Genomic DNA, 71,917 nt, shown 5'->3' on the forward strand with positions numbered 1-71,917 from the left:
CTTTCTTCCCTTCTTAATAAAGCTCTCTTGCCTGTGACATTGCTCTATCATCTCTGAAAGCAATTTATATGCAATTGATTATTAGTGATGTTCCACTTCTCTCCCTACCTATAGGACATTATTGAACTGTCATTATTTTAGTATGTTCCATTTTACCCTTCCCTTTAGCCTGATTGCCGTGAACTTAGTAGGAATAGCATAAGATCTAGGGATTAGGTTTAAGAATATTAGCACATATATTAGGTCCTCCTCACGTCCTTTTTCCTTAGTTTAAACTCATGCTGAATAGCGTGTTTTCTAAATGCTCATACCCTTTAGTGTTCCCAACTACTCTAATGGTACTTGCCCTGATCCATAGTTACATTGTGGCTTTAAAATTAATAATTGATGTGTTGATTTGCATTTGCCTCATTATTCTGGCATATTCATTCTGAAATTTTCTTATATAAAACTTTAAACTCCATCAGGTGTCTGTGGTCATTTTACAAAGTAAATGTCATTAAAGTATTAAACGTGAAAGGTTTTCTACCCTTTTATGAATCTTGTTACCTGTCCACTGCTAGCTCCTGATCCATCAGGAGTAATGTGCCTGGGGTAAGTCAGGTACATGTATAGTAAGTGACACCCCCCGAATTACTCATAGTAGCGTGGTAAAGGTTTCACCTGGTTCATGAAAAATTCTGTCATTACATGCACACCAGGGCCCAGTGCGTGGAAATTGGTAATCTAATGACCCGGGTGACCTACGCGCTCTATCAGTAGCACCAGGCTGGGTCCAGTGTGAGTATTCTTCTTTATTCATACACCAGTGTTCTTCACTTCACACACGTAGCTGTGCATATTGTTCCACACGCTCAGGTAACTTCTTGGCCATCATATATATATGTATATGCTTTCCCTTACTGGAAGCTTATGCCACTTTCCCATTCTTGACTTTCAGATGTCCCCACATGAGACCCCACATCCACAGAAGGGTTGAAACACCATAGACTAGAGCGAGAAATGAATCACCAACATTGTTTATTAATACAGTGGTTGGATAAATAATCATTCATTGATCCTTTCTAAGATGCAGGAAACCAAACTGTATATAGCACTGTTGTCACAAAAGTACTTCCTTTTCTGTTTTTGCTTCCAGTACACACTGGGGACACAAAGCACTATTTTCATTGTATATATGTAAAAAAGAATTTGATTTACTGTTCTAAAAAAACTGCATATATTCAATCAAACAGTATTCGGTCTCCTCTCTGTCTGACATCCACAGGATCCATTTTTTAAATGCCATTGTGCAGAGTATATATATTATTTACTTTATTTAATTGTTTGCCACTTGAACCACTGTTTGACATAAAGGAAAGTTAATGGCATCATTCGGAGTGTATATGATACATTGGTCTTGTGTTGCGTTTATGTAAAATAATGTCAAATTAATGTTTGTGAAAACTGTTGGTATTGTATATCGGAATAAATGTTGTGTAAACGATTATGTGTTTTATTAGAAGGATGTGAGGTCATAACATTAAAAAAAAATAAGTTGAAAAAAATAGGGTGAATAAATAACCCATTCACCAAAAGATTATAGTGTGGTTGTTGCATAAATCAAGCTTAGAATTGATTAGGATACCAGGTTCCCCCCTTGTTTTTGCTGTCTAGGACTTGGCAATTATGAAGATGGGGGTCCTCCCCAGTTTTATTCCTTTAATAAAATATCCTGATGTCATTGCCCCATTCATTCTTCAACACGCTGCGATATCAGCTGCTTAGGCTGCCCTGGCCAGGAAGCAACCGAGGGTGAAGTGGAACACTCTGGTGCTGCCATATGACATGGGTGGACTGAATGCCCCAGACTTAGAGGTTTATTATAGAGCAGAACAAGGCTCTCCAGTGCTTTATTGGCTGAACGCAGATAAGCTGGACTATACATGTATCATGTTAGTGACCAGATATTGCTTTTTTTTGGGGGGGGGGGGAGGGGTTTCGTGAATTGGAAGTCATTGGTTCCGCTTCGGCGCTAGATCCCATGCTTGTCCTATTGGGAGAGGACTAGGAGATAAATGTTAAAGACAGGAAAACCGTAGCGATGGGATTAGTATTGGCCAAGAGTAGGGTCGCAATGCGTTGGGAAAAAGGTCCCGCCCCCAACAATGAAGGAATGGCATGCAGACATGGTGTACTTTAAAACCCAGTCCGAGGCTTAAAGCGAACTACTGCCGCCCCAAAAAATTACTGGGGCCCATACCAAACGTACTTAACTGGCAGGGAGGCAAGGTGCTCAGGAAAGCAGTGGAACACAGGTGCAAGGTACCCCTGATACTCAGTCAACACAAGTTGAGGGAACAGCGAGGAGGGGTCCTCAATTAGGGATCTGTGAACTAAAGCCTTAATTCAGTGGCTGGACTATTCACGGTTTAAATGTTACGCTGTAAGTGGAGTGCCTAATTCAGGTAGTGATGGTTAGATAACCTGGTCAATGCTGTTAGCAATGAGGATTGTAAATTCATGATCAGGATAATTTCATATTGAATGTCGTGTCACGCTGTAACATAATCTACATATGGTAACTGTGCCCCAATTAATAATAAGCAATTCAGCAAAGTCTGGGTGCAGTCAATGGTAGGTTGTGTGCACATGCTCCCAAACCACCAATAGAAGTCATTCTTGCTCCAAAAATCAAAGTCAAATGGGACCTTAGTCTGCTCATGCCCCACACATGCTCAATGGACTTGGTCTGTCCTCTCACAGGCTAGTACGCTCAGTCTGGGGATGTTGGCTTGTGGGGCAGCTTACTTCACAAAAATGGAACCTAGCTATGTTCAGAAGTTTGACCCTCCACATAGGAGTGAGGGTTTTAAGTGTAGGGTGAAGTTTAAAAATACCTGGCTAGGGTTGTGAGACTAATTTAATCTGTCCCCTGGTCGGCATGATTGGGAAAGGAGAAATTAGGAGTCCACTTTCCTACTAGGTCAACATGTTTCTAGCCACGCCCCTATTGACTTAACCATAACATGGACACGTGCTGGCTGCATCTTTCGGCCACAGTAGTTTCTGCCCTAGAGAGGCAGCTCTGAAGCCATGCTTTTAAAGTCACTCATGTGGGTGGTGTAAATCTGCCCTGTAGCTCTCATGCTACATCGAACCTTACTGTCATATTACTGGGACCTTAAAGAGTAAGGTATGCAAATCCGAATTAACCATTGTACCAAGCAAAAGGAACAGACAGCTTCGCGCCCAACGTCAAAAAAGCCAGATGTGTGTTTCTATACAATCTGTTGCCAACCACATTTACAGACCACTAACGTTCTACCAAAATTGCTCTCACCCGTCAGGACTACCTCAAGCTGAGCCCACCACTGAAGAAAACCATTGAGCATGGGTTCAGCTGCAGTGGTTCAAATTCTGAAGCAGTATTGAGGTGGGCAGGTCTAGTGGCATAAGAAATGCCTTGTCGTATAGTGTGCAATTGTGATTGGATATCCTCGGAGTGACCATCACTGGGGCCAGGAGCTCACATTTAATTTATGAAGTCAACAAAAAAAAAGTACATGATCCTTGGACAAAAAAGCACTTCACCCAGGGACATAATTGCAGGCATCAGTGTTGCACCAAATAAAGTCTCACCATCAAGACAATGCGGAGCCAACTGCGCTGGACTAGGTGAAGGTGGTAGAGCAACTCCTTCAAATCCTGGACACTCACGCAGGTCTGTAGACAGCTACCCTCATGTGATGGATGGCCGCAGTCTGTGGTCCCCTCCCGTCTGACCTTAATGGGAGTCTGCAGAGGATTTGCACCCCTCTGGTAATCAGTTTCTCAGCCTTTTCCAGCAGACTTCCTTGGCTTCTTTGGTCCTCTTCTAGGTTGAAGGCACGGGGTGAAGGAATATGAATAAAAGACATTTATATAGCGTGCAGCTACTCAGAAGATTGTCTGGGCGCATCAAAAGGCCTAAAGTGCAACCACCTAGGCAACTTCAAGATGAGAAGGAGAGTGGGTGGGGAGAAAAAAACCCAGCAGCTAAGGAAAGTTGGATTATTGATTGAAGAGCAAAGTTTTAAGGAGCTTCCTAAAAGTTGCTAAATCCATCACCACTCAATGCGGTAAGCACATTCCAGGCCTGTGCACAGAGTAACCTGAAAGAGGCAGCCTGAGCGGGCATGAGCTATTCTAGGGACCACTGCCAGATTCATAGAGGAGGATCCCAGAATTCTAGATGGAGCATAGTGGGTAATCCTTCTGCAAAGGTACCTAGAATCCCCTTCCATGAAATACCGTAAAGAACACCAGCGCCTTGAACTGGATTCTATTTTTCACTGGGACTCAATGGAGAGCTCTGAGGGGGTGGGAAGATACAAGTCCTAGATTTCAGGATAAGATCGGCTCTGGCCGCAGCATTTTGTGCCACCTGCAGGCAATTGAGAAGGTATTCCAGGAGGCCAAGATAAAGTATATTCATCTAGTCCAATCTTGATGTAAACAATGCCTGGACCACGGATTTCCTGCAGTCCAAAGACCGGAGTGGAAGTAACTCTCAGCAACCTAAGGAGGCCAAGCACGTTCCCACCACCAATTGAACTTGGGCTTTCATAGATAGGCAATTGTCGATCATGACGCCCACGTTTTTTACCGTTTGTTGAGGGCGCGAGGGGGAGACATATCCTCATGACACCTAAGTTTCCAATTGTCCGACGGGGACACGCCAAAGAAAATAATTTCCGGCTTTTCAGGGTTGCATTTGAGCTGGTTAATTGTGAACCATGCAAACACTCGACATAGCGGTTTTAATCTGACTGCCTCAAAACTCTTCCCTTTGTCATAAGTGAATAGGACGTGCGTCGTCTGCACAGGAAATAATTTTTGCTCCGTATGACTCTGCCAAGTCAGAAGGGACATAAAGAGTGAAGAACATGGGGCTCAGAATGGAACCCTGAGGGGACCCCCCCCCATTAATCCATACCAGGGATTTCAGCCTCAAAGGAAGAGTCCAGACCCCCTGGTCCGTATCTTGTAAAAAAGTAAGTGAGCCATTTTAAAACAGAGCCACCAATACCAAGAGTCAGGATCCAGTCCAAGAACCTATCATGAGGAATGGTTTCAAGGGCCGCTGACCGGTCTAACAGGATTAGGATGGCTTTCCCTCCTTTATCCAGGCTTGCCTTAATGTGTTCAGAGACTTCTAGTAGAGCAGACTCGATACCATGGTTGGCTCTGAAACTAGACTCACTAATGTGGAAGATTGTTGATTTCCACATAGTCGGTAACTACCTTGTTACCATTTCTCTAGAGCCTTGGAAAAGGCTGGAAGCAGGGAGATAGGCCTATAATTTTCTGGTATTTTAGGATCAGCTGAGGGCTTTTTGAGCAAAGGTATAATTGTGGCATGTTTCCACCTAGAAGGCATGTGTCCAGTATCTAACGAGGTATTAAAGTTTGTATTAACCACCGGGTTAATTGCCAGTGCTACGGATGCTAGCACTTTAGCTGACAGGTGTTGGTAGGGGAGCCAGACTTCAGGTGTTTGATAGTGGCTAGGGAGACTTCCAGGGACAGCAGGGGGAATTGCCACAGAGGGGGCAGCTCCTGGCATGGGTACCAGGGAGGAAACCATACGATTTGCAGTCAGATGCAAGGTCCTCCCTGGGAGTCTTGAATCGTCACAATTTTTTCATGAGAAAAAGTTGTCGAGATTGGGTCTGTAAAGGCTTTTACAATTTTAAAAAGCTACTTTTATAAAATTGGACAGTTCTATTTTGACAGACGTTATTCTCTTTTGCCTCATACACTGTTATAATGACTTAAGTGCTTGTTTGTATTCACTTTTAGCACCCAAATAGTTTTTCCGCCATTTCCTTTCCAGCCATTTGCAGATGTTTTTGCTGGCTTTAAGCAACTCAGTGGCGTAACAAAACATGAGGGGGCCCCCCTGCAAACTACATGGAGGGGGGCCCCCCTCCCATTCTCTGTGCCAGTCTAGAGCTCTCAGGCCAGCGACCCGCCATACTGCAGGGGATGCGGGGCGATTGTTATGCCACTGTCACCAATACAGCCGTTATAAGTAACACTTACCTTGCATCCTTCTCCTCTCTGCCTTGCACCCTTCTCCCCCTTGCACCCTTCTCCCCCGCCGCCTTGCACCCTTCTCTACCCTGCATCCTTCTCCCCTCTGCCTTGCACCCATCTCCCCTTTGCCTTGTACCCTTCTCCCCCGCCGCCTTGCACCCTTCTCTACCCTGCATCCTTCTCACCTCTGCCTTGCACCCTTCTCACCTCTTCCTTGCACCCTTCTCCCCTCTGCCTTGCACCCTTCTCCCCTCTGCCTTGCACCCTTCTCCCCTCTGCCTTGCACCCTTCTCCCCTCTGCCTTGCACCCTTCTCCCCTCTGCCTTGCACCCTTCTCCCCTCTGCCTTGCACCCTTCTCCCCTCTGCCTTGCACCCTTCTCCCCTCTGCCTTGCACCCTTCTCCCCTCTGCCTTGCACCCTTCTCCCCTCTGCCTTGCACCCTTCTCCCCTCTGCCTTGCACCCTTCTCTACCTTGCACACTTCTCCTCTGTCCCTTGCACCCTTCTCCCCTCTGCCTTGCACCCTTCTCCCCTCTGCCTTGCACCCTTCTCCCCTCTGCCTTGCACCCTTCTCCCCTCTGCCTTGCACCCTTCTCCCCTCTGCCTTGCACCCTTCTCCCCTCTGCCTTGCACCCTTCTCCCCTCTGCCTTGCACCCTTCTCCCCTCTGCCTTGCACCCTTCTCCCCTCTACCTTGCACCCTTCTCCCCCTCCGCCTTGCACCCTTCTCTACCTTCCACCCTTCTCCTCTCTTCCTTGCACCCTTCTCCTCTTTGCCTTGCACCCTTCTCTTCTCTGCCTTGCACCCTTCTCCCCTCTGCCTTGCACCCTTCTCCCCTCTGCCTTGCACCCTTCTCCCCTTCGCCTTGCACCCTTCTCCTATCTGCCTTGCACCCTTCTCCTATCTGCCTTGCACCCTTCTCCCCTCTACCTTGTACCCTTCTCCCCCGCCGCCTTGCACCCTTCTCTACCCTGCATCCTTCTCACCTCTGCCTTGCACCCTTCTCACCTCTTCCTTGCACCCTTCTCCTCTCTTCCTTGCACCCTTCTCCCCTCTGCCTTGCACCCTTCTCCCCTCTGCCTTGCACCCTTCTCCCCTCTGCCTTGCACCCTTCTCCCCTCTGCCTTGCACCCTTCTCCCCTCTGCCTTGCACCCTTCTCCCCTCTGCCTTGCACCCTTCTCCCCTCTGCCTTGCACCCTTCTCCCCTCTGCCTTGCACCCTTCTCTACCTTGCACACTTCTCCTCTGTCCCTTGCACCCTTCTCCCCTCTGCCTTGCACCCTTCTCCCCTCTGCCTTGCACCCTTCTCCCCTCTGCCTTGCACCCTTCTCCCCTCTGCCTTGCACCCTTCTCCCCTCTGCCTTGCACCCTTCTCCCCTCTGCCTTGCACCCTTCTCCCCTCTGCCTTGCACCCTTCTCCCCTCTGCCTTGCACCCTTCTCCCCTCTGCCTTGCACCCTTCTCCCCTCTACCTTGCACCCTTCTCCCCCTCCGCCTTGCACCCTTCTCTACCTTCCACCCTTCTCCTCTCTTCCTTGCACCCTTCTCCTCTTTGCCTTGCACCCTTCTCTTCTCTGCCTTGCACCCTTCTCCCCTCTGCCTTGCACCCTTCTCCCCTCTGCCTTGCACCCTTCTCCCCTTCGCCTTGCACCCTTCTCCTATCTGCCCTGCACCATTCTCCTATCTGCCTTGCACCCTTCTCCAATCTGCCTTGCACCCTTCTCCCCTCTACCTTGCACCCTTCTCCCCCTCCGCCTTGCACCCTTCTCTACCTTCCACCCTTCTCCTCTCTTCCTTGCACCCTTCTCCTCTTTGCCTTGCACCCTTCTCTTCTCTGCCTTGCACCCTTCTCCCCTCTGCCTTGCACCCTTCTCCCCTCTGCCTTGCACCCTTCTCCCCTTCGCCTTGCACCATTCTCCTATCTGCCTTGCACCCTTCTCCTATCTGCCTTGCACCCTTCTCCTATCTGCCTTGCACCCTTCTCCTATCTGCCTTGCACCCTTCTCCTATCTGCCTTGCACCCTTCTCCTATCTGCCTTGCACCCTTCTCCCCTCCGCCTTGCACCCTTCTCCTCTCTACCTTGCACCCTTCTCCCCCTCCGCCTTGCACCCTTCTCTACCTTGCACCCTTCTCCTCTCTTCCTTGCACCCTTCTCCTCTGCCTTGCACCCTTCTCCTCTGCCTTGCACCCTTCTCCTCTGCCTTGCACCCTTCTCCTCTGCCTTGCACCCTTCTCTTCTCTGCCTTGCACCCTTCTCCTCTTTGCCTTGCACCCTTCTCTGCCTTGCACCCTCCTCTTTGCCTTGCACCCTTCTCCCCTCCGCCTTGCACCCTTCTCCCCTCCGCCTTGCACCCTTCTCCCCTCCGCCTTGCACCCTTCTCCCCTCCGCCTTGCACCCTTCTCCTATCTGCCTTGCACCCTTCTCCCCTCCGCCTTGCACCCTTCTCCCCTCCGCCTTGCACCCTTCTCCTCTCTACCTAGCACCCTTCTCCCCCTCCGCCTTGCACCCTTCTCCTCTCTTCCTTGCACCCTTTTCTTCTTTGCCTTGCACCCTTCTCCCCTCTGCCTTGCACCCTTCTCCCCTCTGCCTTGCACCCATCTCCCCTCTGCCTTGCACCCTTCTCCCCTCTGCCTTGCACCCTTCTCCCCTCTGCCTTGCACCCTTCTCCCCTCTGCCTTGCACCCTTCTCCCCTCTGCCTTGCACCCTTCTCTACCATGCATCCTTCTCCCCCTCTGCCTTGCACCCTTCTCGGCCCCCCATTTCCCTCTCCCTGTGGACGCCCATGGTGTGTTCTAACAAGCGTGCTTACCTGAGGGCACCATTTTGCTGCCTCGTCCCTTCTCATGTGAGCTTTGCCCTGGAGAATACTCTGTCTGGGGGGCCCCCACTCCCACCCTTGTCAGGGTCCCGAGCACTGCTCTGTGCTGTCTCTTGCTCTTGCTCTCTGAGGCCCCCACCCCATCCTTGTCCCCGTCTCTTCTCTTCTCTTGTGGGGTGGGCCCCCCACCCTCTCTTCTCTTCTATTGTGGGGTGGGCCCCCCACCCCCATCCTTGTCCCTGTCTCTTCTGTTCTCTTGTGGGTGGGCCCCCCACCCCATCCTTGTCCCTGTCTCTTCTCGGATGGGGGCCTGTCCCTGTCTCTTCTCTTCTCTTGTGGGGTGGGCCCCCCACCCCATCCTGGTCTGTCTCTTCTCGGATGGGGGCTTGTCCCTGTCTCTTCTCTTGTGGGGTGGGCCCCCCAACCCCTTCCTTGTCCCTGTCTCTTCTCTTCTCTTGTAGGGTGGGGCCCCCTTGTCCCTGTCTCTTCTCTTCTCCAGTGGGGTGGGCCCCCGGCCCCCCACCCCATCCTTGTCCCTGTCTCTTCTCTTGTGGGGTGGGCTATGTTTATCGGAGAGGAGAGAGTGGGGGCCGGGCTCTGTGCTGCCTCAGAGGAGCAGTGGAGACTGCTGTCTCTGGTGCCCCCATCCTCTTTCCGACTGCCCTGGCTTTGACTGAAGAGAAACAATGTATATTGATACTTTGTTTCTCTTCAGTCAGAGGGAGGGGGCGAAGGGCTCCAGCAGGCTGCACCTGCTTCAGATGCAGAGGGAGAGAGGCTTGCTTCAGCGCAGACCTCTCTCACAGCTCTCAGAAGAGCTGAGGGGGCCGAGGCCCCCTGGGGGCCCCTTCATTAACTGTAGAGAGTGAGGCCCCCCCCCCCCCCCCCGCAGTGCGGGGGCTGCAGGGGCGTTTGTTACGCCCCTGAAGCAACTGATTGAACCAGGGAGCTGAGGATTTGGTTTTCTTCAGTGAAAAAGACTGCATGGGGGGGGATAATTGGTGGACATTATGGAGCACCCAAGATTCAAGCAAAAAAGCGTCACGCTCAAAATTTCCGAGAAGGAGGAAGTTGAAGATTCGAGCATTTCACCAAGAGTCGCAGTAACGATCCGGTGGAAGGCACTGAATTTTGTTACCTTCTTCAAAGCCATCACCTGACCACTCACTCCCACCTTCGGTATCCTCAAAGCAATAAGATAGTGGTCAGACCATAACAAGGGAAGGGGTGCATCAACCTCCAGTGTTCTACTGGTGAAGATCTGATCGAGGGCGTCACCTCTACTATGTGTGGGGTGCAGGACTGCAGGACACAGTTCAAGAACTGATTAGGATTGAGTGAGGGTAGGACCAGAGTCAGTGGGAATGTCCATATGTAGATGAAAATCCCCCAGAATCATGTAGTGGTTATAACGGAGGGCAAGAGGTGCAATAATCTCACCGATAGAGTTCAGAAATGATTTAGCAGGACCAGGGGGCCTGTACAGAGCGCCGGCTAACAAGGGTTGTGCTGACAAGGTGTACTGGAAGCCAAGACATTCGGCGCCCTCCAATAAACCAAGTGAGCTGGAATTACATAAAAATTTCTCTTTATAGACAATCAGTATTGCCCCCTCCTTTACAGACACACCAATCTAATTTAAAGATCTTATAGCCAGGAGCAATTGCCGTTGCTAGGGTAGGGTTGGAAGATTGCGTCAACCAGGTCTCCGTGAGGAACAACAAGACAGGAGAAGATTCCTGCGCTAGAGCAAAGATCTGAAGTTTGTGTTTCTGAAGGGATCGTGTATTCGGTAATAAGGCTTTAAATCATACCCCCTGGCCAACCTTGGCGTCGCCTCCAGCACAGCGTTCAGTCATCATATTAGCTAGAGTGCCCTGCGTATGCCACCCCAGATCTATGTTACCTCTGCATTTATGTGACTCGTCCAAGAGGAGCAGTGATCGCCTATCATACTGGAAATGCTGCGATGGATACCCAGTTGAGCCAGCAGCATTCCTGGCACCAGGTGGAGTCTAGGGAGGGTGACATTTGTGCATCTAGACTAAAGGAAGGCAAGCGGAGTTACATATGGCACCATACTACAGTTCCGAGAAGGAAAGTATATTCAGACTGATTCGGAGATAGCTCTGCGTTTTAGGAGATGGACGCCAATAATTGTAGGACAAAAAGCACAAATCTGAGAAGGAGGCCATTGAAGAGAAAGTTCATGGCTGCAATGTTCAAATGTGGACTGTAAATTAGAAGCTTGCACCCTCTGAACCTCCAACCAACTGTGCTGAAACGCCAATTCAAAACCAGGTCTAAGCAGCCCCTTGCTGTTTTTGCCCTTGCAGAGATTAAGCACTGCTGAAATTCCAAAGACATCAGATTTAAAGACTATCCCCCCCCTCCCCCCCCCCCCCCCTCCCCCTCCCCTGAAGGCGGTGGATGGAGGGCTGCTCATGGTTAGAGGGCAGCCATGGACCTAGATGAAACAGTCCTTGGTGGAAGCAGCCCAGCCCAGGGAATCTGGCATGCGCTGTTCATTGGTGCCCACTGTAATGCCCACTTCAAAGCAGCAATAACACTTTAGACCAGAGCAAACTAATATTTATCATTAGCATTTGTTTTTTGTTGAAAAAAAAAAAAAGCAAACATTTCCTGAAGAATTTATTGGTGTTCATCCACATCGGAGTCACAGATCCAGCTTTTATTCACAGGATGGAAGACATCCTCTCCAACCCTGCAAGAAAGATAAAAAAGTGTTACGTATATTCCGCAGCGTGACCTGAGTGGTTTGAGTGTATGCCATTGAGCATAAGAGCCAACATCTCCCACCCCCGAAGAACATACCCGAGGCGGATGTACAATGGATTCATTTGTATGAAAGGCCCAGAACCCCCCTCCCCCCTCCTCAATACAAAGCACAGAACGTACTGGAATAGAGCATAGGAAGCCCTGGGGTAGAACAGCAAAGAAACATTGTAAGTCATGCCTCAATATTATTGCAAACAGGCACCAGATACCATAAATACAAGCTCAAGAAGCAGGCAGAAGGAAGCATGCATACTGAGGGTGGCATCTCACCGGGTGGCCTTCCAGTGATCCTCTGCACTCGTAGGAGACCTCAGGAGCCACATGGTCTTCAGAACAGGGGTGTCTGACTTGCAGAAGCACTGACCAGCCCACGTAGTGACTGCACCTGAAAGTAACAAGATAGATCAGGACCATAGGATGCATGGGCAACAGACCCCCCCTCTACCCACTGGATTGCTGAAAGTAGCAAGATCTGCCCCAGGCCCACCTCCAACCTGCCCTCTACGGACAGATGTACAGAAAAGATGTGCACACTGCTGCCACATGTCAGGCCTGGAACAGAGTGCCCCCAAGGCATTCATCCTGGCTCATAATTGGCATGCACCCTCAGCCTCAATGTACACTATTCTAAGTGCCATCCCTTCAGGCAACTCCATTTTCCTACCAGAGCTGGGGTAAGAAAGCAGAACACAAGACCTTTACCTACACGAAGATCTCACCAACCATTGTGCACCTCGCTATGGTTACCTGGTGCCCGTTCAGAGAAGGCTCTGCCACCTTTCAGAATATAGATGTGCATTTGCTACTGCCAACTTTGCCAATTCCCACATCTCCCAATTAAGTCTAGCGTTTCAGTATACCCACTGTTATTTAGCTCAACAAGACCATTTTAGCTGTACAATTCATCCCAGAGACCCTTTTTTCCTGGTTGTTATGAAACACGGAGCACTTTTCTCCTGCACACCTAGAATGGCTTCCAGACCAGTTAATATCAGTAGCATTACTACAGGGATAATCTTCATTACAGACCTAACATTCTAGTAGTAACCATTCTACATCACAAATACAGCAGAATACAAGCTGAACTGCACAATTAGCAAGTCTATAAAATGCATGTGGAATGTGCACATGGCCGATACCTGGCATGTCAACCTCAAACATGCATTTATAAAGTGATTGTCTGTCCATCCCAAATGGTGCTGAACGGGTTACATATATCACTATGGCACCCAGATGGTAGGACCTCAGTGATGTTAAATTCACATATCAAAGGGGTGGCAATGAGGTTTGATTTATAATGCACTAAAGTCGTCTGTGGTCTTATCAGCATTACAGGACCCCGGGCAGAGCACTCAGCACTCACAGGAATAAAAATGATCAACAGAAAATTAGTGTTCAATTCTGGTCTGCATGGGGCCCTTGGGCAACTGGCCAGCATGCGTATGAGTGAAGACTGCACTGACTGTTTGAGCTTGTGGTCGAGGTTTAGCTGAACAGGTCAAGTCTCTTCTTTGGGATGTTCCATAGGACACTTTGCAGGTACAGAGGCCTGCTGCTGGAACATTTTACTTCCACCACCTAACCAGAAGTGAGATACCAACCCCATCTGCTTACACGTGGTCAGGAACCAGAAAGATGCTCCGCTTTCCAATGGCTGGTGCAAGAGCTGGCGTTTCTCCTGAACCCAGAAAGGGAGAGATCCGGTGTACACAAGAAAGAAATGGACATGTGACTGTTGAGGGAACTAGAGGGCTTCCCCTGTATCAAGACCAGAGGCTTTATAGAGGAATCCCTTTGAACACCAGATTCCGGGATGCAACAGGAATGAGGCCGGGCCAGACTTCACTACCTGCCTCTTGGCCCTAGTACATGGATCTGCACATTGGCCAGCTGGAAATGGGAGGGATTCCAGTCCTTTGAGGAGAGAAGACCCTGTTAAAGTTATAAATTACATTGAACCGCAGTCAGAAAAAGTGCATCTAGAACATAGTGGCGTTTGGGACAACTAAGTGTTAAGAACATGGTCAACTTGACAGGCTGCATTCCACAGGGACCATCAGAAGGGAGCAGCTAAGCCTCCAGGTACTCATAGCTTCTCCAGACTGGGGCCCTTGTTAGGAGACAACCTAAAATATAGCAACTTGAAAACTCCGGGACGGAACACAACTACTATATAAAGTGGAAAAAAGGAATTTGCTAGAACAGTCACTCCTGCACAAAGGAAGAAACTTTCTAGTAGGACTACACATTTAGTCTGTCCAACATACGGACAGAAGTCAAGATTAACCAGACAGGTGCCACCAGGTCTGTGTTGGTGCATGTGGAATAAGGGTATGTTGCACATATGGTAGGACAACGCAAAGGCTACTATCCAGAATATTGAGGGGGGGGGCTTGAATTTAAGGTCTGGCGACAGGCAGCTTTAGCGGTGTTGCTAGTGCTCGTGTGGTGAGACTAGTGCCACAGCATTCTGTGGATGGTTACACATTGCCACCGACTTGACATTATAGATTTGGGGGCATTGAAAAGTAGTTCCATACTGCATACAGCAGAAGCAGTTCTAGTCCTGGTAGGCGCGCGCCACAAAAGTATCACAATGTCGCCAGCTTCTCTCGCCCCCTGCAGGCCGGCCTCTGCAGAGCTCTTCACATAGTGCAAGCTGGAGGGGTTGGTTTCAAGCTATACCCTCCCTCAAGTCGCAGGAAAGATCGGAAATCATTAAATACCATGAAAAGCTAGAGACCCAAAGTATTTATTAGGGACTTAACACTTCGAAGCATCGCGGATGTCTGGAGAGGTCTGGGTTCTACCAGATTGTGGTAAATTTAAATTTTGAACCCATGCAAACCTTAAATTGGGGCAGTCCGCTGGCCCATCAGACTGCGATCTCAGCAGAGGACAGAACGGACTCAGCCACCTCGTGGCAGGGGCAGCCTTAGGCATGTGCAAGCTGTGCACCTGCACAGGGCCACCAAACCCCAGGGGCCACCACACCAATATATATCCTTAATATAATAATCCTGTGAGGATGGATACATACTTGCTTGGTGGCCCCTGGCAGGGATTTGGTGGCCTCCGGCTGTGTTTCACTTCCAAACAGCCTGACCCTCCCTCTTCACTGGCCTCCGCGCCTTCGTTCTTCCGGGGCCCCCTACCCACGCTCCCTGCCCAGGGCCGCCATGAGCTTACAGCTGCCCCTGCTTGTGGGGTTTCAGAAGCCGCCAGTGGAAGGTCCAGACACAAGCAGTTGGTCACTGCTCCCTTAGTTTATGATAAGTAAGATTGTCAAGAGCTGGGAAAACCGCTAGTGTCCAAACTGTACAAGGTGTAGTTTCTATGCTTTTTCTTTCGTTTGAGTTCCATGAACTGGGCGAAGGTTAGTAAACGTGTTCAAAGTACCTGCGGCACCGGAGTCTAGACAATGGCGTGCAAAGGTCAGTCGTTGCCTGACGTCACTTTAGGGAATCTCTCGAAAGTTCACCCCCCGCTTGAACTGCATTCAGACGCTCCGTGCAGCAGCACAATGGAAGACACCGAGCAGCAGGTTACGTTTTACACCAGAGGAAGCTGCGTGCTTGCGTAATACATAATTAAATTGGGTCGGTTTCACCTGTGCAGCAGACCGTGGGCCCGGGTGTAATTGGTGCAAGCTATTCTTCTCGGAACAGCTGAGACTTGCCCTTTTAGTAGGCCTCGGATCACGTTCCTGCAACAAAGTTTGGATCCGCTGATGATCGATGGGTGTGCCCCAAGAGTCTGGAGCCTCGGGCTGGTGACTTCTACCTGGACACTCCCAAAAAGACAGCCCAAGAGCACATTCCATGGCCACTTGCTGGTTAATCCCAAAATGTCAAGCCAAGCAATTGGTCTGGACTGTATTGAACGTGAATACACGGAACACGAAAAATCAGAGTTCGTGCATGCACTGCAAAAAGCGTGCATTAACTGCAGAAAGCGTGCATGCACTGCAAAAAGGGTGCATTAACTGCAAAAAGCAGGGCTCACATTGCAAAGCTTCGTAAAGAGGCAATCGCTGCCCAATCTACTGCTCATACATTTAACAGAGAAAATCAGGGTTAAAAGCATGAGCTTTATGTAGTCAAAGCAAAAAAAATAAAGGACACACCTGTTTGTGATATGCAGCCCCTGGCCCTGGAGCTGGATCAAAGTGCTCCAGGGTGAAACCGGCATGTGAGCGTTTTTGCATTCTCTGGGGTCCTTTGGTATTACAGAAGGGGTCGCAGACACTGGCGTGGCCCCTTTTGCAAAAGGGATCATGCAAAGCAATAGTGTATTGTGCTTTGCATGGAGGGTAGTCCCATGCAAGCGAGGGGGCCCTTGCCATTCTGCCCACACTGTAAATCAGACAGAAGCTGTCTGGAGGCGCACGGATTACTCATGGAGGATGATCTGTTGTTACCCACGGCCAACTTTGAGAAATGTCCCCCCTCCCCCCCCCCCCCTCCTGATCCCTCTGCAAATTGAAGCCGATCCCCCTCCAGTGAGAGACAGCTACAGTTGAACCATCAGTGTAGAGCACAGCACATATATAACCATATGCACAGTCCTGGTCTGGTCTGTGCAGAGCGCACAGAGTTAAGCGCATCCAGAGCTGTATCATGAACAGTTACTGGTCAAGAGCATAGCCGAGTACATGTTGTGGATGTAGAGTGATAAAAGCACAGTTAACTCAATTTCTTCGAGTTAATGCATGAACTGCGGATAGAAAAGTACGAAGACTGAGGCAATCACCATTTATAGTTTCTGAATTGTGATGTCTGCAGTGTATGCATTAACTGGGATATTGGAGTTCAACATTTGTACTTTAGTCAGTTTAAATGCATAAGTGCTCAGCTTTGCACCAGTCCAACTTTCACTTTTTTGCCCCAAGTGCATAGGAAGAACTAGATTCTTCGGGAACCACCGTAATGAAGTGTAGGAAGCTGTCTTTATGTATTGCACACAAATGATACAAAATGAGAAAGTCCAGGTGACCCTTATTGGCTTCCATGGTTTAAAATAATCTCAAATGCTCTGTGTGGATGAACAGTTTAGGTGCGTCAGAGGGTAGTGTTAAGCATTTGTTCTACACAGTACATCGAGACTCAAAACTCAAGCAATTTTGAAAACAAACACGTTTTATGTAATTTGACAAGATCGGAATCAGGCATGCACTTTAGGAGTTCTGGCTTTTTACAGGAAAAACAAAAACAGTTCAATTTTTTTGCACGAGCTTCGAATTCAGTAATTTTAGCCTTTGGGAGCAACAGTCACTGCAAAGAGACACTTACAGGACTGTTCTGAACAGAAGGTAAGTAGGGTCCAAGGTCCAAGACAGCACCATCAGTTCAAGTTTACCTGCCCTGGGGTGTCCAGGTGCTATATGCAGTGGTAGCCTCAATCACCACTCGTCAATGGCAAGAATACCTATAAGAAAAAGCCTGCAGGTGGGGGCTGGGGGACCAGTTCGGATGAACCCAAGGGGGGTGGTGAGGCTTCACTCACTCTTGAAGGTTTCAGGATCACAGAAACTGCCAGTTTACTTGAGCCCAGGCTTGGCAGCTCGGCTGCAGGGGTGTTCAGCAGGCGGAGAGTTAGTGGCGCTCTCTTGTGTACCTGCAGAAAAGGCAAAACACAGCAGGGCCACTCTTGTTGTGGAGCTGGCCTCTCAAAAATCTCTCGATTTGCAGGTATGTTATAGCAGTGGTGATGTTCCGACTGAACACAAATACGCCTTGGTTGCTGCAAATGCTCTAGTATACATGGTATTGGTGCTGGGTGGCTCCTGGAGTCTCCAAATTGGTAGGAGACAGATCAGACCTAGCGCAATTAAGGCCTCTTTCTGGACTGCAGTTCCCTTGATGGGCCCAAAAGCCAGAAACATGGACTGGACAGATGCACATAGGTGCCTACAGCTGCAGGGGGATTGCTGTTCCACCCCATGGTAGATGCGAACTGGTTGTCAAAGTGCCATGGTGGGGGTTGAGGTGGCGCCAAGTACGTGGTCAGTCCTCCGTTTTTGCGGTGATGACTTCCTGAGAACTGAAGGACAAAAGAGCAGAGTCCTTGGTATCAGAGAGCCACCTAAATACTAAATTTGGGGACTACTAACATCTGAAGTCACTACACCACTACAACCACTTCCTGTGGGGAGTGGGCATAGCCCTGTTCCAGAGTTCCCAATTCCAACATAAACAAGATGTTGGAACCCTCCTTAGTGGAGCACATCAGGTTGGCCAATTTGGGGGGGGGGGGGTAGCGCTCTGGACATAGGATGGCATTCTCCAGGTCTGGAGGAAGCTGGGATTCATATACAAGGCGGCAGGGGCTTTGAAGCCTCTGGACTTTGTTTGCAGATACACTAGCCATCCTGCTTGAGGTGATGACACCTTCCCCCAGATCAGGCACAGTTTCCAGACCAGAGAGCACGTCCTCTTACCTATGGTGGAGGGTCAGAAACTAGTCTCTGGTGGCAGGCTGGACAATACCAGTGTGTGCCAGTACACTAGAAGACCCAGCAGGATCCATGGCCCCCGTGCTCTGACGGCAGCCTGCAGCAGTTCTGGGAGACAGGAGACAGACACAGGGACACACAACGGCCCGAGAGACGCTGCGCCACTGGCTTCCTTACGCACACAGCACCGCAAAGTCACAAACATCCGCAGGAAGAATCTATGTTAGCGGTGTATCTTCTGCACATACAGTAGCACTAAACAGGGAAACATGCGCCACCTCCGTAGCAAAGTGACAGTTTCAGTGAGGATAATGTGGTATATGTGTTCCTTACGCAAGGATCGCAGCTTGGTAACCCATAGGACCGTGGTGTGAAGCCTGTGCTAGTTGCATTACTTAGGAACAGGCCATAGCATAGCACCAAGTTCTTTAAGAACTAGAGTGCTAAGTTCTCTGTATACATGGGACCCAGGGCGCCAATCTGCAGGTGTTGAGCCTTGCAATGAATACTGTTTATTGCGCAAACGTTTGTCTTACTACGTTTTTAAATGCTTGCCTTGTAAACGTCCGAAAGTGATATTAGAAGAAGTTGCAAGCAAGCCGTAGCATGCTTAATAGCAGTTCAGGCCACTGGGCAATCACAGTGGATGCAAAAGCCAGCAGCGTGTAGTCTGGAACACTGAAGCAGGATGTAAAGGCAAATCAGGAGTTTCCTTGCTAAAGTGGGATTGTTGGCATTCATGTCATACTACTACAAAACCAGGACTAAAATAACAAGCCCAGCTTTAAAGTTGGTGCGCGTGTGAGCGAAATTGAAAGCAGCGCGTTTAACATAAGTTTACCATTAACGCAAGACGCGGCGGTGGAGGGGCAGAGGAGCGTGTGCGTGATGGGAAAAGTGAAAGCAGGCAGGTGAGTGGTATGCGATGTGCGCGCACCATAACAAGAGAGGAAAACCCTATGGTGCCTCGGCTAGTCATTGCACGCGTAACTGCACACTCTAGGCCAGCCAGCTTTTGGTAGGACTTTTAATAGCCTGTTTACTAAATGTCTCGCAGAGCAGCGCATGCGCTGGCTCAGGCGAGACAGACAAAAATCTCCAGTTTACAACCTGTCTAAAAAAGTCAGAGTAATTGTCCTTAAGAAATGAAATGTGTGGTAATAAGATAGTTCTCCCTTGTTGTCTTGACACAATGGAATTGTACTTCTGCCGGATACATTTCACGGGCATGGCCTAAAAAGACTACACCAACTATTTTGTGGCCTAGAATTAAGTCAGAAGCTGAGGTTTTTGTTCAAGGATGTGATGCGAGAGCTGATCAAGTCTTAACATCTCATTTAGATCCATTTGTGTCTATGGAATTCCCATAAAGCCTTACCATAATTCGGGGAAAATTTAAGTTTCAATTATTTTTAATTAAATTGAATGACATTCCTATAGTTTCATGTGCAAATATCCGGCCAGTTTAGCCTCCTTGTGACTATCACTTAGAAAAACAGTACTATAGGATTGTACTCTCCACCCAATCCGTCACGGTTGGAATTGCCATGGCAGTGGTAAGCTTGTCTGGGCAAATGGTTCTCTGCTTCTTTGGGCGCGAGTAGGCTAAAGGGGTGCAGCTTCTGTGTAAGATCGCATTGAGGAAGCTTTATTTCATCTCCTAAATGGTTTGAGGGTCATTGCTACTGGGATTGCAAGCTTGTAGATCCTCCCAGTGTCTAATTTAGCATGTTGAAGAGCTGTTGCACTAAAGCCAAACCATATAGGTAGGTGGTCAGGTCTTTTGTGCCAGGCCTTGTGTAGGTTCACTCACTTAATGCTGGGATTCCCTGGGTAACTGAGGTAATATGCTTAGGTCGCCGGCAGTTCTACATAGGAGCACCAAGGTGTTGGGCCTCATGTTTGCCCTTAGGAGAGTGCTGTCACAGCGGTCATCACAGGTACATCTGCAAAGACCACATCTGCCGGCGTCATAGGGGTTCAGAACAGGTTATTGCCAGTGACTCCAGTTGCCTATGCCCTCAGCTCAGTCCCCTTCTCATGCTGTGTCCCACTATTGTAGGTATTTGTGGTGGCCTTTCCTATGAGGCAATAGAGTAGAGTTGAACATTCCTGGTCTGAAGTCTATTTCTCTGATTAGGTCCTGTCACTGTTCAACCCAGGAGGGGTAAGGTGGGGTTTGTGGAAGCCTTTTAGTTGATCACCCTCCCTGCATGGCACAGGACTGATGTTGCTCCGAGCCCCCCTCCAGACAAATGGGGTAGGCATAGGCATGCGTGTCTTGCTCCTACAGCTAAATGAGAAGTCCCCTTGTGAGGTTTCTTCCTGCATTACTTTGCGCTGCTGCTAGACTTCCTGCTCTCAGGGACAAGGGGAACCAGGAGATTCAGGCCAGAGGAAACCTCTTAGCTGCCATCTTCAGCAGCTATATCAGCATCTAGGCACGCCTCACATTTGATTTTAGGCTCCTTCACCAATTTTAAGACCGAAATGAGGAATGTCATTTTGATGTCTGATTACTACATAAAATGGTTTGAACAAACATGTATTCAAGCAGCAAGTACCTGGTGATAGCATTATAGCCCAATATGGTGGGCTATACCGGCTGTGAAAGGCCCGCTTCAGCGTTAATGTTCCAACCTGACGGAGAGAATTTTAGCAAGGGCGTGGGTCTCTAGTGGCCGGTACAAGAACATTACACCCCATGAGGGCATAATGTCTGAATAACTTTTTTTAAACTTAAGGCCTCCTGAAGACTAAGGGGGTTGAAACACTGCCAAGGCTGTTAGCCATTTGAACATTTACAACACGAGCTGTGAAAGGAGGCTGAAGTCAGCCCCTGGTTCACCCTGGGCTTTTCCTGGTTCAGCTGATCCAGGGAGTCCCACTAGGGGAGGGGAGCAGCTCCTGCATCCTTCCAAGGATGCAGTGACCAGGGCCAGTTTTAGGGTGGCGGCACCGGTGCAGCCATGCCTGGCACCAAGTTTGGGATGGGGAGGGGCAGGGGAATGTTTAAAAATAACTTGTCGAAAAGCATGTGATGCAGATGGTGTCCTGCAGTTCAGGCAACAATATAAATAGAAACTCTAAAGATGAATGTTCCTGCTGGAGAGAGATGAGGTTTTTTCTAGTGGCAGTTTTGACTCATTACATAGCGCAGTGGGTTAACATGCCTGCAACACAGATCAACAGAGATACTTTGTAACTTCTGAACTGCAAGTAACAATCCCAATATAGCACAGTGACCTATGACTGTCAAAGAGCTGCATGCAAACTGCATGGTATGTTACCAGTATGGTCACCTCCGCTAAGGCAGAGGAGCGTCGTCCCGCTGCTCTGCAGCAGTAAACAAAAGGATTACTTGCATCATCATTGTATGTTTCCTCCTGCTGCAGCAGCTTTCTGGGCAGCGCTGGGCTGCTCTGAGGAAAGGAGCAGGGCAGGAGTGGTGTGCCCACTCCCAAGTGCGCAATGACTGTTTGGCGGGCCTTCTCGGGCCGCCCAAAACAGCCATGCACACTTTCCCTGTTCTCCATGCAGGCTGCATTACAGCTGCATGGAGAACATGCTCAGGGCCCCATACCCTGGCTGAGCGCCGATCCACGGTGCTCAGACCAATCAACTCTGCATTGCAGCATTGCAATTGGATATTGGGAGCCTGGTGAGTCAAGTTGCTTCCAGCAGTGGTACTGGAGCATGACGAAGAGGACGGAGGAGAGGCAGTGGCTGGTTGTCACATGCAAGTGTTTTGGGGGGTTTTTGTGCCCCCTCACCTTTTACCCCCTCCCCACCACCCACTACTGCATATTACGCATTATATTTCCCCCCAGTCGTTCATTCTTCTAATTTTGCCAAAAAGGGTTTGTTTGGGTAGAAATACATTCCTATTAAGTAAAGCCAGCCCTAACCAAGTGGTACATTTTAAATCGTGAGTTTGTGCTTCTCTAGACAAGACACTTACAATATACTGCCTACTAGTATGGATGGCATGCCATTCCTACATATCTTAATCCTCACTTTCATGCAACATTGCCTACAGACTGCATATCACACATTATTCATTGTCTCTGTATTATGTGTGTGATGTAAAGTGCTCCAAAACACTACACTCATGAGTAGCACTATAAAACAAAGTAAAGGCATGTGAAATGGGCTAGAAAGACAAGGGGCACTGCTGGAGGGTGGTAGTGAGGGATTATAGGGAGAAAGAACTCATGGGGCAAAAAGACGGTCACAGATGGCACCACCAGAGCTAATGCCAACCTTGCCAGTGACAGAGCTGCAAAAGCAGTGTGGGTGAGAGTTTGGGGGTGTGGGAGGGGGATAATTAAGTCTTGTGTGCCCTGATGCACAGGACCTGCCTTTTGTTTTCTCCTCTACCCGAACCATATATTTTGGAGAGGCAGGGGAATGAGAAGTAGAGGCAGTGTATTAGGACATTGTATAGTTGAGTGGCGGGCCTACGTTTCTAAGCCACTGCTGCCCCATTGTCTCAAAAGAAATCTCAACATTCTAATGTCCTAGTTGTAATTGAACTCTTACAAAATATTTGTCAGAAGAATATCCTTCCATTACCCACATTAGCAGAGTTCCGCTTACTTAGTCCACCATAAAAATCTTTAAGGGACTGTGGTTGTCAACACAAACTGCTTAATACCATCCACAGGTTAATGGTATGGTTGAAAGTTAATCGTATTGTGAGAGTGGGCCGTTACAACTAAGGTAGAGGTTACCAAGGCACTGAGATCTCCAGACTTGGGCTCACAGGAACACTCCGCAAACCTCAGTCAAAGAAACACCTATGGTTATAGGTACAGTCTGAGCCTTCATTGTGTTCATTTTGGATGCAAAAGTTTAGCAAGCAACATTTTGATTAAGTAAGGCTATCCAAAATAGAATCAAATTCAGAAAGATATCAAATGTACCAGGAAAACAAGCCCAAGCCACCCCCAACATGTGTTAAAGGGAAGAATGTGAAACAAAGGTTGCTCAAAGCAAAGACTAGTTTAGGCACCAGGATGACATAATTTGTATGTTAGTGTTTTGTTTATTTTATGCTTAAATAGATAGTTCCCCCAGTGTCTACACAACTTTTTATTTGGGGGGGGGGGGGGGGTGCATTCGATTCATCAACGTTACACTTTCATTAGTCTTTTACAAGTATGGGGAAACATTACGATGAATTGTAGATTGCTGCATTGTGCAAGGCTTTGGAACATTACGAATTGTGAAGCCAGATATTTTTAAGTCGTGTTCGGGATGTTATCAGCAAAGCCTATGGACTCCTGCGCTCTTTTCCAAATAAACATGCTTCATTACTGGAGTGGACTATCATTTCAGGTACAATGCAAAAAAAAAATGTTGCTAGAGCTATTCAAGTCGTGCACAAAAACATGCTCATCACAGAATGAAGCAAAGCAGCAAGGTATTTACAAAGGCTCAGGGTGTGCTCTAGGATTCAAGGATGGACGTGTGGGCTGGAATTCAAGGTGCCAATGCAAGAATGGAAGAGCGACGGGGGTTGTGTCAGATTAAGCAAATTATGGCCTAGAAAAGACAGTGAACCAAAGCGAAACGAAGAGGGTCAGTTGTATTCCTCCATCATGTTATTTGCATAGTGGATATTTACCAAGGGAATAAAACCGCCGTGCAGGTAGAGAGCCCAATATATGAACCTCCACCTGGAGCCAGCTCTGTGGAAGCGCGTAAGGTTGTGGTCGTAGGTACTGCTCAATATGCTGATTTAAGAGGCATGGCAGGCCGCTTGTGGATTTACTTTAGTTGCTCCAGCTTTAGCAACTGCAGATACTATCCAGCTATAAGTGTATAAAGTATACTTCAATGCAGAAGTCAGAGCAATAAATCCCCGGGAGCATGGCCTGTACTTCATGCACAGTGGTAACTTGATGGCGCTAGAGGCCAGTGCCCACCCATAACAAGTCCAGATCCTTCTACCTCCATTAGCCCAACCCCTGCTAGGTGTCTTATTTACAATAGACTCTTGTATCAGAGTAAAAATGAGCACCTGACAAGATCAAGCTTGACACAGCTCATCGATATTACTTCCTTTTCAACAGAAAAAGGACTGCTTTACCACAGTTCCACCAAACACTGAATCAGGGCCTCCCAAGTTAACATGTGGCGCTCATTTAGAGACCGTAAATAGACAAGTATTAAACGACTTACTGTGGTCAGAGTAGACCAGGCCAATGACTCCACTTGGTGGACAACCCGGACTACTCATGTATACATGCGATGACCTCCCTCGAGGATTAGAGTAGTCCTGTACCTCAACACAATGATAAAAGCATCACACCATCAGAACACCACTCGTTCCATAGTTTGAGCATACATACCCCCTCTCCAGCAGGCCGAGAAGGCTACAGTTGGGTCTTCTCCAGGGTTACGTATTCCAGTCACTTTGCCCATCTTGCTCTTGCCTGCAGCCCCCTTGTGAGTCTCCACAGCCGTGTAGAAGCACCCTTGAAGAGAGGGTCCATCCTCCGAGAGCTGGAGCAGTGAGCCCAGGCTGTTCTTCCATGAGCCAGTCATGTTACATCTTCTACCCTAGAGAAGAAAAGCATAATGTTAAGTGATGTTCAATAAAAGCTACAGCACCCACTTCTGCTCCAATGCTGGGCATGGCCCATCCGCTGTACCAGAGCCCATGAACCCCCAACTTGGATCCAACCAGCTATGCACATACACCTCATTATTTACCTACTACAATGCAACTAAACCCAGTTCAGGGATTAGTGTTGCTCGGCTAATAGCGCAACACCTCATTCTTTACCTACTACAATGCAACCAAACCCAGTTCAGGGATTAGTGTTGCTCGGCTAATATAGCTCGACACGGACGTAGTGACCTAATGATTGTAGAATGGTGACTCTGGACCCAAGCACATGTAAATGTGCTTAATAAGTGCCACCCGCTCCCTCAGATAAAGTGGGCCAGGAGCAGGGCTTAGAATGCCAGAAGTGGACTAAAGAGGTTTACTTAGGAGCTTCACATTGGTCTTGGGTGGAAAAAAAGACCCCACTGCTTGTGGAAGACCAATCTACTAGCTTAGCTTCTAGCTAAATTACTGCAGTGCTTCTAGTTACGCTCACTCAATCCTTATCAAGTTACTGTTGAAGGCCCACTCCAGGGCTTGTATTGGACCACTTGCCAAGCCAGGCTTACCATTAAGTTTACCATACAACTGCCTATAAACGCGATGGTCAGTTCTTCCTTTTAAGTTATTGCATTCTGGTAGGTGTAGCCTTGATGCCCATCACTGTAGCCAAGTGGCTCCAAAGAGGAGTGTCAAATGTAGATCCAGTAAGGCCAGACATTTAGCACATATGCGGGTACATCACCCATCCCACCAGTATTCACATGTTCTCAAACCAGGGGCACATTCCATTTTCATGGCACTTTACTCTGCGCCCTATAGTACTCAATGGCAAAATAATTATAAATGGCAGAACACGAGAAAAGACTGGGCATAAATCATAGCTGTCAAAGCATAGTGGGGCTCTACCTCCGTGGTTGTCGGTCCAGAAGCTCAAATTGGTCATAGTAATTTATGAGGGCAAGTAAGAATGTCACTTAAATGAGTTTTTATGCAGAAATGCTTTCTATGGAGAAGAGGTCATACTGCATAGAGGTATTTTCAGGGGTCCTCCTTAGGTCTTAAAGTGTTAGGGGGCTGAGGTCCAAATTACCACCAGCAGTTTAGAGTTTTCCTGCCCTGGGGTGTCCAGGTGTAGAAGAGCAGGGCAGGTTGGTAGACTTGCATGCTACACCGTAGGCCAGGGAGGAGCGCAACTAGAAAAAGAGGCTGCAGAGGGGAACTTTGGGACAAATCCAGGAGCTCCCAACAGTGAGCTCAGTTTGTGGGGGTCCTGGAGATGGAGAGCAGTCTGTTATCGTGGACCTGGGTTGGGGAGCTTGGGTGCAGAGGGTTTTGATGGACTGGTGCCCGTGCATCAAAGGCAACACGGTTGGTCCTGTAAAGGGAGACAAATCCAAACAGCTGGACCACTCTGATGCGGATGTGTCTTGTCTGCTGCTCGGTCTCTGCAGCGTTAGAGTGCGGATGGGACTCAAGGTTTGGTTGCTGCAAGGGGCCTGGTACCCTGGGTATTGGTGCAGGGTGGCTCCAGATGGTCCTGGCATCTTCTCACTTGGTGGGGAGATGGATCTCATCTTGGAACACAGTAACTTCTTCCTGGGTGGCTGCTGTGTCAGTGGACCTGGTGAACAGCAGGACGGTGAACAGCATATTGTGGTCGGTGCCTGCAAGGAAGGGGCTCCTTCACGTCAAAGAAGCAAATCGCTGCAGACCTTCCAAGGATTTTGGAGGCTGCACAGCTGCAGGACGAGTTGGGTTGTTGCAACTGTCGGGGCAGGTAGGCCAACAGGGTTTGGCACAAAAATCCACCAGCAGTCTGCAGTTCTTGATTCTTTGGCTCTGTATCCTCTTCCTTTTTCAGTCAGTCAAATCTAAGTTCCTGGAGCCAGGGGGCCACCTAAATACTTAATTTAGGAGTGTTAAGGGGAGCAAAAGGTAGTAACCAATGGGCTACTTGCCCTTTGTGTCTCTACACCCCCTTCATGACCACTTCTTGTTGGGAGTGGGTATTGTGCCATGTAGGGTTTTGACTTGTCTGCACCATTACATGAACCCATGCAATGGCAGTCTTCACGAGTTCGATGGTGAATCTCAGGGTGGTACAATACATGCTGCAGCCCTTAAGGACTCTTTAGTACCAATGCCCTAGGTACCAGGGGTCCTATTTATTAAGGACTCACAGGGATGCTAGCTAAATGTTTTGCCAATTGGGAAACAATTGCACAGTTATCTTGTTTTAAGCAAAGAACCCTGGCACTGGGGACCTGGTTAGCAGGAACCCAGTGCACTTCAGTCAAAATGGCATCGGATAACTGGAAAGAAAAAATGGGGATGAGTTTGTCAAAAAGGGGCACTTTGCGGCTGTTCTATCTTGCAGTCATCCCCTGATGTCACCAAGCAGCTACTACCTCTTGCTCTCTGGTTTGCCTTTACTTTCTTCACAATTGCTGATCAGATGGCTTAGGGCAGGCCAACGTCCCCAAAGAGTGCCGTTATATTGTCTGTTCACAACTCCAGGACATGTTTACTAAAGCTTGCATTGGTGCTTGCGCGACAGTTTAGTCCTGTGCATGCAGAACTTTAAAGCAGCAAGAAAATGGAGGTGGTTTGCATTGCGTCGTTTGGATAAAGTTTTACTAAAAGTGCGACGTCACGCATAGAATCTGGGGAGATGTCCACTCCATTGAAAATGTTTCTTCCCGATTCCTCCTATCAGGATTTTTTTCTTCCTTGGCTTTGTTTTCACCTCTTCTGCTTTTCTGAAAACGATATTCAAATACGCAACATCTTATGACTACTTCCAACCCCCCCCCCCCCCCCCCCCCCCCCCCCATTTTAAAGCACCGTTTCAAGAACCCCTTAACTGGCTGCATTGAATTTAATTTAATTGAGACTTTGGGCCTTACTTAGCCCTTGCGGTGGGGCGGCTCGCTCTCTTGCCCGGTCACTCGGTCAAGAATGGCTGCCACTCCCTCCCCTGGGGAGTGACCATATGCTGTAAGTAGAGGACTGCCTGCCGCGCGCTCACGCCTAGCTTTGCAGCAAGCAAGTGTGCAGAGCGGGTGCCATGTTGAAAGTGTCAACTTCTTCGTTTTAAGACGACAACCTCTCAAAGCGGTAGCTTTTTTCTGACCAAGAAATAGGCCCAATGCTCAGCAGCCTGAAAACTGCGTGGGGGGGCACAAAACAGGTTCCCTGACCATGTTGGCAAACATAACAGAAGCGACTGGAGCCTGCTCTCAATGGGGCACGAGGGACGTCACAGGGGCCCAGCTTCATGCAGCCCACCCAAGTACCCCTGGTCTTGGAGCTTCTGCCAGCAGTCTCAGCACCGAGTAACTCTGCCGCCCCCACTTCTAAGTAGCAGGGGGCCTCGGGTTCGGAGTGACCGAAGGGCCACCGGTTGACAGCTTTCCTTATGCCAAGCCCTAAATAAGGTCAGCTTTCTTTCTTTAAGCCGGTGTTGCAGCCTGTACCTAACGTCGCCTTCATTTTCATCACCCTTGTCCCCCCCACCTCCCCATTTAGCAAATCTATACCTCTTGTTTTATGCAGATCTGACTAGAGAAGACAAAGCTGTACTATCATTAGGACAGGAGTTAGCCGACTGAGTGCTTGATGCACATTTATCTCGCTCATAAGGAGGAAAGGCTGCAGGACTTCATCTGTGAATCAAACCGTGCCCGACAGGATGCACAATAATGGTACCTATAGCTACACAAAGGTATCCACCTTATGTTCATGAAATAAAATGGATTGGTCAAGCAGCCAATGAAACACTCGCTGCTGAAACGTGCACGTGTCTGCAGGTCACCCGTTTAAAGGCTGGCAAGGTACATTCCACCCTCTGTCCTAAGTGAACCATTAAATTGCATCAGTGAAATGTTTTACTACGAGTGCTTAGAAACAGCGGACATATTATGAGGCACTATAACAAACCAACTACAACAATGGGCCCTTTCGGCCACTCCGGCCAATGGATGTTAAGCCCTTTTGTCTAGTCACGTTTCGATGCCTGGTGTTCTGGGAGAGACCTCAGGTTGACCGCTAAGACAATGATTTGGGAGACATTTGGTATAACCCGAACAAACAAGGACACCAACGTTTTGTATTTGCTTTTTTTCCTTCTCATCAGACTTTCCCGCCATAAGAAAAGGGGTAGATCGCTTGAGTTAACTTTGGTGAGGCTCTATAGATCAAGAAGTAGCGTACATGTTCTCTATCTTAAGGCGCTGTATTGAAAAAGAATCTCGATGCTGTATTAAAAAAAAAAAAAAAATTAAAAAAAATACATCTCGAGTTATACATATTATCCCCATTTCTAGAGCTCTCGATGTTCACGCGTGCCTAGCCCATCCATACCAGGTTTCTGTTTGGCATTCTGACACTTAGTTTCAAGGTTTATTTTGTAATAAACAAGACTACAAGTCCCAGAATGCACAACAAAAGCCCGGACTGGATTGGCGTCCCATGCACGGACTAGGGAAACGAGCTCTGGATTTCTTTAACCATTTGCGAATAAACACGGTCAATGTCCTCAAAACGCCTAAAACTAGTGTTCTCCTGAACCGCCCTGTGAAATATTCCCCACCACTACACCCCAACCCACCCCACACGCCAAACCTCCACCTACAATGGCAATAAAGCAGCCTCTAAGCAAAACATTCTTCCAAGTTCTGTAACAATAGAGAACCCCCCTGCTCCGACTATTACTTCTACAAAGAAACACAGCAAGCACTACCAATCATTCACCTCAGGTGTGCACAGGATCAGCTGGGACAACAGCAGCAAACTGACGGTGATCAACAGCGCCATCATTAAGCCAGTACGAACGAACAGGGCCTGGGAGGCAGACTTTTATAGAGGCAACGTCACCGAATGGGTAATTAGGCTTGAGCAATCTGATTGGTGACTCTGATTTGAAGCATATGATCGACTAGTCATTATAGTCGAGTCCAATCTGATTGGTGAATGCGGCTTTGGTCATTTAAGGTACACGGTCCTCGGAATCTGACTGGTGAGTCGGCCCCAGACCTCTGATCAGCAAGCTCCGGGCACGCATGGGACGGGGGAGTGAGCGACACATTAGTCATTCGAGTGGATAAGCAGCTTTGAAACGTCTCATTTGTGAGTGAAATCATAAGAATCCGACTTATTAGACATGCTTCCATAAGATTTTCAGGATTCGTGATCTGGTTGGAGAGGCAGGGATACCATGCCAGAGCGGCTTCTTCAGCCATCTGATTGGTGAAGGAGGTACGGGCACGTGATTGTCAAGGTAGATTCCACCGCCGGGGCGCCTCGGTTGCAGCTGCGGCCTTGGATCAAGCATTGGTTGATTGATTCCAACCATCCTGAATGGTGAGTTCGGCGATCTGATTGATTTATTGCACAACGATGACCATGGGCCAGATGTACAAAGCATGTTTCTGGTCGCAAGCGGGCTGATTCACAGATTTGGGTTTGCAACAGGATTTATTTTGTTTTTAAATGTACAAAATGCGACTGGTATCGTCTTACCGAATAACTTCTTTGGTTTGTGATGTGAGTTTAGGGCGTCCCTTCCAAATATCTAATCGGAATGGCATGTATTACTGTTTTAAGACCGAATTCTGGTCGCAAAACAAGTTATACTTTACCACCAGTTTAAAACTGATGGAAACCCAATGCCAAAGGAGAAGGACGCCTTCTCCTTTGAGAATGTAAATAATACTATATTTTAAGAGCCGGCCATGGTTCCACAGACCACTGCTTAATCTTAAAAAGTGAACCTTAAAGATTTACATTTTTTTCTTTTTAAATGCTTCCCATTTACCTTTAAAGAAAACGGGCTGCATTAAAAAAAAATGCTTTATTAACAACCATTGGTAAATGCATTCAGTTTCTCATATGTGATTAGTAATAAGCTGTTTTTTCTGGTAAACAACCTTTACAACGAAACTTTTACAACGCACTACCATTACGACGCAACTTTTAAAACACAAACCTTTACAACGCATTGCGCTGGGGGGCGCTCTAGGATAGAGAATAGGTTTAATGTACTATCCAACACCTTCCCTACTATCCACGGGGACTGGAGTTGGAATAGTAAATTAAACTACTCACTATCCAGCGCCCCAAAGCACTATGCGTTGTAAAGGCATGCGTTGTAAAAGCATGCGTTGTAACGTCATACGTCCGTTTTTTCTTATAAGTTGCAGCTTGCTGAGTAGCTGTGTAATATAAGTTACAGTATGTCTGTTAAAGTATTATGAGTTGTTTATGTACAAAAAGGCAATATAATGTGCTGACTAGTAGTATAGTGTGGGTGAGTAATATCAAAACTTTGATAAATGAAAGACAGAAATAATAGAATTCATTGATGTAATAGCAATATTATGTGTTTAGAGGAGTTCTGACGACTTTTGGGCCTGGAGCCACTACACCTGCTGCACCATTCAAATCAGGCCCCTAGAGCCTGCAAGATATGCATTTGTGACTTCCTGTTAAGTAGTAAAAGATAGCAATATTTGGTGTTTATCGGAGTTATGACAACTTTTGTCTACGGCGCAACTGCACCTGCTGACTCTATTGCCTGTAAGGTAACTGCACTTGTGACTGGCTGTTTAGTAGTAAAATTCCTAGAGCTTTGGGCTCCGGTGTCACTGCACCTGCTACACCATTGACATCATGACCCTAGTGCCTGCAAGGTAACGCATTTGCGACTGCTTATTTAGTAGCTTAAATATAGCAATACTTGATGTTTAGAGGAGTTCTAACAACGTTTGGCCCTGGTGCCACTGCACCTGCATTTAAATAATGGCGTAGTGCCTACTAGATCACTGCACTTGTCACTGACTGTTTAGTAGTAAAATTTAGCAATATTCTGCGTTTAGTGGCTTCCCTAGAGCTTTTGGCCCCGGTGCCACTGCACTTGCAGCACCATTCAAGTTAAGCACTTTTAACTGCAAGATAAATGTAATTGTGTCTGCCTGTATAGTAGCAAAATGTACAGATGAAGGGAGGGGAGAGGCAAGGCGGGCACATATTTTAGTTGGTTTTACTGTAAAAAATGTAAATGATTGAACAGTCAATACATTTACTTACTAGTAAAATATAGCATTATTAGGTGTTTAGAGGAGTTCTGACAACTTTTGGGTGCGGTGCCACTGCATCTGTTGCACCATTCAAACCATGACCCTGTCGTCTGCTAGTTAACTGCAACTGTGTGTGCCTGTTTGTGTAGTAAAATAGAACAACATTAGGTGTTTAGTGGGGGTGCCTACAGCTTATGGTCCAGGTGTCCTTGTACCTGCTGCACAATTGAAATCATGACTTCACTTCTGACTGCATGTTTAATTTTCAATTTTAGCAATAATCTATGTTTAGTCCCTTTTAATTGCAAGGTCACTGCAATTGTGACTGCCTGTTTGGTACTCAAATATAGCAATATTATGTGTTTAGAGGTGTTCTGACAAATTTAGGGCCCAGTTCTGCTGCATTATTCCTATCATGACCCTGTTGTCTGCAAGGTATCTGCACTTGTGGCTGCCTGTTTAGTAGTAAAGTATAGCATAGCTCTTGAATATTAACTTTATTTTTAACGCGCAATATTTATTACAACATTTAGGATTTTATCATAAGGACCAAATAGATTAAGTTGAAAAAATAAATACCATAATGCCTACAAAGTGCAAATAAAGGTATTGGTGCATGAATAAGAAATGCCACAAACGTTCTAAGGCTAAAGCATCTGATTCACGCAACTAAGTAACAAAAAGCAAGCATTCCAGCTTGTATCCGGCAGCTGCTACCGGGACCCCACCCCACCGGTGCCATGAGGGCCGTCTAAGATTGCTGCGGGATACAGTCAACAACAATACTAGGCTCAGTCACTGCTTTCGACCAGTGGGGAGTTGCTGCCCGTCGCCATCCCTGTTCTGAGTCAGGTCAGTGAGATTTGTATTTCTATCACCTCGAGGTCAATGGGAGAGAGAAATCGATGTGCGCCGAGTTGAGGCGCTGAGCCCCAATGTGCAGCTGTTCTGCTGCCTCGAGTATCTCTCTTCTCAGTAAAGCCTCAGGAGAGCGGGGGATGGTCTGTGCTCTCGTCTGTTTATTTCATGGTAAAGGAGCACCCCCTCATTGGAACTCCTTGCTTCTTCAGAGCCGCAGGTCTCCTCTCCTTTACCAGTGAACTGGCGGACTGACTGGGAGGGGAAACTCTCTGCAACAATCATGGCTCCGCTCACCATCAGGCCACTCAGAGCCTGGAGTAGTTGCTGTGCTATGAGAGGGGCTGATGCCAGCCACCTCACTCTTGCAGTAACTTCAACCTTTTCATCAGACAATGCTGGCCCACAGTATATCACTCTGAGCCTTATAGAAAATAGTGCAGCCAGACACCACAAGGCATAGAGATGGATGGCTGTTTCAAAAGGTGAAGCAAGTAGTGAGACAGTGTACAGTGCACTAAGACACCCGCGGCCGAGTGTGTGTTTAAATTAAATTCATTGGCAACACACAATCAGGCCACTGCCTGTAGTCAGTGGGTGCTGGTCGTACAGTCTGTGTCACAATACAACATTTACTCTAAAATGACACTGTTTCTCGATGCTCAAATGGTTATAATTTATGACTATTTAACCTCTTCCATGCTGATGATGGAACCGCTCCGTCAGCAGCTGCGGTGGCGCTGTGCTGATGACAGAGCGGTTCCGTCATGGCCCGCCTGCCGCTCATGCGCAGCGCAAATTCCGCGCCTGCGCTGAGCGTTCTATTGAGCGGGCGGGGCCATGATGGAACCGCACCATCATAAGCACAGCACAACCGACGCTGGTGACGGAGCGGTTCCATCACCAGCATGCGCCCGAAGCTCTTCCACCCGCCCCCTTAGCACTGCGGCGGAATAGCCGCCGCAGTGAAGGGGCTAAATGTTTCTCTCATCTTCATTGCTTGATTTTACTCACAAGAATATGTCACTCATAGTCCTTGAAACATGACTCATAATTACACTAAAATTATGGTAATGTCACATATAGCACTCTGAAACCTTGACACCAATGTGTAATTTAAAGAGAAACCTTGCCTTCTTTATGTGAAAATCTATCCGTCCTGGGATGGAGGGTTAATTCTGAGAGCTGAAATGCTTCAGCTGCAGTGGGAGGCAGGATCTCCTCTGCTATGAAACCGAAAGCGAACGAACAGACATTCTGTTCGTTCGCTTTCGGTTTCATAGCAGAGGAGACTCACTGCCTGCAGCTAAAAGCCTTTCTGCTCTCGGAGACTCCGAATTAGATTTCTTTAAAAATCACAAACATATGGGCATGTCATGCCCCATTAATTGTGAAACAATGAAATGTGAGATTTTAGGGTGGAGTGCAGGCCCCTCCTTGAGATGGCATTGCGCCCCCCAGGGGGTGCGCCCCACAGATTGAAGATCTCTGTCCTAAGAAGTACACTCACGCTACATGGGTCAAGTAATCAATGATACAGAGCTCGTTCTAAGATGCTCCTTCCCTCTCCATCGTTCTCCTCTCCTCTTCTCCTGCCTCAACCCCCAGGGCACTGTCCCTAATTCAAAACATAGAACACACCCACAGCTTGTATCTGGATCACCTCATCCCGCTGGGCACTTCTCAGAGGTGATTTTCCATTTAGTTTCGATACTCCCAGCTCCAGGCTCAATGACCTTGATTCCCAGGCCTCCGTCGGAGAGAAACAACACCATCTCCCAATTATAAACATTCTTTGCATAAAAGTAATCTCTCCTCTTCAAGCCTAACTCCTAAAACAAAAGGTGTTATTCTAACTAAAAGGACGCCTTCTCCACCTGCAATATAAACACGAAAACAGAACAACTCCAACACGCACATAAAATTCAGCTTTCCTCTCCGAGAGCAGTCAGGGAGAATACAATTCAGGCCTACAAGAATCGGCCAACATATGAGTGAGGCACATAGGCCCTACGAAAATACTCATAAGTGAACATTTTACTTAAGCCTTTCTACACCATCATGTTACATAAATGCATCAACTACATGAATAATTATGAGCAACCTATACAATCCTAAAATTTAAGCTCAATTAACCACATCTATGTGCAAACTTTAATATGGAGCACGTTTAAATCAATGCATTACATTATAGTGAGCAAACTTCATTAATCAATTGCCTACAAATGCTAAGGGTTATATTATTCAGAACACAAATGCCACATTAGTTTCTTGACATGGAACGCAATAGTTCTAACATTTCACCTTCACATGTTATTACAAAGCACACCCTATTGACCAAATGTTAACACAACATGATGCACCCCTACAATGAAAGAGTACCATTTCGCTCCATAAGTCGTCATAGAGCAGGGTGGAGTAGATTGTCGTAGAATGGAGAGTTGTAGAGTGTTGTGCAGAGGCATAGAGTTAAGTGACGCAGAGTAAAGTATCATGGAGTGGTGTAGGGTGGAGTGGAGTAAACTAGAGTGTATTGTAGAGTTGAGTGACGTAGAGTGTGGTGTCAGAGGGAGTGGAGTGGTGGAGAATGGAGTAAAGTTTTGCATGTTGAGTGGCGTAAAGAGCGTAGTGTCGTACAGTGGAGGCTCATGGAGTAGCATAGAGTTGTGTAGAGTGGAGTGTCGTAAAGTGGAGTAGAGCTTTGTTGAGTGGAGTGTTGTACAGTGGAGTGCCCTGGAATGGTGTAGCTTGGAGTGATGCAGAGGGTCAGAGTAGAGTGTCATAGAGTAGAGTGGAGTGGGGTGTGGTGCAATAGAGTGGAGTAGATGCATCTGTTACTCTAATGTGTCTCTGAGTCTTCTTTTGAAAAGGAGCTCCCTTCAGGAAATTTCTATTTTTTGCACCTCCGTGCTACTGATTGTGAGGCAGGTGTCGTTAGCTGAAAAGTGTCTTCCCAATTGTCAGTTTTTTAGGACCATTGGTCTTCTTGACACTGTTGCAGGGGTCTCATGAAAAGACCGGCATATGGAACAGCGTAGATGCAGGATGCCTTGAATCCTAGGAAGGAAGCAATCTGGCGATCTGACAGATTTTGGATGTTTTTCTACAGATGACCCTCCTTTTGAATAGAGGACACTCTCTGCTCCGAAGGACACACACTTTTGGTCTCTGTGTTTAATTTGGCTACCACAGATATTCTACTTTGCAGCAGTTGACTGTATGAGGTTTACAGTTAACCAGTTAAGTCTTGATTTTTATTCCAGTTGAGTACATGCTTTTGGAAAGCCAGTCGTCAAGCTAAGGGAAGACCATTATTATTATTCTCCGTAAATAAACTGCAACCACTGCCATGCACACAGAGAAGGTCTGTGGAGCAGATTTTAGAATAAATGAAGGACTTTATTGTAAGAAAGCAGGATCCTTCTGCAGGAGTGACTCCTCCGCTATGGCGGAGGAGCGTCGGAGGAGCGTCGACCCACTGCTTTTAAGCAGTGCACTGCAAAGTAAAGGAAACATAAAATCATAAAATCCTTTTATGTTTCCTTTGTGGGTGGGGCTGGTCTGCTCTCGGAGCAGAGCAGGGGGGAGTGGTTTACCCACTCATAAGTGTGCAATGACTGTTTGGTCGGCCCTCTCGGGCCACCCAAACCAGTCATTCGCACTTTCCCCGTTCTCCATGAGGTTGCATTACAGCCTGCATGGAGAACAGGCCCAGGCCCCCATTCCCTGAGTGAGCGTCGAACCAGGATGCTCAAAACCAATCACAACACTGCATTGCAGTGCTGTGATTGGTCAGGGGAGCCTGGCTGTGCTTCCTGTGCCTCAGTCTGACGAGGAGAGCAGGAGCAGAGACTGAGGCACAGGAAGCACAGCCAGGCTCCCCTGACCAATCACAGCACTGCAATGCAGAGTGAAGGAGTCACTTCCCTGCATCTGCAGGCACCTCCACTTCAATGACTGGTTTGCTGATCCTTTTGTCCCAAGGACATCGCCCGGCTCTGCAACACATGCAGTGGTTTGTTGGCTCTCTAGGGGCCTGACCAGTCTTCCCTGCAACTTGGGTGACTACAATCCTTCTCCAGCCGATGTACACCACCTTCCTGTGCACTGCATCGGTTTGCCATTGCCAAGGCTTCATGGAAGATCTTCAAGCTCCAAGAAGCCACAGCCTCCAGCATTGCACAGCTCTAAGAACGGCATCCTGCCTGCATCCTCTGCACCAGGGGCCTCCATCTCCTGTGTGCTGCTGAGAATTCCCTGCTACTCCCTGTGCCTGCTGACAGATGGTCCTCAAGGGGGCTCCAATTGATTCCTGCAGGCTGGGGGCTGGCCCTGACTGGCCCTAGCTTGGTTAGTCCCACAGACCTTGCTGGTCTGCATCCAAGCATCTTTTTCTTCAACCCGACTGTTGCAGCCGCCAAAGTATGCTGGTGGTCCTGCCAGCCATTGACCATCATGCATTCCTCATCTGGCAAGGGCCAGCTCATGGATGACTCCTGTGCTCCTGCATCATAGCCTGGGCTCCAAAGCTGCTTCCTGAAGACCATCGTTCTTCAGCAAGTACCTCTGTCATTGTGCTCCTGCTCCTGCTCCTCCTGATGACCTCCGGCTGGTTTGGACTCTGTCCCCTCTGCTTTCAGGTACTTTTCATCTAGAATCCACATTTGGGTTCCACCATCCTGGTCCACTAGTCGCTGCAGCCGCTGGACTTCCAATATCCTCCATTAGTTCCTACAGGCAGTTTCGACACCACTTTGCCCCTATGCACCGTGTTCCTGGTGTAGGTATCCTAGTTCCCTAGGTATCCATGGATGGGGTGGCTGTCTAGTCTCCCCTGCTCCAATTGGTGTCCTCAGGGTCCTTTAGTCAGGGTCTGGAAACAAGAAAATACCAACCACGACTTACCATGTGTTATCCTATAGAAGTTTGACCCGCTGCAACCACTCTGAATCTGGGCACGTTGAGGTCCCTAGCTACTCAACTTTGTGGGTTCCTTGCATCCCCTGGGTTCTCCATCCTTTGGTAACCGTCTTGTTTTGGTACTTACCTCTTATACCACTTTCTTATATATGGTTTGCCCCCCCCTACAGGGCCCCATATGTTTTCCAATGCTACTTACCTGTTTCTAAAGTTTTTTCTTGTGTATATTTGATATCTCTGGGTAGGAGATATACCAAGTTAGGTATTAGTCTTATAATAAACACTACTGTATTTTTGTAAACATATGTGGCTCTTTCGTTTTTGAAAGCTTGCGGACTACTAAGTGGTAAATGTACCTGCTTTATACCCTCCTGAATAAGCCTTAGCTGCTCTCCACAGCTACCTCTTGAGAGCTTTGGTTATCCGGGATCTAATCACTATGACTGAGGGTTGCCTGGACTTAGTGCACAGTGCCTCACTATAAGTGGGCACTATACACTGAGCCAGCCTCCTACAGGTATAGTGGCAATGATTTTCTCTCACTAGGAATTAAAAAAACTCTCTGATGACAAGAGATTGGAATGTGGAAGTGTGCATCCTGCAAGTCTATGGAACAAAGTCAATCATTCTTTTTTTATTTGAGGAAAAATGTGATGTGGTGATAGCCTTCTGAATTTTTCCTTACACACACAATCTTTCACCAACCTCAAGTCTAGGATAGGTCTGATTTGATCAGGTTTGTTTTTCTTCTGAACAACAAACAATCTTGAGTAACTTCCTTACCTTGTTGATGTTCTGGGACCTTTTTTATTGTGCGGTTTCCTAGTAGGATACATGCTTCCTCCTTTAATTGTGACAGTTGGTGTGATCATTAAGGCTTTGGAGGGATAAAGGTGGTTCATTTTGAAAGGTATTGAGTATCCCTTTGATAAGATGTTTAAGACCATTTGTCTGTAGTGAGTAATTTCTACTCTTCCTGATGAGACATCACTGCACCTTCTACAGGAGTGGGTAACTGTCGAATGGGTGCAGGATGTTCATTGTCAATTCTCATACGACTTTATTCCTTTGGAATTTTGTTCTTCGAGGTGTGGCTTTAGGTTTCTGATATTTTCTGTGGTAGGACTGTCTTTGACCCTGTTTTTGGTAATCTTGGGATTGGTATGACTATCTCTGGAAATGAACCCTCTGAAGGAAGTAACATATTTCCCTGAGTCTGGATTGTTGCTTAAAGACTTTCTTCTGTTCTTCCAAGCCGACCGCTTTACGTGTCTCTATCTTATTTTTCATGTGCAGCATATCTGATAGAGACTTCTAGCCGCAGATTCATTACCTTATAACTGTCCCCAGGCATCTGACTGGATCAGGAAATTTTTTGTGGGCAGTACTCCTATGTGCTGGTAGATAGCATTGTTCAGCTCCCCGTGGTGTCCTTAGTGTTGTCTGCGCCCCAAGTGACATCTGCGGTACCCATATAGGTGCCACCCAGGCATGCTGACATCAGTTCCTTTCTTTACGCACCAGCCAGGGCAGATCCCGGAAGATCTACCCTTTTTGTAATGAGCTTTTTTCTACATTTTGCTGAAGTCTTTTTTTGAGGTCTTGCCTCCCTCTGAGTGCATTTATTAATGAATCTAACAGCATCAGTGTTGGCTCATTAATCTGAGATGTTTGGTACCAAACATCTTGGAATTCGGTGAAGCCATTATGGAGCTGTGGAACTTATACTGACACGTTCCTAACCGATGTACTCGGCATGGCTTCACTGTGCACTTACAGTGCCTGAGGATAGACTTATGTATTAAATATTTTATTGAGCATAGGCAAAAAACAAATGCACCTCAGGTACTTCTGCAAGGGCCGCCACCGTTCTAGGGAGGCCGGGGTCAGCGACCCCGCGGGTACCCATCATAGGGCCAGTGGGTACAGTATCTTATTCACACAGCAAGCCGCCTACAACCCATTGGGCCGGCCGCGTCTTAAGAGGTGCTACTGCGGTGCAAGCTGGTCAGTGCTAGTGCATTGCGAGAAAACACAAGAAACAAAGAACTGTGAACAACCCCACCACCCACCCCACCCCAGCCCTCCCTTCTCCTTGTCCATGTCCGGGATCCAGCTCTAGGTCGCGAGTCACTCTCAACAATCAGCGGACGCCACTCGCGTGGGGTCCGTGCGCTTGCGGGTATGTGTTTTGGGATCCGGGAGAGGTGTTTCGGCTAAGCGTAGCAGACGCAGGTAGCGCGGGCAGCTCACCTCCCGAAACTCCCCGGTGAGCAAGGCGAGGAATGGGCGCCAGAGTTCCGCAAAGTCCGCCCCCCTTCCCGACGCTGCCAGCGATAGTTTCTCCATCCCCAGGATCGCCCACAGTCTGTGAAGCCACCCCAGTTGTTGCGGAGCTTGGGTCGCCCTCCAGTGTGCCACAATGTTTTGGACCGCAGCCCCAAGCGCAAGTGCAATCAGGCGCCCGCGCCAGGATTTCAGAGGATACATGAGTGCGTTTGGGAGGCCTAGCAGGATGTACGCTGGGAAGCGCGGCAGTTGTGTGTCTAGATGCGTATCTATAAGATCCAGGATAGGGTCCCAGTAGGGGCGCAGCGCCTTACAGCTCCACAGCAGGTGTTCCAGCGTCCCTAGTTCCCCACATCCCCTCCAGCATCTGTCACTGATCCGGGCATCCCAGTGGTGTAGTCTCTCAGGGGTGTGGTACCAGTATGTTGCTACCTTAGTTAAAGTCTCGGTAAGGCCGGTGTGGTGCGCCGAGTGTCTGGCTCTATGGTACACCCCCTCCCATTCCTTCCTAGTGAGCTGCCTCCCCAGGTCCCTCTCCCACCGGACTTGGCCCGCATTGTAGGTGTGTGCTTGCGTGAGGAGCAGCTGCTGATAGAGGTCCGATATCAACTTCTTATCCGAGGTGCGCGTCAGCAGCCATCGTTCGTAAGGTGTGAGGGGCCGTTGGGCTCCGGGTTGGATCGAGGGGTGGAGCACCCAGTGGCGCACCTGTAAGTACTGCAACCGTTCCGATTCGGCCACGCCGTAATCTGCTTTGACCTGCCGGAACGGCAGAATGCCCTTGGTGTCGAACATGTGTCCTGCCGCGCGACAGGGTGTCGTCCGCCACGTCGTGAACGCGCTGGAGTCCAAGCCCGGTGTGAAGTCTGGGTTCTCAAAGATGGGGGTCATGGGCGAGGGGAAGGTGGTCAGCCCCTTGGCCACGGCTACCCTATCCCACACTCGCAGGGCGGTGCTGGTGATTTCAGAGGCGTACAGGTTAGGGGGACGGTGTCGGCGCGGGAGGAAGGGCACGCCTTGGAGGGTGCGGCCGGCCACTGCCTGGTCCAGGAAGAGCCAGTGCTTACCGGACTCCAGCTGGAACCACTCCACAAAGGTGCGTAGCTGTGCTGCCTGGAAGTACAGCGTAAGGTCAGGCACGCCGACGCCCCCGTTCGCGGGGGGTAGGGTGGCGAGAGTATGCTTGAATCTGGGTCGTCGGCCGTTCCAGATGAACCGTGACAGTTCCGACTGAGTTTGTTGGAGCCAACCCGCCGGGGGGTTCAGAGGAAGCGTCTGGAATAGGTACAGAATCTGCGGTAGCAGTGTCATTTTGACTGCGGCAATTCTGCCCAACCACGATAGCGTAAGTGGCTTCCAACGTCGGAGTTGCTCCCGGAGTTTGCGGGTGAGGGCCTCATAGTTGGCTCGCGCGGTGCCACGGACAGTAGGAGCTAGGCGAACGCCCAGATAAGGGACGGTAGCGTCCGACCATTGGAATTGAAATTCCGATTTAATCTCGTCCACCACCTCCGGGCTTAGTGAGATGTTCAAGGCCTCAGATTTGGCTTCGTTGATTTTGAAGCCCGAGGCCAGGGCGAAGGTGTGTAGCTCCACAAAGAGAGCGCGCAGGGATCGCATCGGGTCAGTGAGGGACAACAGGACGTCATCGGCGTATAGGCTGATTGTGTGCGTGTCGGCCCCAAATTTAATACCAGAAATGAGAGCATGTTGCCGCACCCTCTGAGCCATCGGCTCCATGTACAATGCGAACAAGAGTGGTGACAGCGGGCAGCCCTGGCGCGTGCCTCTGCCAATGTCGAACCTCGGGGAGGTGTGACCGTTCACTCGTACCGCGGCGTTGGGCCGGCGATAGCAGTTGAAGATGCGGTGGCGAAGTTTCTCCCCAAAGCCGAAGTGGCGGAGGACCTGATCAAGGTACGGCCAGTGCACTCTGTCGAAGGCTTTCTCCGCATCGATGGTGAGCAGCATGCAGCCGGGTTTAGTGCGTGATCCGGCCTCAATGAGGTGTAGCACCCGCTTAGTGTTATCGCTGGTCTGCCGTTGGGGGATAAAGCCCGCTTGGTCGGGGTCTATCAGTTGTTGCATATAGGGGGCGATGCGGCTCGCAAGTATGCCAGTGTAGAGTTTCAGGTCTATGTTCAGTAGCGATATGGGTCTGTAGGAGCCGCAGAGTGCCGGGTCACAACCCGGTTTGGGAATGACAGAGATAGACGCCTCCAGCAGATCCGGATGTATGGCGCCAGGTGTGTCAAATGTGTTGAATAGGTCACGCAGGAGGGGGGCAAGTCGCTGGCAAAAGGTCTTGTAGAACGCCGCGGTATAGCCGTCGGGTCCCGGGGATTTCCCGACTTTTAGGCGGGCAATGGCCGAAATGACCTCTTCCAGGCCAATGGGCCGCTCCAGGAAGTCCGCCTGGGCTTGGGTAAGGGCGGGGAGGTCCGCGCCTCGCAAATAGGCTGGACTGGTGTCAGGGTCCAGGTGATCCGCGTCGTAGAGCGCCGCATAGTAATCGCCAAACGCCGTCGCAATCGCTGCGTTCTCTGTGATCAGGTCGCCACTGGGCAACCGGAGAGAGCTCACTTGTTGCCTCTGAGTCTGCGCCCGAAGTCTACTCGCCAGCAGTTTCCCGCAACGGTCGCCACCGGTATAGTAAACGTGTTTGAGGCGCATCGCGGCGTATTCCGCCACATCTTGGTCCAAGGCCGCCAGCATTTTCCGTTCGGCGCACAGTTGACGCCACGCCCTGGACGCCCCCGTGCGCTGATGCATCTGTTCTAATTCCGCCACGCGTTGGGAGAGCTCGGCTCGTTTCAGCTCCCTCTCCTTGTTGTTGGCCGTGGCAATGGAAATAATTTCCCCGCGCAGGACCGCTTTAAGGGCCGCCCACTGGGTCGCCTTGGAGGTGTCGTCATTTGCGTTGTGCTCCAGAAAGCGGTCGATCGCCAATGTGAGCCGGGTCTGGGTGTCAGGCAGCTGTAAGAGACCGTCCCGCAGTCTCCAGTGCCGTTGAGGTGCCGGCATGGCACCCACCCGAAGCGTCGCCACCACTGGGCAGTGGTCTGAGAGCGAGGCCGGTAGTATCTCCACGCTCTCTACATGTAGCGCTAGCTGCGAAGTGCCCAGGAAATAGTCTAGCCTCGCATACGTCTTATGGGCGGCCGAGTAGTACGTGTAGGCGGTGGTTTGGGGGTGCGTGTGCCGCCAGAGGTCGATGAGGCCCAGGTCCGCCAGGTGTGCGTGACCTGCCGCAGTGAGCGCTCCTACTTGACCTGATCTCTGTCCCGAGCGATCCGCCGTGTTATGAAAGACTAGGTTGAGGTCCCCCCCTAGCAGCAAGTGAGTGTGTGTGGTGGCTGTGATCGTCTCCAGGGCTGTGTGCAGGAACTTTTCTTGGCCCTCATTCGGACCATAAACTGAGCCCACAAGCAGGGTGTGACCCGCGAGTTGGAAGCTATAGAGTAGGAGCCGCCCTCTAACTTCGGCTTCTTTTTGGAGGACTTTCCCCTCAAAGGACTTAGCCACTAGGATCGCCACCCCCGCAGACTTCTTCGGGGAAGAGGAAAAGAACTGCCACGGGAACGCGCGGGATTTGAGTCTATGCTGGTCGCTGCGCACAAGGTGTGTTTCTTGGAGGAGGCAGATGTCCGCCTTGGAGCGCTCGAGATAGGATAAGATCGCCCTGCGTTTGTTCGGGCTGTTGAGACCCCGCACGTTAAGCGTAAGCACTATGAGGTGTCGTGGCATATCTGGGATTGTACGAGTAGAGCCAAGCCTGCCCGGTGGCCGTGAGTGTGGGCCCACGGGTCGTGGAAGACGCTGCGCTAGGGGCCGCGGTAGGGCAACCCTCGGCGACCAAACTTTCTGGACAAGGAGAACCCTCCCACCCCTCCCCAGGACCCCCCCAACCCAAACTGTCCCCCCTGGTCCCCGCTCAACCGGAGCAATTGGAGCAACCCCCCCACCTGGAACCCCCTCTCACGTAGTGCAAACAGTTCCCATCCAACTCCCCGTACCCACCCCCCAACCCCTTCCACCTCCCCAACAGGTAAAGAAACATGGTCCAATATTGTCCCAGGTCCAGTCTCATGGCCACTGGACCCGTGGTAAGGTAAGTCCGTAGAGTGGGGGCCGTGGCGGCGTCGCGAGCAGGTCGGCCAGCTCGAAGCACTCCGCCACAGACGAAGAGACAAAGTCACCATCAGGGAAGACCCAGGAGCGCTCTGCACGCGCCCCCGCCGCCGGACTAGTGTAGCCCGAACCCATCATGGCTTGTGGAACCGGTGTGTCGCTCTCCCAGCGCTCAGTTATTGTTCGACGGCGCCAGGCCCTGCGCCACCGTCTCCACCGCAGCCCTCTGGCCCTCTTCTATCTCGGTCGCCGCGGGGCGTTTCGGCCTGCGTCTGCGTCGTTGCTGCTGCCAGCGGCCCGGGCCAGTCTCAGTAGAAGCCTTTTCTCCCGGCGACCCATCGTCGACCACCGGTTCCTCCAGGCCCAGCACGCGGCAAGCGTCCCTGAGGGTGCGTGGCTGATGAAGGATATTGCCGAGCCGAAAGACTAAGCGGAAGGGGTGCCCCCAACTGTAGGAAATGTTGCGCCGTCTCAGTTCCGCTGTCACTGGCCGAAAAATGCGCCGTTTCTCGAGGGTAAGTGCAGCCAGATCCTGGTAGAGCGCCGGTGCATGGTCGCCGAAGATGATCCTGTCCATGCGGCGTGCCTTGTTCAGGATCTCCTCCTTCGTCCTTCGTCCTGCACGCACACCAAGATGTCTGGGGGGTGCGTTGCATCGGCTCTCGGCGGGCCCGTTCGGTGGGCTCTATCCAGTCGCAGGGGGGCATCCGCCTGTCGGCCCAAGATGTGGTTGAAGAGGCCCTGCGTGAACCGAAAGAGGTCCTCCGTGTCCGGGGCCATTTTCACTCCTCGGATCCTGATGTTATGCCGCCGGGAGCGGTTCTCCAAATCTTCGGCATGAGTCTGGAGATCCACCTGCTGGTCGTGGATGCGGGCCAACTCCTGCCTTAGGGCTTCTATTTCGGCGTCCCGGGTGTCGCTCTTCGTTTCCAGGTCCGCCACCCTCTCCCCTATGGCGTCGGTGTCGCGGCGGACCTCCTTGATCTCATCCTGGAGCTCCTTCTTTAGGGCGTGGATGTCTTCCCTCAGCCCCGTGAACAGGGACTCCAGAAAGGACCGCGTGACTGGAGCCTCGGGATCTTCCCCCCCAGGGGGTGGTGGGTCCACCGTCTGCTTGTCCGTGTCTCCTCGGGGGTTTGACCCCCTGGGTCCATTCCGCTTCCCCACGGTGGGGGGGGTGAAGAGATCCTTGATGGTGCGATCCTTCCTGGGCCTTCCGCCGGACATGTCGTCCCCAAGACCCCAGCCGCGTCCGCCGGTGTCACCTTCGGCTGGCCGCAGACCGTCCTTCAATCTTGGTGGGCACCGCTCCGGCCCCGGGACAACCAGCGCCGCGTGAGTGGCTCCCCCGTGATCCTCTCAGTCTTCCACCACTCCGGGGGAGCAGTGCGACGCGGCCTCTCCACCAGTCCGTGGCCGGGTCAGGGGGGGCCGTGGGACGCTCCACAAGGCTGTATCCAGGTATAGGGGGGCCGCGTGACGGGTGCAGGAGCACCGGCTGTGGAGGGCAAGACGGAGAGCGCCGGACGGGCCGGGTGGGAGGCCGCCCAAGATGGCGCCCGCGGCACACCACGATGCACTGTCCTGGGGGCGAGAGCCCAGAGTGGTCGTTGAGGCCTCCCCGCGGCGAGGGGGGTCCGCTCACCTCCGAGGGGGTCGTGGCCGGGGGGGGCTTGGCTGCTCGTGTGGGCGTCTTCAATGCCCGCTCAGGATGAGGGCCTTCGCGCTGTCCCACCACGTGCGCTGCTTCTATGGCTCCTCTCCGCACCCCCCGCACCGACCTGCCACCACCTCCCCCGACGAAGGCCCAGGTGCGCAGATGTAGCTAGGGACCGGGTAGTACCGCAGGCAGGGATGGGCGACTGCTGGGGGCCTTGCCAACCGACCCCGTGTCGGCTGAGTGTGCTGTTTAGTGTCCCGGCCTGCCGACGTGTCCCGCTGCCAGCGGACAGGACCGTGGGGGTGTCTGCCGGTCCCCGCCGACTCCCGGTGATCCCACGTGGAAGGGGGTCTGCTGGGCTGGGGGGTGGGGGCCTCCCTCACCACCTCTCCTCACCTCCGTGTTTAGGGCCGTCCACTCGACCCAGGCCGAGTCCGCTGCCAGGCGCCACCAGCCAGGCACTCCGGGTAGCAGTAGGTCCGCGTGGCGAGCCCGCAGAAGCCCCCGGCAGATGGTCACGGGGGCCTCGCGCTCGGTCGCGCGGGCCGGGCTCACCGATGCAGCAGCCGGGCACAGACGCCCGTGACTCGGCCCGCAGGCTCCGCCCCTCGCGGCCTCGCTGTCGTTCCGCGCTCCCCTCAGGCCGTCCGTGCCGTCAGACCACCGGGCCGGGCCCAGCCGGGGTTCTGCACCAGGAATCGCCCACACAGCTGTCCAGCAGTCCCCCGCAGCAATGCCGGCCTCAGCCCGCCGGGGAAGTGCTCGGGTCCGGGCTTTCTGCTGAAAGAAACGCTGTGGATAACAGCCGGCGGCGGGAGCTCCGACAAAGCACGTCTGCTCACGCCGCCATCTTGGCCACGCCCCTCTGAGGATAGACTTAGACATTATAGGGGCATTTCTGCTCATGGAGTTATGCCCTCACTAGAGGTTTAGTGCACTCTGCCTTAGGGCTGTAATACCTGCTGTAGGAGTAACTTACCTAATCCTCTGGCAGTGCTGGCAGGCATGGCACACAGGGATGTATGTGAGGTCGACTCTTCACTTTTAGTTGCACCAAAACATGCAGGCTTGCAATGGCAGTGTGCATATGTTTGGTGAGAGGTCTCTTATGGTGGCACAATACATGGTGCAGCCCTTAGAGACCCACTCTGATCAGAATGGCCTTGGTACTACTGGCATGTGGGCCAGAGGTGTACCAATTGTGGAAAAAAAGGTACAGTTTTGGTAAAGAACACAGGCACTGGGATCCTGATTAGCAGTGACCCAGTGCACATTCAGTCAATTTGCATTCAGAGTCCGGGAAAAAGTGGTGGCTAACCATGCCAAAAGGAGCACTTTCCTACAAACTGGCTGTACAGAACAGAACCATCTCCTGATGGATTGTTCTCTGTATCAAAATATACTACGCATTGGCGAAGAAGAAACCCTCTGAGGGTTTGAATGCTCATTCCACAGAGCTAATGCTGCAACCACTGGGTTAGCTCGCGGAGTTCTGAGCCTGGACATCTGCCAGGCAGCAATGTGGGCTTGCCTGCATTTGTTTACCAAACACTACTGATCCAGCTGAAACCCAGGGATGAACACTTCATAACAACATTTTTCAATGGGGCCCATACACATTTACCCAAATGCTCATCCACACTCCATGGCAAATCCGCGGGAGGTCAAGTTTTATAATTCACTTAAATCCTGATTAGTTAGCTTTCTGTAATCTCAAACAAAATTTTAACAATATTAATAACCAACTATTCTTTCATTGATCAACACTCTTTCCTCTGGTCGATGGACCATTAGTTGAGTTAGTTGATGGTGATATTAACAGATATCTAACTGATTCACAAAGCTCAGTGAAATAACCACAGACTATGGGTTGGATTTATAAGCTTTATCTAAGGTTTCAATTGTAAATTGAATGCTCATTAATACAGATTCACAGTGCAAACTCCATCATTCTTCACATGGGAAAGAAAACTTTTCATTTGGCGAATACAATCAATAACACAAACTCATTCAACAAATCAATGCATAAGAGTGGATAGATGACGAGACAAAGATACAATTCAAAAATACATTTGCAAAAGAATATGAAAATTTTGAGATAAAATAATATTGACCTTTTAGAAAAAACTGAAAAACACCCCTCTGGCCAAAGGACTGGTGGATCCCCTGAGCTAGAATCAGGAGACAAAGGCTATAGGACAGGATCAGGAAAGGACAGATACTCACTAGACTTCTCTACACACCTGACTCACCAGGACGCATCCCTCTGTAACACTCTCTCCCTCCTCGATGTTCTTCAGGAATCTTCAAATCTAATCAGGCTGTCATTTGGATCTAAATCTTCCCAGTCTGCTCTCTTCTTCTTTCTCTCTTGCTCGCTCCCTCTCTCTTCAGCAGCTCGTTCTGGCTTGACCCTCGATTCTCTTGATGCTGCACGGGAATTGCTCTAACCTCTAAGTCACTCTAGTTATAGTCTACATTTCTACATGTCCCACCCTCAATAGTCGCAAATATTAGTAAAAGACGATATGTGATTGGCCAGGGCTAGGGGAGTTTTCATCACACTATGCTGACAAATCATTTTTATTAAGGTACTATTGTCCCACAATCCTTTCCACTTTAGCTCATTCATAATTTTCCATTCCCATACACATATTGTTGCCATTTCTATAATACTGTCAATACAAGCTTCACAGACAAGAGATACACTTCTTCACTTTCTTCTGTCTTCTGTCCTTGGTATCTGGCAGCTGTTCAGTTTTCCGGTCATCAGGTCACATTACGAATCTACTGAGCATTCTCTGCTCATTGTCATCCAGCACTATTTTTTTCCCTTTGTCATAGACATAACAGGCCCAAATCCACACTATTACTAAAAGAATCATAAACAGATGTTATTTTCTTAATCATGTAATTATTATTTTTATTATTATTATTATTATTATTATTATTATTATTATGAATCTTATAGAGCGCACGGCTACCCCCAATGGGAGTGTCCCGGTGCTAAGCAAAGAAAAGGAGTATGTAAGTCAGTACTGTGGGGCCCGTCATAAACTACAGTAGACCGAAGAGCCATGTTTTCACTAACTTACGGAAACTGGGTTTGGATGGGGCCTTTCTGATTTGTAGGGGTAGAGAGTTTCAGAGGGTGGCTGCTTTTACTGAAAAAGACCGTCCTCCCAGTCTGGCCTTGGCAAAAAGTGCTTGGTAGTTTGACCCTAGGTTTCTTGTATGTCTTAATTTTTTTATACGTTTTCTTAGATAGTCCAGGCCAGTGCCATTTATTCCTCTGTAAGTGAGAATTAGTGCCTTGAATTCTGTGCGTTTCCTTCCTGGGAGCCAATGAAGAGTACGAAGATGTGGTGAGTTGTGGTGTCTTAAGGGGATATTTTTAATAATTCCAAAACAAAAGAGGAAGCGTAGAGGCAGTGATAGAAACACCCTCCTAAAAAGTCTTATGTAAACAAAGAGATTCTATCAACGTGTGATGGTGATATTTTTATTTTTATTTTTATTTTGTTGTATTTACAGTGAAAAAAACTCTCTCTTATACAGTGGAAAGATGAGAGCATTTGTGTGGTTTTAAAATACCCCTCACACACAAAAAAAATCCAGTAGTGTCATGCTTCATCATGGGGGTCTTCCCGTCCCTCTACGGGGCGGGGCATGCTACGTCCCTACTAGGAGATGCTCGGTTTTATAAGGAGGTAAGCCTATTGTCCTACAAACTGGCAGCAAAAATCAGCTGCTAGTTTGGACTATGGGGCATGAGCTGGCTCCATTGAAAACATAATAGTATCTCAATTATTGTCAAAAATATTGACCTATTGCGGTCTTCGTTGAACACAAGTTTCATGCCCCATGAGCCGGCAGACGAAGGGTTTTCATTCAGTAGAATTTACCGCCTGAGTTCAATGCCTCATTCCTACCCCTGTGCCGCTCCGTGGATTCACGGAGCGGCACAGGGGTAGGAATGAAGCATTGAACTCAGGCGAGCATCTCCTAGTAGGGACCATTAGAAGGTCCTGATGAGTAGGCAGTAGGGGACTGCCTACGAAACATGTTGACCAGGTAGCAAGCTAACTGCTCTACCACAAAACCCCCTTCTTAATGTATTCACTTCTCTGGCTGGGAATATTATTTTTTCTACTAGCCAGGGAATTTTTAATTTTTTCAATTTTTTCACATTCACTAGTTAGGTCCCTACACTTCACTGACACTGCTGCACCATCACATAGCCTTTGTCATGAATACCTAGTGCTTCCGCGTAGTCCGTAGGTCGAAGCACGCCCCGCCCCGTAGAGGGACGGGAAGACCCCCATGATGAAGCATGACACTACTGGATTTTTTTAGTGTGTGAGGGGTATTTTAAAAGCACACAAATGCTCTCATCTTTCCACTGTATACGAGAGAGTTTTTTTCACTGTAAATACATCAAAATAAAAATATCACCATCACACGTTGATAGAATCTCTTTGTTTACATATGATATTTTTAATAAGCCTTGCTGCTGCGTTCTGTATTGTCTGCAGCTTTCTGTACATATAGACTAGCAGGCCCAAGTATAGACTATTAGCATAGCCTAATTGGGATGTCACTAGTGCGTGAAAAATAGTTTTCCTGCATTCTACAGGTAGTAGATGAAGAAATTTACGCAAGGTTTTTAATTTCCAGACACATGTAGAGGAAACCGGACCTATCTGGGTTTTGCATGACAGAGTCTCGTCAATTTTAAAACCCACATTTCTACCTAGCTGAAGAGACAGGGCAGGGAGGTCGGTTGAGTACTGAAGGCCACCAGAGATCTGGTCTAGGGGGTGAAGGTTGATTAAAAAAATAGAACTTCAGTTTTATCGGCATTAAGCCGTAAACAATTTATAGTCATCCAAATGGATATGTCTACCAGACAGTCCCGAAATTTGTTGAAGGCTGCTTCTGAATGATCTTTGAAGGAAAACATCAGCTGAGTGTCATCAGCATAAGAGATGACACTGACATCATATTGTTCGATGAGTGGGGCCAGGGGAGCGAGGTAAACATTAAAAAGGGTGGGGCTGAGGTCCGAGCCCTGGGGGACTCCACAGATTAAAGGGCGGGGTTATGAAACAAATGGTTTGCAATCGTATTCTCTGCACTCGTCCTTCAAGGAAGGAGTGGAATCAAGCCAACACAGTCCCTGAAATCCCCAATTACCTGAGTCTGTCGAGCAGAATCTTGTGTAACACCATGTCAAATGCTGCTGACAAGTCAAGCAGCACCAAGATTGCACAGCAGCCTTTGTAAATGGTTTCTCAAATGGATTCCGTAACTTCCAATAGAGCTGTCTTGGTGCTAAAGCCAGCTCTAAATCTGGACTGCGTATCATGCAGTAGCTTATTGGTTTCCAAAAAGCTAGACAGCCATTTTTATACCTCCTTCTCAAGAACCTTGGCCGGGGCTGGCAGAAGGGAAATAGGTCTAAAATGATTTAAAATAGCTGGGTCGGGGGTGTGGCGAAGATGGCGGCGTGGGCAGACGTACTGCTCCGGAGCTCCTGTCGACGGCCTGAATTAGCAACGGCGTTCTGGCCGATATTGCGGCTGTCGGCCCAAATCTTCAGGGTGGAGTGATCCTGGAATCACGGAACGGCACTTTGAGATGGTGGCGGCTGCTGGAGGGGCGTTTTGGCTTCAGACTGAGAGGCGATAGCTTCCACGGCTCTCAGTGAAGAGGAGAAGCCGGGGGGCCGGGATCCAGTAACGAGAAGCCAGAGAATCTGCATATAGCCCCTGCAGGGTCGGTGAACCTGAGAGCTGGTACCAGAACTGTGGGCTACGCTGCGGTGGTCCCAACTGTGGCGGTTTGGTGATCCCCCCCCCCCCTGCACCCCATCCCCCCAACGGCTGAGGTTTGGAGGTTTGGAGTGACGCGGGGAAACCGGGCCGGGGCCGCCATTTTGTGCAGGACCCGAAGTGCCAGAGTCGGACGAGCGAGGAGAGGCCTGAAGGGCGGCGCGCTGACAGCGGTGAGCAGAGGAGCACAGCAGGCAGCTTGAGAGGACTGGCCGGCGGCTGGGACACTGCGTGACTGTTTGCAGGGCGAGGCTCCTGGCAGAGTAGCTACGAGGGCCCTTGTGAACATAGAGCCAGGAGGAGGACTAGCGGATTGAAGCGCTGCTCTGTGGGGTGCCGCCCTGTGGGCCAGGACTCTGGAGTGAGGAGATACAGCTTGTGCTGCTGGAGGCGGGCGCGGTGTCAGCGCAATCCCGGGGGCCCTGCCGCGCTTCGAAGAATGACTGGGTGTTGCGAGGTCAGCGGGAGCAGGCCACGTTGGGCCAGATAAGTGAGGGCCTGGCCCTAGAGGAATGCGAAGGACACTGGGAGCACACCGAGAGGCCCGGCAAGGAAGGAACCGCCGGGTGTGACAGTGGCGGCTTGGTGGATCCCCCGGGTGAGGCGGCTCGAGGCTGCAACAGGGCTCCGGCTGGCAAGATCTGCGGGGCTAATAACTACCACACCATTTTGGTGAATTACAGAACGCTGCGTGCCTGGGCCTACAATTTGGTACATCGCCCAGGGGTGAGTCCGGCTTGAATGAGACAGCGTGAGGGAGGCCTGACAGGCAATGCAACAGGCAGGGGTGAGGCGGCTGGCTGCGGTAGACTGTGGGGGCTGTGGCCAAGACCGGGCCCTGCAGCCAGCCGACCCCCTGCGAAAGGAGGTAGGACGTTTCACTTGGCGCCGGGCCTAGCACCCCGAACCTCTAGGGCACTGAGAGCCAGCAATCACACACAGCTGCTGGGGAGAGCCCACATGGACACGCACAGACGAGCTGGCGGTGGGCGGAGGATTTTGACGGCTTATTGGCTCCCTTGAGTGGCGGAGATAGCTGGGGCAGATAGCGGCAGTGGCAACGGATTGTCACAGGCAAGTGCAGCAGTGGGGCCCCACCTTGGAGGTGGGGAAGTACGGGTGCGTTTTCAGTTGGGGAATTAATTCCTCTTCAATCCTGAGGTCCCCTGGGGGCCAACAAGCCCACCAGGTACCTCCAGTAGACGCCACGGGGCTGCGTTGCAGAGTGTTGTCAAAAGGGGCGTGGCCTCTGAACAGCTCTCTGCAACGCAGCTCCCTGGCACATACTGGAGGTACCTGGTGGGCTACTTGGCCCCCAGGGACCCTCATGATTGAAGAGGAATTAATTCCCCAACTTAAAACGCACCACGGGGCGCATTTGCACAGTGGTGAAGGGAGGGGGCCGCCTGATGTGACATGTGCAAACACGCCCTGTGGTGCGTTTTAAGTTGGGGAATTAATTCCTCTTCAATCCTGAGGTCTCCTGGGGGCCAACTAGCCCACCAGGTACCTCCAGTAAGCAGCACGGAGCTGCATTGCTGAGTCTTGTAAAAAGGGGCGTGGCCTCTGAACACCTCTACAAATGACATAGACATAGAAAAGTTTTCGGCGCACAAAACTACAGAAGACATTTCATCAATTACTGTTTGTCTTTTTATGGCTTATATTAGATGTTTTGGCGCTTAAAAAAGGAAAACAAGTATTTCAGTCAACGTGTGAGTATGAAAACCGTGTCCTCAAAATTAGTGATGGTGCAATTAATAAAACGGTTTTTTAAAATCCAAAATTTAGAAATAGTTTCTTTATGAAAGTGCAGCAAGATTTTTAATGTTTATATTAACTCCTAGTGTGTTTGGAGTGCAGGCAAGTAGACCTGCATCGACTGAGTTTACCAACAAGTGCATAAAATGGAGACGATATGGAGCCCCATATGTTGGAAATGTCCTAATGTTATACATAAGCACTTTGGCAAGAGAAAAAAGTGTGATGCGCAAGCTGAGTCACCACGTAGGTGAGGGGTTATTGCCAATTGTTTTGAGTTAAATTGATGTCATTCGTGGGGGAGAAAATTATATATATATATATATATATATATATATGAGATCTAATATAATACCGGTCAAATACCTTATTACCCTCCCTCCAAATAAAAATGTCCTGTGGACACGTTGCTGTGGAGTGCGTCCTTAAGCGTTGGGCAACTTCAGAAAGGATATATGATATATTATATATATATATATATATATATATATATATATATATATATATATATATATATATATATATATATATATATATATATATATATATATATATATATATATATATATTTATATATATATATAATTTTCCAATCCTGGATCCAAGCATGAGAAATCGGGCGCTGACACCGTGGGATCAATATCAAAGAAAAGTGTTCTTTATTCCATTAGAATGGTTTGACGCGTTTCGGCGGCAAAACTGCCTTGCTCACAACAGTTAAACATACGGTGAAAGTGCTATAGGAGTGATTGGCTTGGTGGTGAGTACGTGTGTTGCCATGGCGACTTCCCAACTCATGGTCATGGAAGAGTTATGTCTTGCTACATGCGATGAGTCATGTACACTCATGAAGTCTTTCTTCTGAGTTTGTGCATTATTCAACATATTGTTTGTTATTTTCGCACAATAGTAAAAACGTGTTCTGTACTTAGTGCAAGAAACAAATTGCGACATTTGTTATACATGTTAATCATCACATTATTTAACAATTAAAAAAATAATTCCATGGAAGCAATAGATATTGTACGGCTTGGTACAAAATGAAAAAAGTGCATTTTAACAAAACAGTGCAGTGCATTTTAACAAAAACCTCGGCAACTAGGCATACCGTGTGTGCGGTGTCCTAGTTGTTTGTTGCCCAAATGTCCATGAGTGAGTGCTGATGTGGTTTGCCATCGTGTCAATGTCGAGTTAGTTATGTTGGCACGTAACTGCTCATTCAGTCACGTTCTGTTCGGACCGTAGTTAACATTTGAGGGACTAGTGCCCTTTGGGCTTGTGCCTACAGTCGTGATGATGTATATTTAGGAGCAGGGTCATCCCTGTTGCTAGGCTGTCTCGCGCTATGGTGCGACCTTTGTCCTAATCAGTGTGAAGCTGGGGTTAAGTCTAGAGTGCCTAAGGATTGCCTACGCACTGAAGGACTCGCAAGTGCGTCTAGTGACGCCCATGTGGGCCTGTCAGTTGCACTTAATAACATAGGGTGGGATTGTGTTTATGCCACTGACTCTGGTGAAGCTGAACCATGTGCATTAGCACTACACTTAGTTGTTCAGGTTGTGAGGGCAACGAAATAGATTTTTGAAAATATTTAAGATAAAGAGAGTGCATTAACGTAATAAATTCAATTAGCAACTACCACCTAGTAGTGAAGTGAATGTGTGTGAATAATATAAGTTTGAAAAGGGGAATTACTCCTAGTGAAGTTGGTATTTCTACCACACTTGGGTTAGTACTGTTTTAGAGGAGTGGGTCTGCGACGGGGGGGGGGGCTGCATTGAGTCTAAATAGAAGAATTTAGAGATGCACACTGCCCGTTCTCTCCCCCTGTTCCCCTCGTGTCTCTCTGCCCGGTTTCCCTTCTGCTCCCCTTGCTGCCCCCGTTTCTCTCTGCCTGGTTTTTCCTTCTGCTCCCCTCGCGGCCCCCGTGTCTCTCTGCCCGTTTTCGCCCTCTATTGCTTAGCTGCCCCTGCATTTCTGTGACCCTTCTGCCTTCTGTGCCACTCGTTTCATCCCGTTTTTTGTGACCTTTCTGCCCTTTTCTTGTGACCTTTTGATTTCTCTGCCACCCGTTTTTTTTTTCACAACCAATTTTATTGAGCAGAAGAGTATCAAGAATGTGGTATCTTCACACACCAAGATCACCACAACAGTATCAATGTAATGGTGACATACATAGTAATTAATGAAGCAAGTGCCAATGAAGCTCAGCTTTAAAGATGCCCTAGCAGCCTACCCCAACCCCAACTACACCCCCACCCGTACCCAACACCCCCCCCCGCCACACGTGTACAGAAAGCAACACAAAGACGATGTACATAGAAGAAGCAGGTATAATGCAACCAGGGCTTTGCCATTCGGGCCAGAAGTGTCACTGCGATCAAATGTCCTCCTCCTGCTCCGCCGGGGGTTCCAAGGACAGGCCACGGTAGTCGGCCCACCGCTTCCAGATCTTGAAATGTTTGCGTGGGCAGCCCCGCGCCTCAAAGACCGGTTTTTCAAGGCCCATGAAGTAGTCTAGCCCAGCCTTCCATGCAGACAGGGGGGGGCCCTCACAGATTTCCATGCCCGAGCCAGGTCCCGCTTGGCCACCACCAGGCCCAGGAGCAACAGATGGCGCTTATACATGTTGCCCCCAACCCCTTCCATGACATGCAGCAGGCCCAGCCGGTGGGTTCGAGGAAGATCCCAGCCCAGGACCTCAGCCAGGCAACTCCATACGCCCCTCCAGCCCGACCAGAATCCAGCCAGGCGACCACACGACCACACCGTATGTAGCAGGGAACCAGGCACTTCCCCACAGCGCAGGCACTCCGATGATGCAATCAAACCAGCCTTCCACAGACGTTCACGTGTATAGTAGGCACGATGCAGGTATTTGAACTGTATCAGGCGGAGCCGAACCGCAACAGCGGTGCCGCGCGGGGACTCCAGCGCCTCCCTCCAATCGTCCTCATCTAGGGCTCCCACGTCCACCTCCCATGCCTCCCGAAGGGAGCTGAGAGTGGAGGAGCAGTGAATAACAAGTGACTGATAGATCCTAGAGACCTTCTTGTCCCCCAAGTCTCCCATAAACACTTTCGCCTCAAGTGGGCTGAACTCCGGCAGGGAGTCAAGACCGACGATGCTCGGGGCAAGGGCATGCCGCAGCTGGAGGTAACGGAAGAACTGGGACTGAGGCATCTGGAACTCCACACGGAGTTCCTCAAAGGACTTGAGGGTGGCACCTGATACGACCTGGCCCAGTTGTGTAATTCCAATAGCCTCCCAGCCCTCAAACCCGGCCAGGGCCGCCAGTTCCGGGAGCATGCCATTGTGCCACAGCGGCGTTTCAGCTGTTAATTTGCCCCACCAACCCATGCGGCGCAGAGACTGCCGCCACACCGCAAATACCACTTTAGTTACCGACGGCAACCCACGGCGTATACGGGCCGAATAGAGAATAGTGTGGAGCGTGCGATCTCCCATGAGATGTCTCTCCAGGGCATAGGCCGGGTCAATCCTATCCCCATACCACCATTCATTGAGGACAAGCAGGTGTGACGCTTGGTAGTAGGAGAGGAGGTCGGATGTGGCCAAACCACCACAGTATGTGGACAGAAAGCACGTCCTCAGGGCCACCCTGGCTGCACCGCCATCCCACAGGAAGCGGCTCAGCACAGAGTTCACCTGGCGGAACCACTCCATGCCAATAGGGTGTGGGAAGTTTTGGAGTTGGTACAACAGCCTCGGCAGCGCCACCATCTTAAAGATGGCCGACCTCCCAAAGATCGTGAGGGGCATCCTGGACCACGTTTTGACATCTGTCTGGACCCGTTCCCACACCGGCAAGACACTGCGTGCCCAGGCCACGGCCCGCGAGGTCGAGAGGAAGACACCCAGATACTTCAGACCGTCCGTCGCCACACGCAATTCGGCGGCCCATGGGTCGGTAACCACTCCGCCATCCAGAATCCACAGGGTCGATTTAGTCAGATTAAGGCGAAGCCCTGAGACCTCGCCAAACCCCCGCATGATCTCCAAAACTCGGGGACCCGAGCGCCGCAGATCGGTGAGGAACAGGAGGACGTCGTCCGCATATAGTGCAATCCTATCTGCTAGGTTATCATTCCAGACAAAGCCACGTAGATGGGCATCTATTCGTATCCGCGAAGCCAGGGGTTCCATGGCCAGGGCGAACAGGTAGGGGGACAGCGGGCAACCCTGTCGAGTACCACGTCCGATTTGGAAGCGCCTAGAGACCGTGCCGGCCACACGGACCGACGCCGTAACATTGGTGTATAGGAGACGAATATAGGACAAGAAGACAGGCCCTAGATTGAGGCGGGCCAGCAAGGTGAACAAATACGCCCAACTCACCGAGTCAAAGGCTCGGTCCATGTCCGCAAGAAGAAGTGCGGCCTGTTCATCCCTAGCACCCATGGCGTCGATCGCCGCCTGTGCCCGCCGGATATTATGCCGGGTGGCCCTGCGCGGCATGAACCCGGCCTAGTCAGGGTGGACCAGGTCGGCGATGTGGGGCAGAAGGCGGTTCGCCAGGGCTTTCGCCAAAATCTTGGCCTCGATGTTGAGAAGGGAGATCGGCCTGTAAGAGTCGTGTCGGTCCGGCGCCCTGCCCGGCTTCAAAAAGACCACAATCTCGGCATGACGCCAGTCAGGTGGCAGCTCGCCCCTAGTTCGCGCCGCCTCCAGGGCACTGCGAAAGTGGGGTCCCAGCTGGACGTGGAACTTTTTATAAAATTCGGCCGGATAACCGCTCGGGCCGGGCGCCTTCCCAGTATTCAACTGGCCAAGGGCCTCCCCAAGTTCCTCGGACGTGAGCGGGGCCTCCAAGGCCGTTCTAGTCTCATCCGGGACTGCCTGTGGGAGCAGGTCGTCCAGGTATGAGGCAATCTCGCCCTCCACCAAGGGGTCACGAGGGGCGTATTGTGCCTCGTAGTAGCGGGCAAAGCTAGCCGCCAACAGACCCGGGTCGGTCATGACCGAGCCGTCCTCCGCCGTAAGGCCGGGCAGCTCTAGGGGCTGGAAAGTCGCCTGGCAAAGCCTATGCAACATGGTGCAGGACTTATCGCCCCACTGGTACACCCTGCTGCGCGTGGCGAGCCACGCCTGTCGGGCCTCCTCGTATAGAACCGAGGCATACGTCTGCTGGGCCTGCAGGAGCTGTCGCACGACGCCCTCGTCACCCCCGAGCCGACCACGCTGCTCCAGCTCCTCCACGCGGGCCGCGGCAGTCACAATGGCCTCCCGACGTTCCCGCCGAGCAGCCGCACACCAAGTTATATCAATGCCCCGGAGCGTAGGCTTCAGCGCCTCCCACACAACAATTGCATCGACACCCCCCACCAAGTTCTCGCGCCAGAAGTGATCTATCGCTGCGCGTAAATGCGTCACGTACTCCGGCCGCTGCAGCTGCCAGGCGGACATACGCCAGCGAAAGGGTTGCCGTTTAGAGGGGAGGGTCACGGTGGCCAGGACAGGGGAATGATCTGAGAGGCCCCTGGGGAGTATCGCGGCATCCCTGACACGGCTCAGACAGGCACCCGGTACAAACAAATAATCGAGCCTCGAGAAGGACCCATGTACTGCCGATACATACGTGAATGCACGCACTGCGGGATGAAAATGCCGCCACACATCAATCCAGCCCAGACTACGCACAGTCGCACACAATCGAGTGGGAGCAGCCGCGGGGGGGGGGGGGTCAGACACTACATGTGCTCGCCTCAGGCGGTCCAGGCCCACATCCATGACCTCATTCCAGTCACCCCCCACCATGGTCAGGACCTCGGGGATTTCGTCCCACAGCGCAAACAGCTGCTCAGACAATGCCCATTGCAGGGGGGGAGGGGCGTACACACTTCCAAAGACCTAAGGCTCGGAACCCAGCAGGCCTTTAATAAAGACAAACCTACCCTGAGGATCAATCCATTGCTTCTCATGAACATAAGCCACCCTACGGTGTACCAATATGGCCACCCCCCGTGACCCCCTCGTAAAGCCAGCATGATAAACCTGTTGATAACCAAACCTCTGAAGGCTAAGGGCCTTGGATCCCAGCATGTGGGTCTCTTGGAGCAGGAGTACATCCACCATCTCCCTCTTCCCCCACCGCAGCACAGCCCCACGCTTGATCTTATCCAGGATACCCCGCACATTCCATGTCACCACCCGCAGGGTCTTTGAAGGAGACACAGTCGCAGTATCAGCCATTGTCAATACACAGTTCAAAATCTGGCCCCCCCTCCCACCCTGGCGCAACCCGCAAATCAACAAAAATCAAAGCCTCAGACACGTGTGGACCCACCCCTCCAGCCCGCAAACTCAGCACCCCCTTCCCAACCCAGAACCCCCCCAACAATCGCAACACCAGAACTCTCCCCCACGCCCCACACCCACCACCCCAATACCTCAGAAAACGTTGAAGTATCTGTCGCGGCATGGAGAGACCCAGGTCCAAAACAGAGGACCCAGGGCCCGCCATACCAATGGATCCCACCAACCCCACAATGACACACACACCACCCCCCCAACAACACTCACATCCGTGAGGGTCTGAGGCCCACAAATGGTACCCCCCGAGCCCCACTGCGTCCCCATGGCAATAACTGGAGTCTTCACATGGGAACCGACTGGCACATCAAGGACAGAATGAAACAGTCTCACCAGCCAAAGCAGGGCAGTTCAGTATTCAGCATACAAAGTGCGTGCCGACCCAGCAATGTTCAGCTGCCCGCATCGGAGTGCTCCGAGTCCCTGGCACCACCCGACTGCGATGCACTGGCGGAAGCCGATCTCTTCTTGGAGCGAGACCTCCGATGGCGGCCCTTCCTGTTTGGGCGATCCGTCCGCTCCGGCGACGATCCCTGGGACCTGCCCGGGTCTAGCCCCGGCTGGGCATGGGGCCTGAGTCGCACCGCCTCATTGGTCCAGCGGAACACCTCCTCCGGTGAATCGAAGAAATGGGTCAGAGACTGATATATCACCCGCAGGCGAGCCGGATACAGGAGCGAGTATTGGAGCTTGAGGCCCCTTAGCTTAGCCTTAGCGTCCATGAAGGATTGTCTCTGTTGCTGTACCATCTTCGTGTAGTCCGGGAAAATCATGATAGTATGATTCTCGAAGGCGAGTGAGCCCTTGTTCCTCGCCTCCCGTAGGATAACATCCCTGTCATGATAATTCAGCAGGCGAGCGATGACAGGTCGTGGGCGCTCGCCCTCCGGCGGCCGCTGGGTCAGAGCCCTGTGGGCCCTCTCAATCACGAAGCACGTAGACAGTGCCCCTTCGGGGAGCCAGCTTTCCAGCCACCCGGTTAAGAACCGCTCCATGTTGTCCTTCTCGCACCGCTCCGGAAAGCCAATGAAGCGGAGATTGTTGCGCCGCGCGCGCCCTTCTGCATCTTCCACGCGGGCCGCCAGTGTCTTTTGGATGCTCTCCACCTCCGCCAACCGCTTCTTTAGGCCACCAATGTCCGCCTCGGTCTCCGTGATACGGGTCTCAGCCCCAGCGATCCGCTCCACCGCGTTGCGGAGGTCCTGGCGCAGGAGCGTGACATCCGCCCCAACCGCCCCGATCTTGGCATCCAGCATGTCTCGGGATTGGGTGATGGCCGCCAGTATAGCTGCATTGTCCGGCCCAGGGCCACCGCTGCCACCGGCCGCCCCGGCGCCACCACTCGGCCCAGTGAATTTATCGATGGGGCCATGTTTAGGCGGGCCACCTCCTCTGTCCCTGGTCATGGCACACGCTGGGCAGGGCGGACACCACCCCCGAACCTTCGGGCACTGTCACAGGTCCTGAACGGGACGGCCCAGATGAGGCCCCAGAGAGGAATGCGGGCCGGCCGCCGAGTTCGGGCGTCGCGAAAATCGAGGTCCCGGCGTCACCCAGACGGGACAGGCCGCACCCGCACTCGTCCCCACGAGCGGCCGTCCAAAGTACAAAAAGAAGCTGTGGCTCCGTGGTCTGTGGGCAGCCGTATCCAGTGGGCCGGGCCAGGAGAGGCAGATCGGATGCCACCACCGTCCGCCAGTCCGTCACCGGCCGCCTCGGGGCTCAAGGAACCCCGTCTCCAGACTGTCGCGGGGCCCCGCCTTGCCGCCACCGCTCGCAGGTCACACAGGGGCAGAGTCGATGAGTAGGAGCTAATGGCACCGTCCCGATCTCCAGACGATCACGGCCAGGAAGATGAGCCAAGGGCGATGCAGCGGATGCCACCCGCACCCGCCAGATCGCAACTGCCACCAGGCGTCGCGAAACTCGAGGACCCCGGTCTCCGGCCGGACACCAGGCCGCACTTCACCGCCGCCTCCCTCCGATCACAGGAAGGGAAGAAATGCAGGATCGACACACCAAAGTAGACAGGAGACTTCGCCAGATCGAAAGCAAGCACTGGGTACCAACAGCGGGCTCGGGGGTCAGGATAAATGATCGAATTAAGTCCGGGCCGGCGGGAGCTCTACAAGGCTGCGACCGCCATCTTCGCCCGCCAAGCCACGCCCCCCCCGTTTCCCCCCGTTTTTGGTGACCTTTCTGCCCTTTCTTGGGACCTTTCTGCCTTCTGTGCCACTCGTTCCTCCCTGTTTTTTCTGATCTTTCTGCTCTTTCCTGAGACCTTTGCGCCACTCGTTTCCCCCCTTTTTTTGTGACCTTTCTGGCCTATACTTGGGACCTTTCGGCCCTCTATGCCACTCGTTTCCCCCCGTTTTTTGTGACCATTCTGCCCTCTGTGCCACTCGTTTCACCCTGTTTTTTTCTGACCTCTCTGCCCTTTCCTGTGACCTTTGTGCCTCTGTGCCACTCGTTTTCCCCCATTTTTTGTGACTTTTCTGCCCTTTCTTGGGACCATTCTGCCCTCTGTGCCACTCGTTTCCCCCCGTTTTTTTGTGACTTTTCTGCCCTTTTTTGGGACCATTCTGCCCTCTGTGCCACTCGTTTTCCCCCGTTTTTTGTGACCTTTCTTCCCTTTCTTGGGACATTTGTGCCTCTGTTCCACTCGGTTCCCTCCGTTTTTTTGTGACCTTTCTGCCCTTCTTGGAACCTTTGTGCCTCTGTGCCACTCGTTTCCCCTGTATATTTGTGATCTTCTGCCCTTTTTGTGACCTTTCTGCCTTCTGTGCCACTCGTTTCCCCCTGTAAATGTGTTTGTATTTATATAGCGCACTTCTACCCTGAGGTCTCGTAGCGCTGTATTCATACTGCTGTGGAACCCTTCCTGGCTTTCCTGTGAAATGTCCACTCCTGGGCACCCCAAGGTGAAGCATACAAAAAGGGAGTCTAGAGGGAAAGACAGAACTAGGACGCCCTCTACTCAAAGAGTCATCAAACAAAACAAGTCCTAGTTCTCACTGCAATATTTCCCTATTGATATATAGACATCAATGGTTGCTCATGAATCACACCAGGGAGTTCCTTAATCTAGGGATACTCGCAACGTCTCAATCTATTGCTTAAATAAAAAGCAGCCTAGCTCTGATCTCAACAATACGAGACAACACAGAACTCACAAACACTTTGAACGGACAAAAAATGTGTGAAGAGCGAGATGGCACCTCACGGGCGCACCACCAATGGGACCCCTGGCTGGTACTCCCCAGGATGGCCCTGTTATCATCATTGGTGCCATCAAGCTTTAACGGAAACGTGTCTCAAACCCAAAGTAAACAGTGCGTGGTGCAGTGAACACAACTTATATGCAACAAAAACTAACAACATAAAACATTTAGACATATAAGATACTGTGCAACCAGGACGTTAAACTTTACTTATGTTCCTTTCTTTGTTGCAAACAGTAAACACTTGAATATAAAAAAGGAGAGTGTGAAGACTACCTATCACTTCACACCCCACTTACAGCCAACATGTTTCATTGCTGTGGTTTAGATCAGCAGACTGGGAGGCTATGAGATCGCTGCAGAACAACAATAACATAACAATAAAAAGCGCGGATAAAGGCGGAGCCATCGTCATACTAAATACCTGTGACTATGACGCCGAAGTGCGGCGGCTACTCAACATGAGAGCTAATTATCAACCTATAAAGAAAGACCCTACACCTGATTTGATGAAAACAATAAAAGAACTTGTTGGTGGAGCAAAAGAGAAGCAGTGGATAAATGTGAAGGAGGCGGAGTTCCTTATAAACACCAATCCCAGGACCCCCGCCTTCTATATTCTTCCGAAGATACACAAGCCGGCCCGGCCACTGCCGGGCCGGCCTATTGTATCCGGAATCCAATCTATACTGGAACCTTTATCACAGTTCGCCGACTATTTCCTACGCGAATCTGTGATAACCCAAAAATCCTATGTCAAGGACACAATGGACATTTTGAATGTCCTGACTGATATGAATTTTGATCCTGGCACAGAATATATTGTGACCATCGATATCGAGTCGCTATACTCGTGTATCCCCCAAGATGCTGCATTGGTGGCAACAGCGAGGACACTAGCCAAACAGGAGTGGTTTTATGATGCTCCCCAGAGCTTTGTCATGCAATGCGTTGAACAAGCGCTCACGCGCAATTTCTTCAGTTACAAGAACGATCTGTTCCTCCAAGTGACGGGAACATCGATGGGAGCCACAATGGCTCCCAGCTTGGCCTGTATATATGTCTGCCAATTTGAGGAGCACATCATCGAAGTTGAGAGTAATCCCTTTAAAGACCATATCCGCCTTTGGAGGCGATATATAGATGATGTGCTCCTCCTGTGGACTGGGGATGAATCATCCCTTCTCCAGTTTTTGAATTGAATTGAATACACAGGATATGAGCCTCCGCTTCACCTGGAATTACCATCACACCAGTGCAGTTTATCTCGATCTTGATATCGAAGCAGTGGACGGAGGTTTCCGCACGAGCGTTCACCAAAAACCTACTGACAGAAACTCATTACTTTCATATCAGTCATACCACCCGAGAGCACTCAGAGACAATCTCCCTGTGGGGCAATTTTTAAGATACAGGCGTAATTGCTCCTCCACAGAAATATATAAAGAACAAGCAGGAGTACTAATGGAGAAATTGGAAGCCAGAGATTACCCGCGTAGAGTCATCAAACAGGCACAAAAGAGAGCTTTAAATACACCGAGGGCGGCTCTGCTGGAGACTCAAATAAAAGAAAGAGGTGACTGTCTACTGGTGGTCATGACTTTTGACCCCATGGCCACGAAGATTCGCCAATCCATCAGGAAACATTGGTCCTTACTATGGTCCTTACTATCTACGGGAGACTTTAAGATGCCCCCCCCCACGCTTTGCCTTTCGTAGAGCTAGTAATTTGAAGGACAAACTAGTCCACACCAGGACTAATGCAAGAGCTGAGACAGAAACGAAAACCATTCCAAATGGACATTTCCCCTGTGGAAATTGTTCTGTGTGCCCTATGACGAAAAAAGCCACCACAGTGACATTACAATCTGGCAAGATATGGACACTGAACCATTTCAGTAATTGCAACACTTCTAATGTTGTATATAGACTGAGATGTGAATGTGGGTTGGAGTATATTGGTCTCACTATGCGCAAAATCAAACTCCATATCCAGGAACATGTCAGTACAATCAGGATTGGGAAACTGACTACCAAGTTAGTGCAGCACTGCCACCGCAATAAGCACACCTTCACATGGGTGGTATTAGAAAGAGTGATGGGTGACATCCAGACCATTGAGAGACGTTTGATTACCAAGGAGGCACGCTGGATATATCAAGAACAAAGTGAGCAGAGGGGATTAAATGAACTTTTGGAGTGGAACAAGCTACGTTGAGATAAATGACGTGAATGCTCCTTGGCCCAGCTGGTTGCTAAATCCTCTAGACATCTCTTTAGTATTAGATAATAAATTGACCTGTTTTTCACATTTTATAAACTAACATTTGGCACTGCTTTTCGAATCTAAGCAGGAGATGTGATGGAGGTTATGCACGGTATCTGAAATGGCCCTGGCCATGCAACAGGGCCCGCAATGTTAACCCTGTCTGTATAGGGATTTGAGGACTTGGTCCCGTTGGATAGGGAAATGAGATACTCTTGTTACTAAAAACAGATGTATATCGGCTACTAAGCACTCAGTCTGGTCTCTTACTCTAGCAATATGCAGTGCTTAAGGCTAATACTATTGGGAGCGATATAATTCCCTCTTTATACATTGGGTATTTAATAACTGGGTACCCAAATACATTAAGGCATGGAATTTGTACCCCTTGAATGAGTAGTGCTTGAGACTAACACCTTCTGTAGCGCTGCAGCCTATTCCAGTAATGCTGGATATATTTTATATACACACCATTCCAAGATGGCCCCCACGTGTCCCACAAAACGTCATTAGTATGGTGGCTAGTCGTGAATCATGACATGAGTATTTTAAGACAGATGCAGTGGACATATTGAATAACTTCACAGGGTCCCACCAAGCAAAAGATAAGCCCCCACGTTTGTTGTTCTTTCAATGTTGAAAATTTAACTAGGAAAATAAATGCTTACAAGTTGTCCTGAATGAATAAGGACATGAGTCTGTTGAAAGTGTAGAGTTATAATACTCAGAGCGAGGTGTTCCCGCCCCTCGAGAAACATTGCAAATATCGAGAGCTACTCGGAAATGTCAGAGGAATCCTTGAAATCAAGGGTGGGTTATGGTATCCGGCACCGTTCAGTCATGGCCGCGGATGCCATGTAATGATATGAACCAGCTAGGGGAGCCGTAATCTGGCCAATGAGAAAGCACGAAAATCGGCGCGTCTAGCCATGAACGCGGATGCCACGTGATGAGCAGAACCAATCAGGTGGTGCGAATTCCGGCCAATGAGAGATCACGAAAATCGCCACCAGGAGACACAAAAAGATCATCTGTGACACTCCTTCGGCGTTCGAGTAATGAGAAGACGCCGAACGAGTATTCTCCACGGGTGAGATCAGAGGGTCTAGGAGACAAGGGGGGAAGCTTTGCTAATGCGTGTGAGGGCTGCGCTGTAAAAGAGGCTAAACTCTTGTGCTTAATATTTCCTTTCAGTAACCTCATTGAAGGGAGATAGGACTTCGCTCACCATTGGGGGAATTTTCCTAGCGTTTTTTTCCTCTCGGCTGGTATGAGGGGTTAAACCACGCAAAGGGTAATTATAATATCTTGTAATTGGGACAACATGAATGTTAGACTGCATTAGTGTTAATATCTGCACTTCAGTTAGGTGGCCAGGAAGGTAACCCCATATATTTCTGTCTGTTTTTATTACAGCATTGGCAGCACAGTGCCTCTAGCAGTGGCATTCAAATTGAGTGGCCCTGAGGAAATTGCCTGATCTAAACCACGGCAATGAAACATGTCGGCTGTAAGTGGGGTGTGAAGTGATAGGTAGTCTTCACACTCTCCTTTTTTATATTCAAGTGTTTACTGTTTGCAACAAAGAAAGGAACATAAGTAAAGTTTAACGTCCTGGTTGCACAGTATCTTATATGTCTAAATGTTTTATGTTGTTAGTTTTTGTTGCATATGAGTTGTGTTCACTGCACCACGCACTGTTTACTTTGGGTTTGAGACACGTTTCTGTTAAAGCTTGATGGCACCAATGATGATAACAGGGCCATCCTGGTGAGTACCAGCCAGGGGTCCCATTGGTGGTGCGCCCGTGAGGTGCCATCTCGCTCTTCACACATTTTTTGTCCGTTCAAAGTGTTTGTGAGTTCTGTGTTGTCTCGTATTGTTGAGATCAGAGCTAGGCTGCTTTTTATTTAAGCAATAGATTGAGACGTCGCGAGTATCCCTAGATTAAGGAACTCCCTGGTGTGATTCATGAGCAACCATTGATGTCTATATATCAACAGGGAAATATTGCAGTGAGAACTAGGACTTGTTTTGTTTGATCACCCCAAGGTGAAGCCAGGCATCCAAGCGCTGTTGGGGCCGTTGTGGAGATTAAGCATGCTATTGCCCAGAGTCACAGTGTGGGACCCATGATTAGACTAGGCACCGAGGCGAGAATTATCAGGTCCGGGGAGATTGAGTCCAAGAGCCGCTGAGGCGGGTATTGAACCCTGGAACCGGGCCAGGCATCAGGGTCTGTCGCTCTAACCATTGAGCCACACTTCTCCCCTCAATTGTTGTTCCCTTTTCCTCTCTATTTCCTTTGTCACTCCTCGCTGCTGCATCCCCTGCAGCCCCGCCCCCCTGACTGCCCATTCGCTGCCCCCAGCTCCCGCCTCCCAGCTGCTCCTCCCTCCCACTTCCCCATATAGGCCAGCCGCTGTGCGGTGAGGAGAGAGCCCCTTGACCCTTCCAGGTACGTCTCTCCCCCTCCGCACAGCACCGCCTCTGTGTCCCTGCCCCAGCTGCCGCTGCTGAGGAAGTTCGAGGCCCTCCTCCACCCGCAGTCTACGACCTGCGCCTCATCCCTGGTGGCCAGTTGTTGGCCGTAGGTTTGCTCATCCTCCATTGTATTGCCTGTATTTTCTTTCATTGCTCCCGTTGTTGTGACTGCATTTTCATTGTTGTGTATGTGACTGCTGTTGTCTTCTCCCCTGCTGCCTGTACATGGTCTGTGCCCGTTCTCTCCCTCTGTTCCCCTCACTGCCCCCGTGTCTCTCTGCCCGGTTTCCCTTCTGCTCCCCTCGCTGCCCCCGTGTCTCTCTGCCCAGTTTTTCCTTCTGCTCCCTTCGCAGCCCCTGTGTCTCTGTGCCCGTTTTTGACTTCTGTTGCTTAGCTGCCCCTGCATTTCTGTGACCTTTCTGCCTTCTGTGCCACTTGTTTCCCCCCGTTTTTTGTGACCTTTCTGCCCTTTTCTTGTGATCTTTTGCCTTCTGTACCACTCGTTCCCCCGTTTTCTGTGACCTTTTGCAATTTTGTGACCTTTCTGCCCTCTGTGCCACTCGTTTACCCCTCAATTGTCTTGCCCTTTGCCTTCTGTTTCCTTCGTCACCCCTCACCGCCCTGCCGCTACATCCCCTGTGGCTCCGCCCCCCTAACTGCCCCTTCGTGCCCCCACCTCCCGCCTGCTCCTCACTCCCACCTCCTCATACATGCCGGCCGCTGCACTGTTGCGCCGCTGGCGCGTGGCAAGCCCGTCTGCACCCGTCCGCGCCTGGACCGCGCCCAGCGCTAGCACCCCAGGCCCCTACACCCGCCATGACAACCGCCGCCACTATGACGCCGATTCAGAAAAGGGGGTGGTGATGAACAGAGTGTCTGAATTGAGCAGACCACTCTTACCCAGTCCAAAGATCAGGGCTTGATCCATCACCGTTATTTATCTCACTGCCCCATCCCAGCTCAGAACCTGGCTATATGCAAATCAGTCTGTCCCTGGCCCAGTGCATCATGGGAACAGGGCAGACTAAACTACCAAGCCAATTCTTCACCAGAAAGGAGACAAGCTACCGGGGACCGGTTTCTGGCATTTCAGCCGTCTTCGGCCCGGCTTGCTTGAATCCTGATGGAGCAGTGAGAAAGGGACTCATGTCTGAGTATACCCTGCCACACCTATAGTGGCCAAAAACGATTCAGAAAAGGGGGTGGTGATGAACAGAGTGTCTGAATTGAGCAGACCACTCTTACCCAGTCCAAAGATCAGGGCTTGATCCATCACCGTTATTTATCTCACTGCCCCATCCCAGCTCAGAACCTGGCTATATGCAAATCAGTCTGTCCCTGGACCAGTGCATCATGGGAACAGGGCAGACTAAACTACCAAGCCAATTCTTCACCAGAAAGGAGACAAGCTACCGGGGACCGGTTTCTGGCATTTCAGCCGTCTTCGGCCCGGCTTGCTTGAATCCTGATGGAGCAGTGAGAAAGGGACTCATGTCTGAGTATACCCTGCCACACCTATAGTGGCCAAAAACGATTCAGAAAGGGGGTGGTGATGAACAGAGTGTCTGAATTGAGCAGACCACTCTTACCCAGTCCAAAGATCAGGGCTTGATCCATCACCGTTATTTATCTCACTGCCCCATCCCAGCTCAGAACCTGGCTATATGCAAATCAGTCTGTCCCTGGCCCAGTGCATCATGGGAACAGGGCAGACTAAACTACCAAGCCAATTCTTCACCAGAAAGGAGACAAGCTACCGGGGACCGGTTTCTGGCATTTCAGCCGTCTTCGGCCCGGCTTGCTTGAATCCTGATGGAGCAGTGAGAAAGGGACTCATGTCTGAGTATACCCTGCCACACCTATAGTGGCCAAAAACGATTCAGAAACGCCAGCACACTGCACGCTCTCAATCCCGGACGGACCCACAACTGCTGCAAGGTCGCCCCTAAACGCACACACGATCCCTTCACCTGCCGGAACTGCAGCTACACCAGCCACAGAGCCGACGAACCACCCGCCAAGAAAGGCCTCAACCACCTCCGATGCATACTACTGAACACCCGCTCCGCACGCAAACACGCCGTCGAGCTCTGGGACCTGCTCAACACAACCTCCTCGGACGTCGCCTTCCTGACAGAGACCTGGTTGAACAACTCCTCCGCACCCGACATCACCATAGCCATCCCAGATGGCTACAAGATCACCCGCAGAGACCGCATCCACTTAGTCTGAGGAGGAATCGCCATCGTCCACAAGAACAGCATCAGGGTCTCGACTAGCACAGACGACGCACTCAGCACCTCCGAACACATGCATTTCCAGATACACACAGACCCCAACTCCACCATCAGAGGCACCGACCCCCCTGGGCCCTGCCCCCAGTTCAGCGACTCCATCGCCGACTAATTCAGCACGCAAGTCCTGACCTCCACCGACTACATTCTCCTCGGAGACCTGAACTTTCACCTTGAGAACAACAACAACTCCACAACCCTGATCGATAACCTCGCCAACCTCGGACTGAGACAACTCGTCACAACGCCCATCCACTCTGGCGGCCACACCCTTGACCCCATCTTCTCCTCAAGCCCGCACGTCTGTCAGCCACACCACCAAACTCCTCTGGACCGACCACCGCTGCATCACTTCACCTTTCAGAAACCCACCACACACCACCGCACCCAACAGATTCCCCGCCGCCGCTGGAGCAAAATCACCGAAGACCAACTACATGCAAACCTCGCTCTCAGCCCATCAACCGAACCCTCCAACACCGACGTCGCTGCCCACAACTTCAGATGCTGGATCGAGGACTGCGCCAACACCCTCGCCCCTCTAAAGAAACCCTCCCACAGAGACTCCAGCAAGAGGGCCAGCTGGTACACAGCAGATCTCCTAGATTCCAAGCAAGCCTGCTGGAAAAACGGAGAAGAAATGGCCCAGTGAACAAACTCCGGACAGCCACGCAGCACACAAGGACACTGTCCGCAACCACCACCACCTCATCAGGGCTGACAAGAAGACCTCCTTCAAAGACCACCTCGACAACAACGTACACGACAGCAAGGAGCTCTTCAACATTGTAGGGGAACTCTCTATCCCCAGCTCCAACACCAACAACATCCTGCCGTCGCAAGCCCTGTGCGACTCCCTCGCCACCTTCTTCCACCACAAGATACCAGACATCCACGACACCTTCAACACCCAGATAGCCCCAACAGAGAGCAACACAACAGACCCTCCGCACACCATCGACCACATCCCCTTACTAGCCTGGACCAGCGTGAGCGTCGATGACACCATCAAGACCATGAGCACAATCCACTCCGGCTCTCCGTCAGAACCATTCCTACACCACATCTTCAACAAAGCAAGCAGTTCCATCGCACCCCACCTACGCAACGTCATCAATCTCTCCCTTAAGACCGCAACCTTCCCAGAATGCTGGAAACACACTGAGATCAACGCCCTACTAAAAAACACAAGGCAGACCCAAGAGACCTCAAGAACTTCCGACTCATCTCTCTGCTCCCCTTCCCGGCCAAGCTCATCGAGAAAATCGTTAAGACAGCTGACCCGATACCGCGAAGAGAACAGAATCCTTGACCCTTCCCAGTCAGGGTTCCGCAGCAGCCACAGCACCGAGACCGCCCTCATCACCACCACCAACGACATCAGGACCCTGCTAGACAACGCGGAGACTGCAGCACTCATCCTCCTAGACCTCTCCGCCGCCTTTGACACCGTCTGCCACCGCACACTACGCGCGCGCCTCCACGCCGCAGGGATCCGAGACAAGGCTCTAGAATGGACCACTTCCTTCCTCTCCGGCAGGACCCAGAGCGTCCGCCTCCCCTGTTCCGTTCCAAAGCCTCCGAGATAATCTGCGGCGTACCCCAAGGATCCTCCCTCAGCCCGACACTGTTCAACATTTACATGGGCCCCGCTTGCACACGTTGCCCGACAGCACGACCTCAACATAATCTTCTATGGCGATGACCCTCAACTGATCCTCGCCCTCACCAAGGACCCCATCTCCACCAAAGCCAACCTCCATGAAGGAATGAAGGTCGTCGCCGACTGGATGAAGATCAGCCGTCTGAAGCTGAACTCGGACAAGACGGAGGTCCTCATCCTCGGCTCCAACCCGTCAGCCTGGGATGACTCCTGGTAGCCAACAGCACTGGGGGCAGCCCCGACCCCCACCGACCACGCACGCAAACTGGGAATCATCTTCGACTCAATGCTCTCAATGACCAAGCAAGTCAACGACGTCTCCTCCTCCTGCTTCAACACCCTCTGCATGCTCCGCAAGATCTACAGATGGATCCT

The 71,917-nt window shown here is 50.4% G+C and overlaps 1 protein-coding gene across 1 annotated transcript; it reads right to left on the reverse strand.

Annotated features, from left to right (window-relative positions):
- Positions 1-11,456: 11,456 nt before the first annotated feature.
- Positions 11,457-29,577, reverse strand: LOC147702115 (avidin-like). The gene is made up of 4 exons (XM_086928751.1): positions 29,505-29,577; positions 24,490-24,700; positions 11,950-12,064; positions 11,457-11,605 (listed from the first exon to the last, which is right to left on the reverse strand). The coding sequence occupies exons 1-4, from the start codon at positions 29,568-29,570 to the stop codon at positions 11,533-11,535; spliced, it is 465 nt and encodes a 154-aa protein (XP_086784877.1). The 5' UTR covers positions 29,571-29,577; the 3' UTR covers positions 11,457-11,532.
- Positions 29,578-71,917: the final 42,340 nt, after the last annotated feature.

This window comes from Lissotriton vulgaris, chromosome 7, assembly GCF_964263255.1.
Source record: "Lissotriton vulgaris chromosome 7, aLisVul1.2, whole genome shotgun sequence".
Taxonomy (NCBI): domain Eukaryota; kingdom Metazoa; phylum Chordata; class Amphibia; order Caudata; family Salamandridae; genus Lissotriton; species Lissotriton vulgaris.

Bases quoted from the DNA above. Each gene is read 5' to 3' on its own strand.
- LOC147702115 (XM_086928751.1), bottom strand. From the start codon at position 29,570: ATGATGGCGCTGTTGATCACCGTCAGTTTGCTGCTGTTGTCCCAGCTG. The intron at 24,701-29,504 runs GTGAATGATTGG...TTTCTTCTCTAG, and splicing joins TGATCCTGTGCACACCTGAG to GGTAGAAGATGTAACATGAC. The intron at 12,065-24,489 runs GTATGTATGCTC...TGTTACTTTCAG, and splicing joins CTCGGCCTGCTGGAGAGGGG to GTGCAGTCACTACGTGGGCT.